Source organism: Phocoena phocoena, chromosome X (assembly GCF_963924675.1).
Source record: "Phocoena phocoena chromosome X, mPhoPho1.1, whole genome shotgun sequence".
NCBI classification, from domain to species: Eukaryota; Metazoa; Chordata; class Mammalia; order Artiodactyla; family Phocoenidae; genus Phocoena; species Phocoena phocoena.
In genome coordinates this window covers 79,038,892-79,110,980 of record NC_089240.1, presented here as the reverse complement: position 1 = coordinate 79,110,980, position 72,089 = coordinate 79,038,892, and the positions used below count along the sequence as shown (strand labels likewise).

The 72,089-nt window shown below is 35.5% G+C and overlaps 1 pseudogene; it reads left to right on the top strand.

Moving 5' to 3' along the window:
- The first annotated feature begins 44,309 nt into the window (after positions 1-44,309).
- Positions 44,310-53,239, top strand: LOC136142177 (vigilin-like; annotated as a pseudogene).
- The last annotated feature ends 18,850 nt before the right edge of the window (positions 53,240-72,089 follow it).

Here is a 72,089-nt window from a genome sequence, read left to right as displayed (position 1 = left end):
AAAGGATCAATCCAAGGAGAAGATATAAAAATTGTAAATATATATGCATCCAACATAAGAGCACCTCAATACATAAGGCAACTGCTAACAGCTATAAAAGAGGAAATCAACAGAAACACTATAATAGTGGGGGAATTTAACACCTCACTTACACCAATGGACAGATCAACTGAAATGAAAATAAATAAGGAAACAGAAACTTTAAATGACACAATAGATCAGATAGGTTTAACTGATATTTATAGGACATTCCATCCCAAAACAACAGATTACACTTTCTTCTCAAGTGCACATGGAACATTCTCCAGGATAGATCACACCTTGGGTCACAAATCAGCCTCAGTAAATTTAAGAAAATTGAAATCATATCAAGCATCTTTTCTGAGCACAATGTTATGAGATTAGAAATCAATTACAGTGGAAAAAATGTAAAAAAACACAAACACATGGAGGCCAAACAATATGTTACTAAATAACCAAGAGATCACTGAAGAAATCAAAGAGGAAATAAAATAATACCTAGAGACAAATGACAATGAAACCCCGACGATCCAAAACCTATGGGATGCAGCAAAAGCAGTTCTAAGAGAGACGTTTATAGCTATACAAGCCTACCTTAAGAAACAAGAAACAACTTGAATAAACAACCTAACCTTACACCTAAAGGAACCAGAGAAAGAAAACAAACAAAACCCATAGTTAGCAGAAGGAAAGAAATCATAAAGATCAGAGCAGAAATAAATGAAATAGAAACAAAGCAAAAAATAGCAAAGATCAATAAAACTAAAAGCTGGTTCTTTGAGAAGATAAACAAAATTGATAAACCATTAGCCAGACTCATCAAGAACAAGAGGAAGAGGACTCAAAACAATAAACTTAGAAAGGAAAAAGGAAAAGTTAAAACAGACTCCACAGAAGTACAAAGCATCCTAAGAGACTACTACAAGTAACTCTATGCCAATAAAATGGACAACCTGGAAGAAATGCACAAATTCTTAAAAAGTTATAACTTTCCAAGACTGAACCAGGAAGAAATAAAAAAAATGAAACAACCAATCACAAGTAATGAAATTGAAACTGTGATTAAAAATCTTCCAACAAACAGAAGTACAGGACCAGATGGCTTCACAGGTGAATTCTATCAAACATTTAGAGAAGAAGTAACATCCATCCTTCTCAAACTCTTCCAAAAAATTGCAGAGGAAGGACATGCCCAAACTCATTCTATGAGGCCACAATCACCCTGATACCAAAACCAGACAAATATATTACAAAAAAAGGAAGTTACAGACCAATATCACTGATGAAAATAGATGCAAAAATCCTCAACAAAATACTAGCAAGCAGAATCCAACAGCACATTAAAAGGACCATACAACATGATCAAGTGGGATTTATTGCAGGGATGCAAGGATTCTTCAATATACGCAAACCAATCAATGTGATACACCATATTAACAAACTGAAGAATAAAAAACATATGATCGTCTCAATAGATGTAGAAAAAGCATTTGAAAAAATTCAGCACCAATTTATGATAAAAACTCTCCAGAAAGTTGGCATAGGGGGAACTTACCTCAACATAGTAAAGGCCATATACTACAAACCCACAGCAAACATCATTCTCAATGGTGAAAAACTGAAATTTCCTCAAAGATCAGGAACAAGACAAGGATGTCCACTCTCACCACTATTATTCAACATAGTTTTGGAAGTCCTATCCTCGGTAATCAGAGAAGAAAAAGAAATAAAAGGAATACAAATTGGAAAAGAAGAAGTAACACTGTCACTGTTTACAGGTGACATGATACTATACATAGAGAATCCTACTGATGCCACCAGAAAACTACTAGAGCTAATCAATGAATTTGGTAAAGTAGCAGGATACAAAATTAATGCACAGAAATCTCTTGCATTCCTATACAGTAATGATGAAAAATCAGAAAGAGAAATTAAGGAAACACTCCCATTTACCACTGCAGCAAAAAGAATAAATATCTAGGAATAAACCTACCTAGGGACACAAGACCTGTATGCAGAAAACTATAAGACACTGATAAAAGAAATTAAAGATGATACCAACAGATGGAGAGATATACCATGTTCTTGGATTGGAAGAATCAATATTGTGAAAATGACTCTTCTACCCAAAGCAATCTACAGATTCAATGCAATCCCTTTCAAATTACCAATGGCATTTTTTACTGAACTAGAACAAATAATCTTCAAATTTGTATGGAGACACAAAAGACCCTGAATAGCCAAAGCAGTCTTGAGGGAAAAAAAATGGAGTTGGAGTAATCAGACTCCCTGGCTTCAGGCTATACTACGAAGCTACAGTAATCAAGACAATATGGTACTGGCAAAAAACAGAAACATAGATCAAAGGAACAAGATATAAAGCCCAGAGATAAACCCACGCACCTATGCTCAACTAATCTATCACAAAGGAGGCAAAGATATACAATGGAGAAAAGACAGTCTCTTCAATAAATGGTGCTGGGAAAACTGGACAGCTACATGTAAAAGAATGAAATTAGAACACTTCCTAACACCATACACAAAAATAAGCTCAAAATGGATTAGAGATCTAAATGTAAGACTGGACACTGTAAAACTCCTAGAGGAAAACATAGGAAGAACACTCTTTGACCTAAATCACAGCAAGATCATTTTTGATCCACCTCCTAGAGTAATGGAAATAAAAACAAATGGGAACTAATGAAACTTCAAAGCTTTTGCACAGCAAAGGAAACTATAAACAAGACAAAAAGACAACCCTCAGAATGGGAGTAAATATTTGTAAATTAATCAATGGACAAAGGATTAATCTCCAAAATATATAAACAGCTCATGCAGCTCAATATTAAAGAAAAAATCAAGCCAATCCAAAAATGGACAGAAGACCTAAATAGACATTTCTCCAAAGAAGACATACAGATGGCCAAGAAGCACATGAAAATCTGCTCAACATTACTAATTATTAGAGAAATGCAAATCGAAACTACAATGAGGTACCACCTCACACCAGTTAGAATGGGTATCATCAGAAAATCTACAAACAACAAATGCTGGAGAGGGTGTGGAGAAAAGGGAACGCTCTTGCACTGTTTGTGGGAATGTAAATTGATACAGCCACTATGGAGAACAGTATGGAGGTTCCTTAAAAAAATAAAAATAGAATTACCATATGATCCAGCAATCCCACTACTGGGCAGATACCAAGAGAAAAACATAATTCAAAAAGACACATGCACCCCAATGTTCATTGCAGCACTATTTACAATAGCCTAAATGCCCAATGACAGACTAATGGATAAAGAAGTTGTGGTACATATATGCAATGGAATATTACTCAGCCATAAAAGGGAACGAAATAGAGTCATTTGTTGAGATATGGATGGATCTAGAGACTGTCATACATAGTGAAGTAAGTCAGAAAGAGAAAAACAAATATTGTATATTAATGCATGTATGTGGAACCTAGAAAAATGTTACAGATGAACTAATTTGCAGGGCAGAAGTTGAGACACAGATGTGGGAAACAAATGTATGGACCCCAAGGGGGGAAAGCCATGGGGGGGGTATGGTGGTGTGATGAATTGAGCGATTGGGATTGACATGTATACACTGATGTGTATAAAATTGATGACTAATAAGAGCCTGCTGTAGGAAAAAATAAATTAAATAAAATTTTAAAAATTAAAAAAAAAGCAGACTCACAGATAAAAAGAACAAACTAGTGGTTACCACTTGTGTGGGTGGGCAGTATAGGGGTGGGGGAAAAAAGGGTTATCATGGGTTTATATGAAGTCACGTGTGTGAAACTTTTGGAAATTGTAAAGCACTATAAAATTTTTAAAATCTTTCATTCAATAAAAAATTATTTACAATTCAATTATTTTAATACCTATAGAGAAGTAAGTCAAAACTGTGATTTTGATATAGAAAATTAAAAAAAAAGATTTTCAAATACCTGTGCATAAAGGTTGCATAGCATCTTTTCAATTTTTTTTAGATGTAATCTCATTGGTTTATTCACTTTTAGAACTAAATTGAATAAACAATTCATGAACCCATTGATTGTTTTACCAAGTTATAATTACTTCATTTACTTGAAGCAACATAGTTGATTCATGAAATTGTTTTGACTATCATATTATTATGGAAAAAATATGAAAAGGGTGAATTCACTTATTCTAAATAAACAAAAACAAATTAATAATTTAGGGCAGCAGAGTGCTTTTAATTTGGTACTTTACACCAATAAGTACTAAAAGACTATGCAATTACTCTGAAATATTAATACACAACACTACAGTTCCAATTTTAGACAACACTTCAAAGTAAAGAAAGGTCCTATACAACATGTATGAAAGAAGCGTACTGGAGAAAGCCTCTGCTCCATCCCTTCACCCTCCATAATTAACAGTACATCAGAAAATATATGCTGTATTTAAAATAAAATATAAACTTAAGATATTATGGATGTAGAAATCAAATATTTTCTGCAATTTGTAACTGTATCTTGTAGCTATCCCAATGGTAGCTACTATGGAACAAGAATAATGTGGAATAGAACAAGAGGATCTGCCAAACTTGAATCTTAGTAGAAAAAAATCCAATGCAAAGAATCATTCCCTGTTTTTTAGCTAAGGAACACACTCTGGTCTTCATAAGAGGTGTTAGGTTTTAATATAATCAAAACTCAACATATTGTAGCTTGTGTAAACTTTCTTAATTACTTCCACAATAAATAGTCCAAGGCTTTGGAAATTTAGAATGTTCTGTGATGGATTTGTATTAAGTGGAGGAGATATGGTGGAAATATATTGATTGTGTTTATTTGCTTTTGCTTTTCTTCCATCAAAGTGCAAATTTGTGTCCTTTAGATGCCTGGATTAAATGGTTTGTCATACTAAAATTAATTAGCATTTAGGAGGTATGAGATTTAAATACAATTGTTTTTAATTTGTTCTCAGACCTAAAAAGGGACATTAGTGGAAAAACTGGTAAAATCCAAATAAAGTTTGAAGTTTAGTTAGTACTAGTGTACCCATATTGATTTCTTAGTTTTACCTGGGCCATATAGATGTGAGATACTAATAATACCATGTCTTAGTCTGTTCCAGCTTCTATAACAAAATGCCATAAACTAGTTGTCTGGTAAATAACAGAAATTTATTTGCACAGTTCTGGAGGCTGAGAAGTCCAGGATCAAGTCACTGGCCGATTCAGTATCTCGTGAAAGCTCACTCCTTGTCAGAGCAAGAAGACAGCCATCTTCTTGCTCTGTTCTCACATGATTTAAGGGGGTGAGGGAGCTCTTTGGAGTCTCTTTTATGAAAGCATTAATCCCATTTAAGTGGGCTCTGTAATCATGACCTAATCACCTGCCAAAGGCCCTGCCTCCAAATGCCATCACATTGGGGATTGTTTCAATATATGAATTTTGGGTTAATGAAATATTCAGTGTATATCTTTCTGTCCCTGTTTCCCCCAAATACATGTCCTTCTCACATGCCAAATGCAATCATTCCATCTCAGTAACCCTGAAAGTCTCAATTTGTTTTAGCATGAACTCAAAAATCTAAATCCAAAGTCTCCTCTAAATATCATCTAAATCAGATATGGGTGAGACTCAATGTTTGATTCACTCTGAGGCAAATTCCCTTCCCACTGGGAAACCAAAAAAGTTTTGCATTTTCAAAATACAATTGTGGAATAAATATAGGATAGATTTTACCTTTCCAAAAGGGAGAAATAGGAAAAGAGGAAAAAGAAGGATAGGTCCCATATAAGTCTTAGAGCTAACAGGGCAAACAACATTAACTTTTAAAGCTCAAGAATAATCCTCTTTGGCTTGATGTTCTGCCTTCCAGGTCCACTGGGGTAGCAACATCACCCGCTTGGCTCAATGAAATCACCCTGAAGTGTCTCTTCTAAGCTGGAGTCCTGGGTCCATGACTTTATCAGGCAGCCATGTCCTTTGAAATCTAGTTAGAGGCAGCCATAACCTCCAGGCCTGTTCATTCTGTGCACCAGCAGAGATGGCACCACATGGAAACCATCAAAGATTGCTACCTGTGCTCTTTGGTGGGGTGGCTCACACCCCACTGGGACCCACTGGAGTTGCACCTGGGGCAGCTAAGGGGCATAGTACCAGCATGTGGGGGAGTGGAGCTTTCAGTGTGATGCAACACTAGGCAGTGCAGTCAAATGTCCCACAGGTGGCCACAGGTGGCCCATCTTATGAAATCTCTGTCCCCTAGCCCTGACACTCTGGGCCTGTCAGGTGATTGGCAGCCCTGATGAACTCGGAATTGCCTTCAGGGTCATTCTTCCATTGTCTTGAAAAATAGCTCTTGGCTTCTATTGAGATGGCTGATTCATCCTAATCTCCTTATGGTTGCTTGGCCACATCTTACCATTTTTTACAATATGCTGAGAGTTTTACAAATCTTTAAGTTTTGCTTCTATTTTGCTTAACAGTACCACTTTTATGTCATTTTTCTCTTTTCACATTTTACTGTAAGCAGTCAGGAGGAGCCAAGCCACACCTTCATTACTTTCCATAAAAATAGCTTCAGCTGAATATTCAATTTCATCACTCACAAGTCCTACATTTCAGAAAACGCTAGAACATTAACAGAATTCAGCCAGGTTTCTTTGCCACTTTATAACAAAGATCACCTTTCCTGTAGTTTCCAATAACATGTTTCTCATTTCCACCTGGGACCTCATCAGAATAGCCTGTACCATCCATATTTCTACCAACATTCTGTTCGGGATTACTTAGCTATTCTCTAAGAAGTTAGGGGCTTTCTCTACAGCTCTTTTCTTTCGGAGCTCTCATCAGAATAACCTTTAACTATCTGTTCACAGAAATGTATGCTTTTCTAGCATGCACCTCAAAACTCTTACAGCTTCTACCACTACCCAGTTCCAAAGCTGCTTTCACATTTTAGGAATTTGTTACCACAGCATCCCACTTCTCAGTACCAATTCTGTCTCAGTACATTCAGGATGCTATAGCAGAATATAAGATAGATATTTAGATAAATTGTATACCAAGATGTTCCAGGTTTATCATCTACATTTCCTAATCCAGATCTGAAATTATCAATTTCTCCAAGGAATCCCAATTTTTTTTTTAGTGGGAAATGATATTTGCAGATCAGAATTTGGAGGATGTTGAGTAATTACCTCAATATTTTGAGAACTGTTAAATAAAGGGAAAAAATAAAATATTGCAACTTTCTGTGTGACTGGTAAAATTATTTAAGATACTTTCCATATTTATGAAGTAGGCGTACATTTAAAGAATAACTTTGAATATTAAATATGTATATTCTAGTGACTGAAATACAGTATTCACCCAGTAAGCATGAGAAGAAAAATAAAAGTTTGTCATGAGAAATAATATATCTACAGATACATTCTATCTATCTATCTACATCCCTAAAGAAACCACAAGAAAACTGGTAGAATATAAAAAATGAATTCAGTAAAGTTGCAGGTTATAAAACCAATACACTATATCTATATAGATAGATATAAGGAAATATTCAGCCATAAAAAAGAATGAAATTTTGCCATTTGTGACATCATGGAAGAACTCTGAGGGCATTATGCTAAGTTAAATGTGCCAGAAAGAGGAAGGCAAGTACCATATAATCTTACTTATGTGTGAATCTAACAGTGACAACAACAAACAAAGCTTGGAGAAACAGAACTAATTTGTGATTGCCAGAGGTGGTGGTTGTGTGTGGCAAAATGGGTAAAGGAAGTCAAAAGGTACAAACTTCCAGTTCTAATATAAATAAGTCATGAGGATGTATTGTACAGAATGGAGACAACAGTACTCCAATAATAATACTGCATTGTACGTTTTAAAGTTGCTAAGACAGTAGATCTTAAAAATTCTCATCACAAGAAATAAAATTCTGTAACTATGTGTGGTGATGGATATTAACTAGACTTACTGTGGTGATCATTTCACAGTATATAGAAATATCAAATAGTTATATTATACACCTGAAACTAATATAAAATTGTATGCCAATTATACTTCAATAAAAAGTAAGACAGAATATAGACTAATGGAATAGAATAGAGAGCCCAGAAATAAACCATTGTATGTATAGTCAATTGATTTTTGACAAGGGTGCCAATAACATTAAAAGGAGAAAGGACACTCTTTGAAGCAAATGGTGCTGGGAAAATTGGGTATCAACATGCAAAGAATAGAGTTGGACCCTTACTTTAGAGCATATGCGAAAATTAATTAAAATTGGATTCAAGACCTAAACATAAGTACTAAAATTATAAAACTCTTAGAAGAATATGTAGAGCATATCTCCCATGGCATTGTATTTGGCAGTGATTTCATGGATGTGACATTAAGCACAGGCAAAATATGAAAAAATAGATAAATTTGATTCATAAAATTAAAAATTTTGCACATCAATGTGAACTGCCAAAAGAGGGAAAATGCAACTCACAGAAAGGAAAAAATATTTGCAAGTCATATGTATAACAAGGAATTAATATCCAGAATATATAAAGAAGAGTTATGACTCAACCCCCAAAAAACAAACAATCCAATTAAGAATGAGCAAATAACCTGAATAGATATTTCTCCAAAGAAGAAAACAAATGACCAATTAACTCATGGAAAGGTGCTCAACATCACTATTAGGGAAATGCAAGTCAAAATCACAATATGTTACTACTTCACACACATTAGGTTGGCTATTATAATTTAAAAAAAAAAACAACAGAAAATTATAAGTGTTAGCAAGGATTCCTGGGGAATTCCAGGATGGAATGCAGAATGTGACGAAACAATCTAACTGCCTTATAAATGTATGAAATATCCTCAGTGAAGTCTGGAGCAAAAAAGCTGCTGACTTACGTAACTTTAGAAATGAGTTGGGTCTTTAAGTCTAAAGGGAAAAGAAAAATGCACATAAGCACTGAACTTTAGGTGATAAAACTGATTTCTACTGAGGTAGAATGTTAACAATTCTGATATTTCGTCCCTTGCTTATATGTAACCTCCCACTCTAACAAACAGTGAGAAACCTGGATCCCGACATCTGTCATTTATTTATTTAATTGTTCAATTCCAGTATATATGAATAACTTTCATTTGTTAGCCCAGAGATTGTCTCAGCTCTGCAGAGAGCTTCCTGCACACTCAACTCTCAAAGTCTTCTTCCCATGAAACCAAACCTGTAATAAACTTTTACCATTGAAATGATCAACCTTATTAATTTAAAATGTTTTTCTTTTCAAATGTGTCAGTTTCTTCCTTTTATTCTTTAAAAATGATTTTTATTATTTCTGAGCTAGTCTTAAGCAGTGACAAGATTATTCCATTAAACTCTGAGGTGCGGGCTATATACCTTTGCTGTTTCCACATTCTTGAGTATGACTTCTGCTTAGGTTCATCAAAAGTGATGTACATACAGATTATTGTGCATGTCTATATTCATACAGTTAGAGAAAAAACATTAAATGACACTTTTTAAAGCATGGTAGAAAGAAGACTTTTTGTTCAAGGAGGGGAGGACAATGACGTTAAGTATAAGGATCACTGTGATGGTATTTTGCAGTGGAGGAGAGAGATTGGGCTCAACTCTGAATACAGCATGGGCAAGTGAGTATCAATAGCCAGAGAGCAGGGTGGGGTCAGTGGGTGAAAAATTACTAGAAGTACATCAGGGGTAAGAGGGGTATCTGGCTAAACTGACTTAAAGGATTGTTGCTGAAGGCAGGCTGGGGTGATCACACATAACCAGGAAGATAGTGAAGGGTGAGGAACTCAACTGATATCAAGGGTGATCAGGTATGGAGTATAGGATATTATGGCTAAACTCAGACAGAATTCTTCATAAAATTGGACAATGCAGAGAAGAACACATAAGCCCAAAAATCAGGCCTAATTGAAAAAGAGTTCAAGGGACCCTGAGAAGAATTTGAACAATGACACAATCTTTGTCACTATCCAGCTGTAGAGATGGTAGTACAACATCTTAGGAGGTATAATGGTGGTTATATATAATGGTTTAACTCAATGAAGATGCCAACTAAAACTGTTCTGTGTAGCAGCCTTCAGATCAAATCACATGTATTTCTTGTTTGAGGATATCCTCCTGTTTGTATTTTAAAATATATCAATATCATGTGCTTCTCACATTGGATCACATCAGCTGAGGGTTTAGGAAATTATCTGGTTAATCAACTACAAAGTAGAGGGCAATTTTGAAATCAGAAATTCTATCTGTTCCCTCAAACATAACCTGGTTATGTTAAGGTATCTCAAGAATACCTTTTCTTTTCTTATTTGGAAAAAGTTTAATCACTAGTTCTGTTATACACGAAAGAGACAGGTATCAGACAAATTGAACACAAATTAATGAAATTAGTTGAAAAATTACCTAATTATATATTTTTCACTGAGTTTCTGCAATAGGAAGTCATCATCCAACTTTTATTTTTTAAAGTTAAGATTAGATATTGAATTAATCTAAAAATTTACAGAATCAAATGTTAAGCTATAATTTTTGAGCATTTACCTTTTGCCAGTAATTTGCTGAATGGTACTTTTACAATATCTCATTTCTTTCCAGAGCAATATGAGAAGTATTTAGCAATATTTAGACTTTATAGATGAGAAAACTGGAGCTTTACCTATTGTTCTTAGACTTAAAGAATGGGTATAAGTTTTGCAAGCAGATATGCATGGAAAGAGCATTCCAGGCAGAACAAATAGTAGTGCAATAACAAGGAGTCACAAGTAGGCATTTCTTTTTAGGGAAACTACATGTAATTTAGCCTGAGTAGAATATAAGTGATGAAAGAGAAGAAAATGAGGTTGGTTATGCAGGCAGAGACCAGAGGGCTATGCATACTATGCTAGGGTGATTTTATATTTATTTAATTGGAAGTCTTGAAAAAATTTGAACCAAGAGGGTTACAACCTCAAGTTTATCTCTTAGATAAAAATAGCCTCATATTTCAATTGGCTGCTGGCAGAATCTAAAGACACAGCAACATAAATGGGCACAAGCACACATTTTGTTGGTACAGCTACATAACTTTTTTTTTTTTTAACAATGACACATACAGTATTGGGGTATAATTGCTTTACAATGGTGTGTTAGTTTCTGCTTTATAACAAAGTGAATCAGTTATACATATACATATGTTCCCATATGTCTTCCCTCTTGCGTCTCCCTCCCTCCCACTCTCCCTATCCCACCCCTCCAGGCTGTCACAAAGCACCGAGCTAATCTCCCTGTGCTTTGCGGCTGCTTCCCACTAGCTATCTACCTTACATTTGGTAGTGTATATACGTCCATGCCTTTCTCGCTTTGTCAGAGCTCACCCTTCCCCCTCCCAATATCCTCAAGTCCGTTCTCTAGTAGGTCTGTGTCTTTATTTCTGTCTCACCCCTAGGTTCTTCATGACAATTTTTTTCTTGAATTCCATATATATGTATTAGCATATGGTATTTGTCTTTCTCTTTCTGACTTATTTCACTCTGTATGACAGACTCTAGGTCTATCCACCTCATTACAAATAGCAGAATTTCGTTTCTTTTTATGGCTGAGTAATATTCCATTGTATATATGTGCCATATCCACTTAATCCATTCATCCGATGATGGGCACTTAGGTTGTTTCCATCACTGGGCTATTGTAAACAGAGCTGAAATGAATATTTTGGTACATGTCTCTTTATGAATTATGGTTTTCTCAGGGTATATGCCCAGTAGTGAGATTGCTGGGTCATATGGTAGTTCTATTTGTAGTTATTTTAAGGAACCTCCATACTGTTCCTCATTGTGGCTGTACCAATTCACATTCCCACCAGCAGTGCAAGAGTGTTCCCTTTTATCCACACACTGCCCAGCATTAATTGTTTTTAGATTTGGTGATGATGGCCATTCTGACTGGTGTGAGATGATATCTCATTGTAGTTTTGATTCACATTTCTCTAATGATTAATGATGTTGAGCATTCTTTCATGTGTTTGTTGGCAGTCTGCATATCTTCTTTGGTGAAATGTCTCATTACGTCTTCTGCCCATTTTTGGATTGGGTTGTTTGTTTCTTTGTTATTGAGCTGCACTAGCTGCTTGTAAATTTTGGAAATTAATCCTTTGTCAGTTGCTTCATTTGCAAATATTTTCTCCCATTCTGAGGGTTGTCTTTTGGTCTTGTTTATGGTTTCCTTTGCTGTGCAAAAGCTTTGAAGTTTCATTAGGTCCCATTTGTTTATTTTTGTTTTTATTTCCATTTCTCTAGGAGGTGGGTCAGAAAGCATCTTGCTGTGATTTATGTCATAGAGTGTTCTGCCTATGATTTCCTTTAAGAGTTTGATAGTTTCTGGCCTTACATTTAGGTCTTTAATCCATTTTGAGCTTATTTTCGTGTATGCTCTTAGGGAGTGATCTAATCTCGTACTTTTACATGTACCTGTCCAGTTTTCCCAGCACCACTTATTGAAGAGGCTGTCCTTTCTCCACTGTACATTCCTGCCTCCTTTATCAAACATAAGGTGACCAAATGTACGTGGGTTTGTCTCTGGGCTTTCTACCCTGTTCCACTGATCTATATTCCGTTTTTTGCCAGAACCACACTGTCTTGATTACTGTAGCTTTGTAGTATAGTCTGAGGTCAGGGAGCCTGATTCCTACAGCTCCATTTTTCATTCTCAAGATTGCTTTGGCTATTCGGAGTCTTTTGTGTTTCCATACAAATTGTGAAAAATTTTGTTCTATTTCTGTGAAAAATGCCAGTGGTAGTTTTATAGGGATTGCATTGAACATGTAGATTGCTTTGGGTGGTAGAGTCATTTTCACAAAGTTGATTCTTCCCATCCAAAACGTGGTATATCTCTCCATCTATTTGTATCATCTTTAATTTCTTTCATCAGTGTCTTATAATTTTCTGCATACAGGTCTTTTGTCTCCTTAGGTAGGTTTATTCTTAGATATTTTATTCTTTTTGTTGCAATGGTAAATGGGAGTGTTTTCTTGATTTCACTTTCAGATTTTTCACCAGTAGTGTATAGGAATGCCTGAGATTTCTGTGCATTAATTTTGTATCCTGCAATTTTACCAAATTCATTGATTAGCTCTAGTACGTTTCTGGTAGCATCTTTAGGTTTCTCTATGTATAGTATCATGTCATCTGCAAACAGTGACAGCTTTACTTCTTCTTTTCCAATTTGGATTCATTTTATTTCCTTTTCTTCTCTGATTGCTGTGGCTAAAACGTCCAAAACTATGTTGAATAAGAGTGGTGAGTGTGGGCAATCTTGTCTTCTTCCTGATCTTAGTGGAAATGCTTTCTGTTTTTCACCATTGAGGATGATGTTTGCTGTGGGTTTGTCATATATGGCATTTATTATGTTGAGGAAATTTCCCTCTATGCCTACTTTCTGTAGGGTGTTTATTATAAATGGGTGTTGATTTTTGTCCAAAGCTTTCTCTGCATCTATTGAGATGATCACATGGTTTTTGTCCTTCAGTTTGTTAATATGGTGTATAACGTTGATTGATTTGTGTATATTGAAGAATCCTTGCATTCCTGGAATAAACCCCACTTGATCGTGGTGTATGATCCTTTTAATGTGCTGTTGGATTATGGTTGCTAGTGTTTTGTTGAGAAATTTTGCATCTATGTTCATCAGTGATATTGGCCTGTAGTTTTCTTCCTTTGTGACATCCTTGTCTGGTTTTGGTATCAAGGTGACTGTGGCCTCGTAGAATGTATTTGGGAGTGTTCCTCCATCTGCTATATTTTGGATGAGTTTGAGAAGGATAGGTGCTAACTCTTCTCTAAATATTTGATAGAATTCGCCTGTGAAGCCATCTGGGCCTGGGCTTTTGTTTGTGGGAAGATTTTTAATCACAGTTTCAATTTCAGTGCTTGTGATTGGTCTGTTCATATTTTCTATTTCTTACTGATTCAGTCTTGGCAGGTTGTGCATTTCTATGAATTTGTCCATGTCTTGCAGGTTGTCCATTTTATTGGCATAGAGTTGCTTGTAGTAATCTCTCATGATTTTTTGTATTTCTACAGTGTCAGTTGTTACTTCTCCTTTTTCATTTCTAATTCTATTGATTTGAGTCTTCTCCCTTTTTTTCTTGATGAGTCTGGCTAGTGGTTTATCTATTTTGTTTATCTTCTCAAAGAACCAGCTTTTAGTTTTATTGATCTTTGCTATCGTTTCCTTCATGTCTTTTTCATTTATTTCTGATCTGATCTTTATGCTTTCCTTCCGTCTGCTAACTTTTGGGTACTTTTGTTCTTCTTTCTCTAATTGCTTTAGGTGCAAGATTAGGTTGTTTATTCGTGATGTTTCCTGTTTCTTAAGGTAGGATTGTATTGCTATAAACTTCCCTCTTAGAACTGCTTTTGCTGCATCCCATAGGTTTTGGGTCATCGTGTCTCCATTGTCATTTGTTTCTAGGTATTTTTTGATTTCCTCTTTGCTTTCTTCAGTGATCACTTCATTATTAAGTAGTGTATTGCTTAGCCTCCATGTGTTTGTATTTTTTACAGATCTTTTCCTGTCATTGATATCTAGTCTCATAGCATTGTGGCTGTAAAACGTACTTCATACAATTTCGGTTTTCTTAAATTTACCAAGGCTTGATTTGTGACCCAAGATATGATCTATCCTCGAGAATGTTCCATGAGCACTTGAGAAAAATGTGTATTCTGTTGTTTTTGGATGGAATGTCCTATAAATATCAATTAAGTCCATCTTGTTTAAAGTATTATTTAAAGCTTGTGTTTCCTCATTTATTTTCACTTTGGATGATCTGTCCATCGGTGAAAGTGGGGTGTTAAAGTCCCTTACTATGAATGTGTTACTGTCAAATTCCCCTTTTATGGCTGTTACTATTTGCTTATGTATTGAGTTGCTCCTATGTTGGTTGCATAAATATTTACAGTTGTTATATCTTCTTCTTGGATCGATCACTTGATCATTACATAGTGTCCTTCTTTTTCTCTTCTAATAGTCTTTATTTTAAAGTCTATTTTGTCTGATATGAGAATTGCTACTCCAGCTTTCTTTTGGTTTCCATTTGCATGGAATATGTTTTTTTCCATCCCCTTGCTTTCTGTCTGTATGTGTCTCTAGGTCTGAAGTGGGTCACTTGTAGACAGCATATATATGGGTCTTGTTTTTGTATCCGTTCATTCAATCTGTGTCTTTTCGTGGGAGCATTTAGTCCATTTACATTTAAGGTAATTATCGATATGTATGTTCCTATTTCCATTTTCTAAATTGTTTTGGGGTCGTTATCGTAGTTGTTTTCCTTCTCTTGTGTTTCTTGCCTAGAGAAATTCCTTTAGCTTTTGTTGTAAAGCTGGTTTGGTGGTGCTGAACTCTCTCAGCTTTTGCTTGTCTGTAAAGGTTTTAATTTCTCCATCAAATCTGAATGAGATCCTTGCTGGGTAGAGTAATCTTGATTGCAGGTTTTTCTCCTTCATCACTTTAAGTATGTCCTGCCACCCCCTTCTGGCTTGCAGAGTTTCTGCTGAAATATCAGCTGTTAACCTTATGTGGATTCCCTTGTGTGTTATTTGTTGTTTTTCCCTTGCTGCTTTTAATATGTTTTCTTTGTATTTAATTTTTCACATTTTGATCAATATGTGTCTTGGCATATTTCTCCTTGCATTTATCCTGTATGGGACTCTCTGTGCTTCCTGGACTTGATTAACTATTTTATTTCCCATATTAGGGAACTTTTCAACTATAAGCTCTTCAAATATTTTCTCAGTCCCTTTCTTTTCTCTTCTTCTTCTGGAACCCCTATAATTTGAATGTTGGTGAGTTTAATGTTGTCCCAGAGGTCTCTGAGACTGTCCTCAATTCTTTTCATTCTTTTTTATTTATTCTGCTCTGCAGTAGTTATTTCCAGTATTTTATCTTCCAGGTCACTTATCCGTTTTTCTGCCTCAGTTATTCTGGTATTGATCCAATCTAGAGTATTTTTCATTTCATTTATTGTGTTGTTCATCGTAGTTTGTTTCATCTTTAGTTCTTCTAGGTCTTTGTTAAATGTTTCTTGCATTTTGTCTATTCTATTTCCAAGATTTTTTATCATCTTTACTATCATTATTCTGAATTCTTTTTCATGTTGATTGCCTATTTCCTCTTCATTTGTTAGGTCTGGTGGGTTTTATCTTGGTCCTTCATCTGCCATGTGTTTTTCTGTCTTCTCATTTTGCTTATCTTACTGTGTTTGGGGTCTCCTTTTTGCAGGCTGCAGGTTCGTAGTTCCCATTGTTTTTGGTGTCTGTCCCCAGTTGCTATGGTTGGTTCAGTGGGTTGTGTAGGCTTCCTGGTGGAGGGGACTAGTGCCTGTGTTCTGGTGGATGAGGCTGTATCTTGTCTCTCTGGTGGGCAGGTCCACATCTGGTGGTGTGTTTGGGGGTTTCTGTGGACTTATTATGGTTTTAGGCAGCCTCTGTGCTAATGGGTGGTGTTGTGTTACTGCTTTGCTAGTTGTTTGGCATAGGGTATCCAGCACTATAGCTTGCTGTTCGTTGAGTGAAGCTCGGTGCTGGCATTGAGATGGAGATCTCTGAGAGATTTTCACCATTTGATATTATGTGGAGCTGTGAGGTCTCTTGTTGACCAGTGTCCTGAAGTTGGCTCTCCCACCTCAGAGGCACAGCACTGACTCCTGGTTGGAGCTCCAAGAGCCTTTCATCCACATGGCTCATAATAAAAGGGAGAAAAAGTAGAGAGAATGAAGTAGTAGAAGTAGGAAGAAAGAAAGTATGGAAGGAAGGCAGGAAGGAAGGAAGGAAGGAAGGAGGGAAGGAAGGAAAAAAGAAAGAAGATAAAGTAAAATAAAGTTATTAAATTAAAAAAATAATTATTAAGAAAACAAACTAAAAAAATACAATCAAATCCGGACAGATAGAACCTTAGGACAAATGGTGGAAGCAAAGCTATACAAACAAAATCTCATATAGAAGCACACACATACACACTCACGAAAAGAGGAAAAGGGGATAAAGTCATAAATCTTGCTCTCAAAGTCCACCTCCTCAATTTGGGATGATTCTTTGTCTAAAGAAGGGAAGGAAGGAAAGAAAGATAGAAGATAAAGTAAAATAAAACAAAGTTATTAAAATCAAAAATAATTATTAAGAAAAAATTAAAAAAAACAAACAAACAAAAAAAAACGGAAGAATAGAACCGTAGGACAAATGGTGGAAGCAAAGTTATACAGATAAAGTCTGACACAGAAGCATACACATACACACTCACAAAAAGAAGAAAAGTGGAAAAAATCCTAAATCTTGCTCTCAAAGTCCACGTCCTCAATTTGGGATGATTCGTTGTCTATTCATGTATTCCACAGATGCAGGGTTCTTCAAGTTGATTGTGGAACTTTAATCCGCTGCTTCTGAGGCTGCTGGGAGATATTTCTCTTTCTCTTCTTTGTTCTCACAGCTCCCAGATTTGGCTCCGCCTATGCATGTAGGTCACAGAAGGATGTCTGTTTTTCACTCAGACAGGACGGGGTTAAAGGAGCCGCTGATTCGGGGACTCTGGCTCACTTAGGCCGGGGGTGATGGAGGGGCACGGAGTGCGGGGTGAGCCTGTGGCGGCAGAGGCCAGCGTGATGTTGCACCAGCCTGAGGCTTGCCGTGCGTTCTCCCAGGGAAGTTGTCCCTGGATCCCAGGAACCTGCCAGTGGTGGGCTGCACAGACTCCCCGGAAAGGAGGTGTGGATAGTGACCTGTGCTCGCACACAGGCTTTTTGGTGGTGGCAGCAGCAGCCTTAGTGTCTCGTGCCCATGTCTGGGGTCCACGCTTTTAGCCAAGGCTCGCGACCATCTCTGGAGCTCCTTTAAGCAGCGCTTTTAATCTCTTCTCCTCACAAACCAGGAAACAAAGAGGGAAGAAAAAGTCTCTTGCCTCTTCAGCAGCTCCAGACCTTTGCCTGGACTCCCTCCCAGGTAGTCGTGGTGCACTAACCCCTTCAGGCTGTGTTCACTCCACCAACCCCAGACCTCTCCCTGCACTCCTACCAAAGCCCGAGCCTCAGCTCCCAGCCCCGCCTGCCCCGGCGGGTGAGAGACAAGCCTCTCAGGCTGGTGAGTGCCGGTCGGCACCGATCCTCTGTGCGTGAATCTCCCCGCCTTGCCCTCCGCACCCCTGTTGCTGTGCTCTCTTCCGCAGCTCCGAAGCTCCCTGCCTCCGCCACCCACAGTCTCCACCCGTGAAGGGGCTTCCTAGTGTCTGGAAACCTTTCCTCCTTCACAGCTCCCTCCCACTGGTGCAGATTCCATCCCTATTCTTTTGTCTCTGTTTTTTCTTTTTTTCTTTTGTCCTACCCAGGTATGTGGGGAGTTTCTTGCCTTTTGGGAGGTCTGAGGTCTTCTGCCAGCGTTCAGTAGGTGTTCTGTAAGAGTTGTTCCATGTGTAGATGTATTTCTGATGTATCTGTGGGGAGGAAGGTTATCTCTGTGTCTTACTCTTCCGCCATCTTCCCCTTGTCCCTCTACTTAACTCTTTAGGTAAAAGGAAATTGGAAGTTGGGGCCACTAATGTATTTTTGATTGCCTGCATATATCATATAAATTGTGAATACCATATTAGTGGAATAGTTTTTCTTTTGAACATGGACTTATTATATATTTTATTTCATTGTAGGTTGCTCTCTATGAAAATAGCTAAAGGCCAGGAGTTGTGGCTTTGCCTAAGCCTTTACTTTAGATAGGACCAAAACAAAATAAGCTGGTAGGGATTTCAAACACCTGACATTTGAGTAGTTTAATCTGAATTATCTGTTAATCAGTAAATATCTGGTCTGATCATTCTGTAGTTCAGTTATTGTGGTTGACTTAATTACTAACTGTATTGGATGACTTGAAATCTTTGCTCCCAGAAATACAAATGATATTAGTACTATCACCACTTTTATATAAAATGTCACTAATGTACATCCAATTCTAGTGTGATAATCCCTTCACTAATGCCAAAATTAATTTAAATTACAAGAGACTTGAATTTTTCTCAAAAGCCAAAAACTATCTCAAACTGAGCACAAAATTTAATCCATATCAATTTTTGCTCGAGACACATGAAACTTTAGAAAATGCAGTCTAGTTTCTGTCTAGTCAAATATTAGATAGCAAACATATTCAGGAGATATAGTATTAAAAGACAAACTGGAGCATATTAAAAATTTTAAGTTTATTTGAGCAAAATTTGATTTGGACCAGGCAATGAAAAACCGGAAGTGGTTAGGAGAACTCACCAAACAGGAGCTCAGGGAGAGACTTTTATAGAAAAAAGTCAGAAGTGAAGTAAGAAAATTATTGATTGGCTATAGCATAAAGCCTACTTGGCTGTTTGTGATTGGTTGTCCTCAAGTTTTAATGTTTTAGCTTTTCTTGCTGTCACATTTTGTAAGAGATAACACAAACTTATGACTAGCACACCCAGATAGAATAAAGTTGTATGTCTGCCTTATATTTGATATTAATAATTCTGAAGATATGCCTGTTTTAATTAGACAACAGACAAGCTAGCTTTTATGTAGCAAAGATTATCCTAGATCATGTGAACTTGAAAACATTTGGGTTAGTTTCTATATTTCTGAGAGTATACTTAATTTATCTAAGTGCTTATTTTTCTTTAAACCAATTAAATAAAGCTCTTCACAAATTAATTTTGGCATACCATCTGAAGGTAAAAAATGTCACACATCTATAGCATACATAAACATGCATACAAATGCAAACATAGATCTTACAGCTTTCATTTTTAAATTTTAGCCATGAGACATGTACATCAATGCAAATCTCACTAGTTTGTAAAAGAACAGTTAGGTCCAAATCACGTTTTTGGTAGATGGAATAAGTTAAGTTTACTTCCTCAGATGCCAAACTTTTTACTAATATTTGTGGAAAAGAGTGTTGAGTTTTTATTTCACTAATTTCCAAATAGCTTCTTATTTTCTAAGAATTCCCTATGTGAAGTTTTCATTTTAAGATTTGGCTCTGAGTTCTGAAAGAAGACCAGGTCAGATATATACCTCTCAAAAGCACAGAGTAAGAATGTAAGTTTCTCCAAAAAAAAGCTTTTGTTTCCTAAATCCAGATATTTTACAATATCTGTGAGTTTTTGAGATGAATAGAGGAAGTTTAGGGATTGATTAAAAATGATAGATGGATGTTGAATTGTCTCTAGAGCTGCATTTCTTTTCTTGCAAATACTTGATTTGTAAGACAAGTACAGTTGTTTTTAATTCCTCATAGAATTGGGTTGCAACCTGAATGATATCATGAGGCTGACCTACCCATTTACTTATATTACCTTCAGGTTACTTCTTTATGAGAGGGAGAAAATGTTCATCTAAACTGAAAAACAAAAAATTCCTAAGTTCTAGATTTGGATCTGTGTGTCTCTGGAATGTTTTAGCAAATCCTTCCACAAGAGCTTCAGAATGTTTTTCTTTCCCTCTCGATACATAGTTTCACTTTAGTTTAAGAGAGAAGACCTTAAAAAAATTCCTCTGACTCTTTTTTGTTTGTTTTCCAGACACTTAATATCAGCTTCCAATTGGGGCAATATCTGACTTAAAAAAAAATCCTTTTAAGTGTCTTGTCAAGTTTCATCTGGGACAAACAGTAAATGTTCCTGGCAATATTTAACAACCACAAGAAGTGTACCAAAAGGATACTACCCTCCCAGAATCCAGGGCTACTCTCAAAAATAACCAAAAGAATGAAAGAGAGCTGGCAATAATTGGTGGTGAGGCAGGAGATAGATGGACCCCAGGCTGAGCAATTGGAGTTTGTCCCCTGTGGATAGATACTCCAAGATGAAGATAATAGCAGGAGCTAGGAGGAGCTGAGCCCTGCCCAGATAAAAGATAAAGAGACCACATGGAATGTAAATTGATACAGCCACTATGGAGAACAGCATGGATGTTCCTTAAAAATCTAAAAATAGAATTACCATATGACCTAGCAATCCCACTACTGGGCATACACCCAGAGAAAACCATAATTCAAAAGACACATGCACCCCAATATTCACTGCAGTACTATTTAGCCAGGTCATGGAAGTAACCTAAATGTCCATTAACAGATCATTGAATAAAGAAGAAGTGGTACATATATACAATGGAGTATTACTCAGCCATAAAAAGGAGCAAAACTGGGTCATTTGTAGAGACGTGGATGGACCTAGAGACTGTTATATAAAGTAAAGTAAGTCAGAAAGAGAAAAACAAATATTGTATATTAACTCATATATGTGGAATCTAGAAAAATGGTACAGATGAACCGGCTTGCAAGGCAAAAATAGAGACACAGATATAGAGAACAAACGTATGGACACTAAGGGGGGAAAGCGGGGGTGGTGGTGGTGGGATGAATTGGGAGATTGGGATTGACATATAGACACTAATATGTATAAAATAGATAATAAGAACCTGCTGTATAGCACAGGGAACTCCACTTCGCTGTACAGTAGAAACTAACACAACATTGTAAAACAACTATACCTCAACAACAAAACAACAAAGATACCACGTATTTCTTATTCTCGAGGTCAAGGAGACCTTCCTGACTATACATGCACAGAAAGTCTCCTCAGGGGCCAAAAAGGGAGGGTGTGCCACCCCATAGTAAGTGATGTCAACCTACCCATATGTCTCTGCACTAGAATCCATCTTGGTTAAGAGATGCGTACACACACAGGGGAGGACCCTGAGATTAACCAAATATAGACTCAGAGCCAGGCAAAGCAAGATAATTGGCAGAGGAAACCCAGAAGAACTGCCCCATACCATTGATTCAAACTACCACGAGAGTACGACTCTCTCTCTGAGCCTGCCCTGTGTGCCTATTCACACGTACTCTTTTTTTCTCCTAATAAACACTTTACTTGTTTCACTACTTTCCACCTCTTTGTGGAAATTCATTTCTACAAAGACGATGGGCAAGGACCTTGTCACAGGCTACTAGCTCTCGTGGTCTAGTGGTTAAGGTTCAGTGCTCTCACTGCTGTGACCTGACTTCAATCTCTGGCTGGGGAATCAAAATCCTGCTTCAAGCCACTGCAGGTCAATGCCACCTGAGATCAGCAGGATCCTAGCTGCAAATGGAGTGCAACCCATATTTCTCTCTAGCCATATTTTGGGGGCTCCCAACCTGACAGTTGCCAAGACAAATTCTTAGAACACAAAATGAGATAGACAAGAAGGCAATAGCTGTCTCTGGGAGAGAAAGGATCAATAGCCAATGAGTACCCAAAAGCAAACTCAGGAGTCACAATCAAAGTTCTAATTCTTACAATTTTTTTTTCCCTGCCAATCTTAATTTGGAAAGGAAGGGACAAAATGAAACTTTACCTTCCTCTCTAGACTGTGCACCGCAGATAGAGATCAAGGATAGCTGACTCTGATAAGAATTCTCACTCTTGGCTGGCTTCTGCCAGTTTTCTCAGTATACCATCTGCAGGCTCTGGAGAAAGTGGGGCATCCCAGCAGGTCTCATCCTGATCATTAGAAACTGTAGAGGAGAAAAAATAATTTTTCATCTACCCTTTACATGGGTGAGTGGTTGGCTGAAACCCCTTTTTCTCTAGGGCACCTTGTAAGTGGATAAGCTTAGCTAGGTGACAAGTTTTCCACTGCAGCTACTGTAATTCAAGATTTCCTTTTGTAAGTTTAAGCTATTTGTTCAGCCTTAAAACAAAGTTTTATTCATTTGAAGCTTCACACTGAACCTGGTCCAGTTTGAGACAGACCCAGTCCAACCCTGGACCCAGCACAGTTTCTAAGTGGAATCCAGTCCAACTCTGGCTGGTATCTGGAGCCAGTCCAGAAGAAGAAATGCTCAAATAAAGCCCATAACACAAAAGCTGCAGAACTAGCTTCCTAGAGGGACTTACCAGTGACCTCCAGAGGCAGCAAGAAAGCAGTGAGATCAAGGGGCTCAGTGGGTTACCTTTGCCTGGTTGCTTGTTGCTCCTTGGGATCACAGGGGGTCTCCTTCAGTTCTCTTTTCTGACACCAAGACTGTTGAAAGATAAACTGAGGCATATTAAAAGCTTTAAGAGCTTAGTTGAGCAAAAATCTATTTGAGTTGGGCAGCACCAAACCGGAACTGATTAGGAGTGTCCCTGGACAGGAACTCAGGGAAATACTTTTACAGAGAAAATATGGAAGCAAGGTAAGGAAATTATTGTTTGGCTATAGTTTAAAGCCTAATTGGTTGTCCCTAAGTTTCAATTTTTAACCTTTAATTGTTTACAGGCTTAGATTTTGGTTTGCTTACATAGGCTGACACAGCATCAGGACCACAGTCTAATGGCCTCCTTGTTTAATTAATCACATATATATATATAATTTTAAGTATATATGCTAAATATTGTTTTATATTAAAGTTATAAGGGTTTTCATTTCTACCAGTAATTTTTTGCAATAGATTTCTGAAAACTTAGAAATGAAAAAGAAAGTTGAGATGACTCAAAATAGCCTTTAGATGGAGCTGTTTCTCCTTAGAAATCACTACACAGACACATATTTTATTTGGCAGATCAGAAAAATAGGAATAGCTTAAATAATGCCATAGCACAAAAATGGATTTTTAAAAAACATTTAGCATGCCTAAAAGAGAATATAATAAAAACTCACTTTAAACCTGCTCAAGTTCTCACTAAACTCTAAAGAAACTTAAATTGAAACCAACTCACAGTGCTGTTTGGTACACACTCAAGTCAGTTTCAGTGCTGATAAAGTTCTGAAGGTTTTATAAACAATAGAAAGTGTTAGTATAAAGTTATCTGCTTAAATTTCTTAGTTTAAAAGAATACTCAAGGGAAAATACCATAATTTTAATGAGACAAAAACACACCCCTGAGTAATCATATTTCAAAGGCAGAAGCGTACATTTGGGGCATAGCGTGATCTCTGGTAAACTGATTATTAGATAAAGCAGACAAAACTTGTACCTAAATAAGGAAGAAAAACATTAGAAAAAATATAGGCAAATTATGAACAGTTATCTAAATATTCAAGGCTGATTTTATATTAATCATCTTGAGACTTCTTAAAAAGATTGACATTCTGGAACAGGTTACATTAGGAACAATAATGTGAATATTTCCTTAGTTTATTCCCCACCGTACAGTGGACAAAGAAGGACCTTAACTGCAGTTTTGTGCTCGGAAGTTTTTTTCGGAGAATAAGTGTTTTCAACCAAAGCATGATAAAAATTCCTAAAAATATTCAATCTTTTCCTTCCCTCCAAAATATAAAATGGACATGTATGCATGTGTATATACACACATGCACACACAGGAAGGTAAGGAGAAAGCTACTGAATATTTTTGAGAAATATGATTTGATTGTTGTTTTGGAAGCATACGTTGGTGGCACTGTATAGATTTATTGGACTGAGGAAATCCTATAAACAACAAGATTACTTAAGATACTCTTCTATAGTCTTAAGTGAGTGGTTGTGAATGCCTGATTTAGTGAATAGAGAGTGTAAATGAGAAAAAAAGGAGATCAGAGGCATTATTGAGGTAAGAATTGTTATAAATATACTGAGCTAGTAGGTGATCATCTGCAAGTAGAATTCGTACTGACAAAAATAATTTATTATTGTTTGAGGTAAGTAATGCATCAAAGAAAGAACACATTGCAGAAAATAAATTTTGAGGAAAATATTTTATGTTAATAATGTAAAGGGCTGAAAACAAACAAGAATAAATAGTGTTATATTGTGCTGCTTATTATAGGCTTCTATCACAATTGAATAAAGCTAGAACCAAATAAACTGGTTCTGAGGCACTCACAGTTCAAGCCAAAACCAGAAGCATTTGAATTTAACTAAGAAAATATTTCTTATTCAAAGAAGCCTCAGCATTTTAACTAAACGGAAATTAACAAGCTTCAGGTAACCATTCTACCATTTCCATGCTTATCATATCTCTTTAGTTATGTATCTCTTCATATATGCACACATGTATGAGGGTAAAATCACCTGATTCTAATGGATTTTGAACTTTATATGACAATAATTTCTCATTTTAAATGTCTCATATTTACTTTTTTTTTCTAAATCTGCTTTTAATATAAGGATCCATCATTTCTGACTCATTCAGCCCAGAATGAAGTTATTTATTATTAACATCTTGATTAAAAGATATTTATATGGTGATAATCATATATTATTAAACACTACTTCATAATAAGATCTGCTTTATTTTAAAAAATACAAAGTGATTTTTCTGTTGAATTTATATTTTAAAATATATACATTTTATAAACTGAAAATTTTCTCATACAAATTTTAGTCTACAGTCATATGATATTATATTATCGTGGTAATGGGTAAAATAAAAATCAGTGATCTGTATATTATATCTACATCTTGCTAGCTGTGACAATTTACGGTAATGTTGTGAGAGTATTAAAATGTGATGACAGTCATGTGAAAAACTGTGCTCAAATAATCCTGCTTCTCTGAGAGATCTCTGAATATATATGTTAAAATGTGGCATAGGGCCAATGAGAAATAAGGTACATTGTCATTCTTACCTGGGGCAGTCCACAGTATCACCCATCACCCAACCCAAAGCAGTTTAGGCTTAAGATTGCAGTAGGAATTCTATTCTGTTTAAGTGTAAATCAAAAGCTTGGACTCTTGTTATCTTCTGGTGAGCCATATTATACAGGAGCACAAAATAATGGTGAGCACACTTAAGCAGGCAGAGAGAGAGAGAGGGAAAGAGTGAGAGAGAGAGAGAGAGAGAGAGAGAGAGAGAGAGAGAGAGAGAGAGAGAGACTGATTGATTATAGATCCTCTTGACAGAAAACCCTGCCTGGGTTTGTTTCAGTACAATGCCTCTGCCCATTTGTAAGTACATTCTAATAATGATGCAATCAAATGTGTATCCTTTCTTCTTGTGGAGAAGCAGACACTTTTGTTTTCCTCTCAATAAACATCTGCAAAAATATAATCAGAGCATCTGGGTTTTTGACTGAATATTAGCAACTGTCATCCAAATGTTTTGGTATCTTAAAAAGAAAGGCACAAAGGCTAAAGCAGCCTGAGCAGCTTTAGAATAAGGAATGTTTGAGGGATGGAAGATGAGAAGGGACCAGTTATAATAGAGCCTGTTATTTGGGAAAATAAATGCTAACCAATTACTGACTACTAAAAATAATTCAATTTAAAGTATAAATAAATTTCAAAGAAATACAGTTTATACATGTCAAGAAAGCCCAACCAGATTTCATTAGTCAGTAATTTAAACTAAAACAAAATTAATGCTTTGTGAGGAAAGTTCAAAAATTTCGAAGTTAGCATACTGATATTGATTTCTAAAAGCTATTTGGGTTTGTTATTTTTATTTTAGTAAAACTGCTTCTTTTCTTTCATTTTGGTTAAAAGGAATGACAATTATAAGTGATGGGAGCATGTACCCACTTCAGTTTTCCTAGGTGGTAGATTATTCAGCACTTTTAATATTCATGATGGCAATAAAACACGATTCTTCCTTCCTATGAGAATTAAATAGATTTGTCACTGTTACAGAAAGTACTTTCTTTTCATTTCAATGAAGAAAGCACCTGCCATTTGATGCTGAGATCTAAGATGAAAAATTGAAAGATGCACATATATATAAATTATCCAAATTTCTTTCACACACTCTCTAGCCCTAACTTTTCATGAACTTAACCTGCAAAAATATAGGTTTTACCACTACTTAAAGGCCTTTTCCTTTTATTTTTCTGCTACATGAAACAAAAGTACTGTTTTTTAAAAAGTAACTGGTAACTTTTTAACTTTTTATGTGACTTAATCCATGTATTTAAAATTGACAATTATTCAATCAGATGCAAGTTATAGCACAAACACACACATACACATAATACTCAATATTTTGGATCAAGTGAGGCAATGATTAATAATATGAGATTGCCTAAGTAAATTGTGATACATTTATGAAAAGAAATACTTAGCTACTAAGAAAGCTGCTAGGAAAGTATAATTCTTCTCATAAAAAGCATTAAGTAATTAAAAATATATAGCCCATTATAAGAAAAAGTATATAAGTACATGCATGAAAAATAATCTGAAATGATATGTATTCAAATTTTAATGGTGAATTTCTTTGAGTCATGATATTTGTGTATTTTGGGTATTTTCTTCCTTATAAATATGTGTATTTTCTAATTTTTCCATACTGAATATGCATTAATTCTGTAATTTTGAAAAACATGTTTGAATGAATACAATTTTTAAAAAAATGAACATACTGATTCATTCTGAGAGTAGCATAATGGTGCTATTTACCAATTAAACTTGCAATGTCTAATTGCATCAGATCATTGGGTTAGTTAGAAGATGAATGTGGTAAGCTGCAAATAAACTCTATGTAGGCAACGTTAGACTTGCTAATAGGGAGCTGCTAATGTAATATTATTTCAGGAACTAAAATCTGCATACACACACACACTTAAACAAAAAAAATCTTTCCACCCACCTTTTGTGGTCTGCCACCTAAACAGAAAGAGTTTAATTGGAAATGCCTCTAAAATGCAAATAGCTTTTTCTCATACAAACTGAAGGGCACCAACTGCCTGAAGTGCAATGGTAGCCCCTGAAAAAGGGGCAAAGGAGGCCAAAATAGCAGACAAGCAAAATGCTACTACAACTACTACTATTACTAGTACTACTACTTCTACAACTACTACTATTACTACAATTTCTAGTTACTACAACTAATGCTCATAATAACAATGGCTATAAGCTGCCATGTGTTTTCCATGTACAAAGCACTTCAAAAAATTATATAATTCAATTTTAATAATTCTATAAATTGTAAACGTTATTATTCTCATTTCACAATGGGGAACTCAGAAAGGGTCAATGAATTGCTCTAGGCAACAGCTAATTCACAGTATAGCTTACACTTGAACCCAGGTTCAGCTTAAAACTGAAATCATAGCTCTTTCCATTTTGCAACATTGCCTCTTATAGAACTGTTCATTATTCCCAATGCCAAAACTGCATATGATTTTCATAAAACTTTCCCTTTGCAATAGATTTTTACACCCCCATGGAGTCTGATAGAGAACTTCTTTGGATATATTAATATATCATCAGTGTCTACCTTGTCCTGTAATCATTTTATTGCTTCTGAATTATTATGTTATTTGTAAATAAATACTTATTCATTTATAGTAAACAATTTTGAGTGATCACACTTCATGTTATCTATACTCTGCACTCCATGTCATACTAGATGGAAAATCAGGAAGGACCAAGCTTAAAGTATACTTGCACTATAAATAAAGTAAAGTTTTATTAGTATTAGATGCTACTGGGGTATAAAAATAATCAATTATACATTCTGATTTTAAGAAATGTATAGTGTAAGAATAGTCTTAATTTAATAAACACAATATATACTCCTTATATGTGTCAGAGACTTTTAAAAATAAAATATTATTATAATTAAATTATAAATAATTTTATAAATTATATATTTTAAAATAATTTAATTATAAAAATTAATTAACATAATTATGTTATATTTGGTAACATATTAATTCCCCAGAATAACCCTATACAGAATGTACTATTTGTATCTATATTTTACACATAAAGAAACTGGTACATAGAGAGGAAAGTAATTTGCCCACAGTCACATAGTCAGTAAGTGGTTGGCTGGAAGTCAAACCCATGAAGTTTGGATTAATAATTGTGTGCTTAATTGGTGGGATTATATTTCTATCCAGAGTGCTGATTAAACTGTAATGCCTACTATGCTATATAGGGCTAATAGAAAACACGTGAGAAGTTTAGAATTTCCACAAATTTAGGAAAAGTCAGATTATTCTGTAGTCATGTAAACAAGTAAGTAACAGAGCTGGTTTTACATATGTTCAAAAGTTAACATAAACTCTACCTCAGTGGTGTCAGGACAATATAATTACAAACAAAACCTTCTCCCAACAGTTTTATTATTGGATAAGCATTGAACCAGAATGTGATGTGCAACACAGACAATCCCTAAGGGATTGCAAAGACAGAAATGAACCTCATTGCTTGTTTATACAGCCAAGCGCGTACAACCTATTACATACATGTTTTCAAAATACTGTAGACAGTAACTAGTTCTCAAGTAAGAGGACTTGAAGACATCTTGTGTCACACATAGTTTTGCTTAACTTTATCATGGTAAATGGGGAGATCCCCTGTGCTGGATTTATCCAGAGGAGAAACAAACTTACCATTGCAAATTGGAGGAAGGCACCCACTAAAGACAGGCTCTTAGTCTTCCCCAGGAACTGAGAGATAGGTGCACTATTCCCTTGATGCTTGCATTTCAAAAAGATGATTCCCAGGTCCTTGAGGAAATATTCCTGAGATGAAAGACAGGCATGAGGCTTATTTAATCATTATGAAGATTTACATACATTTGAAAAGGATGGAGAAATAACTTCTGAAAAAAAAGGAAGGGGGCTGAAGTCTTTCTCTACTTTCAACAGGGAGAATTAAGCCTCTTATTTTTAATTTGTATCTGTGCTTAGAGTGGACACATTTCTCTAAGGCAACTAATCAGTATGTTTTTTTCTTCTGAAAGTCAGTCAATCAGGGACAGCTTCATTCTGATAAATACGTCTTGGAATGTCAAACAATCAATAACAGTTTCACCCGAGTAAGCACATTTCTACAGATGATGACAAGTTAATCACATCTCTGATTTTCCATCAATTTTTGTACTCCATGCTTTCCAAAAGCTCTATATAATATCAAATATCTGCTCTGCTTGGAGAGATATGATGAGCATATCTCTCCCTTGCCACAGTAAGCAATAAATTCAGCTTTGTTTCATTTTCAGATAGTGAGTGATGATCTCTTCATTCTTTAACATATGATATAGGAAGTAGGAATGATAAGATTTTAACTTATACTTTAATTTTGTTCGAAGTGACTGACCTGAATCAGCAGATCCAAGAAGACTGATACATGTAGTAGTACCACAGAGTTTCAAGAACTAATGGAAATCATGCAAAAATTACCAATGGTCATATCCTCATCATTCTTGGAAACCAACTGTGAAAAGGAGGAAATTTTTTAAAAAGAGTATTTTAGTCTCTAGTATGTGCCAGGTATTTTGTTATATGTTTCACATGTAATCTTCAGGGCAACCTTCTGAAGTTTTTGATTAAATTGTATCTATCTATCTATATGAACTCTTGTCTAAGGTCTCTTAACAAGTTAGTAACTGAGCCAAGATTATATAACGTTTGTCTGAATCTGATTCCAATACATTACATTCCTTTACTGGTAATACCAAAATGACTTAGTGGTATTATTTGACCCTAAACTTGAAATTTATCAATCTTACAAAATAGCAGTCAAAAAGGAAAAGTCAATTTATCTTAGGATTCACTAAGAGACATGTTAAGAAAAGAAATTATCACATCTTTGAAAGAGTTTTTGGTTGTTAGGTCTTATCCAAGTTTCTAAATCCTAGATATACTAAGCACTCCCTTGTGAAGAAATAAGCAAACTTCCCTTCTCATAACTACAATTGCTATACATGGGACTTCATTTAATTGAATTTTTTAGTAATATTTTTCTTGAAACTATTTTAAAAGAACAAAATTTAGAAATCAAATATTTTCCTTTAGAATTTGAAATGGTTTAAAATATTATGTGAGCTGACAAAAGATTGGTTAATTCTTTGCTTTCCATTTATTTATCACTATTATTTCTTTGTGTTTGACAAATTGTTTAGTAATAACTGCATACTACATAATCCGTTGATTCCTGATATGCTCAGTTTCTTTTTGTAAACCTGTTATAGTTTCGAAGGAGAAGAAGACAATACCTTCAATATTTCTAATAGATACTCATATAAAGTTAAGAGAAAGTGGGAAAAAAAGGCTTCCAATAAGAACTTCTCATGAAAACTATGTAGTTCTAAGTATGGAATCAGACATTTTATTTTCCCTCTTACGATATTCCCAGTTATTACACATTGGAGCTAATTTGGCAGCTTTGACAACTGGAATTATTACTTTTCTGGGTGTCAATTGTGATGAGATATCTTCTAGATGAGAGGGAATACTCATTCATCCATTTAAAAATACAGTTGAATACCTTATGATCCTGATTGAGGGAAAAAGAGAGCAAAACATATAAGAGTGAGCAATAAAAAAAATCCATAACACATTTACCTGGAAAGACAGAAACAATGACAAGAAAATACCACATGCTACTATGATGAATAAGTAAATTAGGAAATCTAGAGAAAACAGAATATTTCCTAGCTGAATATAAATTTCCAAAATTTAGCCAAGGAGATGTGAAACATTTCTTTCTCTGTTTTATATTTTAATTTTTCCCCAGCTTTATTGAGATATATTTAACATATAACATTGTGTAAATTTAAGGTGTACAGTGTGATGATTTGATATACATATATATTAAAAAATGATTACTACAATAATGTTAGTTAATACATAAATTACCTGACATAGTTAACATTTGTGCGTGTCTGTGGGTATGTGCAGTGAGAACATTTAAGATTTACTGTCTTAGCAACTTTCAAGTATACATTATAGTATTGTGAATCATTTGTTTATACACATTACCATAAAATAAGTTTAAAAGTAATTTTAATATCTGCCACTGAAAAATACATGAAAATCAAATGATTTCCATGTATAGTGTTACCTAATCTTTAAAGATAAAATAACCCCAATGTTGTTAACAGTGTTCTGGAAAAAGGACAAAAAATATGACAGAAAGCTCTCCCATTCAGTGTAAGAAGCCTGAATAACATTAAAATAACAAAAACATTAAGATAGTTTAAAAGCTTGTAAGTATATTTTATTTTTGAATGTAGAATGTATACAACAGTGGCAAATAGACCCAACAATCCCATGTTTTGGAAACCAGCAAATGGAAATAAAATAATAAAATAAAAATATAAAATAATAATATAAAATAATAATATAAAAATAATAAAATAAAATAATAGCATGTATGGATGTATGTATAAATATATTTATTGCAGTATTGTTCATGGTGGCAAAAAAAAACAAAAGAAAACAAGTGCTCAAGAACAAATGAATAACTGAATATATTATTTTATATTTATATTGTGCAATATTATACTTTAAAAATAATGAATTAGAATTCCACCTGTTGGGTTGGGTGGAGTTACTATAGATTAATAGAGAGGAATGGAAGGGAGGTGCCCAGCAAAAGATAAAATAAAACAATAAAATAAAATGTAGATTTATTTAAAAGAAAAGAAGGCATATATAATTATACTTTGTATTTTGTAAATTATATATCTCTATATATCTATATATGTATAAGATTCAATCTTGTAAATATTTATTATGACATTAATATGACATTATATCAGTTTTTTGGTGCAGTCTAACATATTACCACAAATTTAGCATAGAGAGCCCAGAAATAAACCCACGCACTTATGATCAATCAATCTATGACAAAAGAAGCAAAAATATAAAATAAAATGAGGAAAACCAGTCTCTTCAATAAGTGGTACAGGGAAAGCTGGACAGCCACAAGTTAAAAAATGAAATGAGAACATTTTCTCACGCAATATACAAAAATAAACTCAAAATGGATTAAAGGCCTTAATGTAATACCAGAAACAATAAAATTTGTAGAAGAAAATATATGCAGAATACATAAATTATAACAATATTTTTGATATGTCTCTTAAGGCAAAGTAAACAAAAGCAAAAGTAAACAGAATGGACTTAATTAAACTTAAAAGCTTTTGCACAACAAAGGAAACTATTGACAAAATGAAAAACCAACCTACTGAATGGGAGAAAATATTTGCAAATCGTATGATGAATAGGGGTTACTATCCAAAATATATAAACAGCTTGTACAACTCAGTATCAAAATAACAAACAGCCCAGTTAAAAATGAGCAGAAGCCCTGAATAGACATTTTTCCAAAGAAGACATACAGATGGTCAACAGGCACATGAAAGTTGCTCAACAACACTAATCATGAGGGAAATACAAATCAGAATCACAGTGAGATATCACCTCATACTTGTCAGAATGGCTATCATCAAAAAGACCACAAATAGCAAATGTTGGCAATGATGTGGAGAAAAAGGAACACTTGTACACTCTTGGTAGGAGTGTAAATTGGTGCAGGCATTATGGAAAATAGTAAGGCGATTCTTCAAAAAACTGAAAATAGAACTAGCATATGATCCAGAAATTCCACTCCTGGGAATATATGCAAAGAAAATGAAAACACTAATTCAAAAAGATACATGTACCCTAATATCCATAGCAGCATTATTTACAATAGTCAAGATAATGGAGGCGACCTAACTGTCCATCAACAGATAAATGGATGAAGAAGATATGATGGATATACATGTAATACTATATATATATATATATATATATATATATATACACACACATATATATACATACACATATACATATATATGTGGACTACTATATACATATATATGGAATACTACTCAGCCATAAAAAGAATAAAATTTTGCCATTTGCAACAACATGATGCACCTTAAGGGTATTATGCTTAGCAAAGTAATTTAGATAGATAAAGACATACACTGCATATTGTCCTTTATATCTAAATATAAAGGAATATAAACTCTAAAATGTAAAACAAATGAATGAATACAGAAAAACAGACTCACACAGAGAGAGAACAAACTAGTGGTTACCAGTGGGACGAAGGAAGGAAGGAGAGGCAAGATAGGACTAGGGGATTAAGAGGTACAAACTACTATGTTTAAAATAAATAAGTTATATATTATACAGAACAGGGAATATAAGCAATATTTTATAATAACTTTAAATGGAGTACAATGTATAAAATGTTAAGCACTTTGTTATACACATGGAACTAATATAATATTATGTAAATCAACTATACTTCAATAAAAATTAATTAATTACCAAATAATGAAATTAAGAAAAGGAATACTGGCTGATAGTTCATAAATATAGCTTGGGAAATGAAATCCAGTGCCATGAATTTCAAAAGGCCAATAAGATGAATGTAAGGTAATCTACACTGAGATACATTGTAATCAAATTGCCAAAAGCCAAAGACAAAAGGACACTGTTGATATTTGAAACTTTCACTATAAACACTCTCAGTCTTGGAGTCTTTAATATTATTCATTTAAATTGTGAGATTATTTTAAAATTCAGATATTCTTTCAGCTATGAAAAATTTTTCTTTTTTATCACACTTATCTGTATGGTGACTATATTATACGTTCATATAATTTATATTTTTTCATCTCTTTCACCATCAATCCTTTTATAAAAATAATTCTCATATTTTTAATTTTAAAAATGTTCATTTATTAGGTGAGTGGAGTATATCTTTCAGTATGCTAACATAACTTGGTTGGGTATTACACTTTTATGTCACAGAATTGTTCAAAATTCTCCATAAATTCCCAGATAGTTTTGGGATTACACTTTCAAAGAAATTGCCAACCCATCTGACAATTCATCCTCTACAGGTTGTATTTTTTCCTTTTCTGGGTATGGGTGTGTCTCTTTATCTTTGCCACCGAATATTTTGCCTGACTTTCTGTAGATGTTGCCCTGCTTTCATTATTACTCATAATGGTAATTATCAATTTTTTATATGGTAAAATTTTAAGTTGTTTCATGTGTTCAGCTTTGACAAAAATGATTTTCTGAGTATTTTCCTAATCTATTTGTAATAATCCAATTTTTAGCAACATCACTGTGAATTTTGACTATATTATCAGTCCTGTTAATATTTTCTGATATCCTTCAACATCAAAACTTTTATGCCATAAACCTGCATTTTTTTAATGTTCAATTTTCAACCTGCAGTTGAGTGGAGTGTACCTTTAATGTCCTAGTTTAGGCCCATCCAACATTGAGTGGATGTGACCAAGTTGGTTGTTTTTTAAAACTGTGATGTCACAAAGTCCCTCATAATGCTGTCTGTGCTGTCCTGGTAACCTTCATGTACAGAGTGTTTCAGAGCCATCATAGAACAGTCTGATAATTCAGGCTTCTCAAGTAATATATATTTTACCTTCTCTAGAGTTTTTGGATCTTACTTTATCTTTGACTTTCAAAAGTTCAATCAGATTATACATAGATATTGACATCTTTCCTTTATGATTACTCTGATATGTGGTTGTAATTTTTGTTTGACTTACATTTTCTGGAATTTTTTTTTCTTATTTTAAAAATGTGAAATTGTACTGGTCTTCCTCAGATATCTCCCTCCCATGTATGTGTTTGTTATTCTGTTGTCACTCCTTCCAAATTATTAATTTTGTATCTCTTTAATCACCATATATTTTATAGCACAATGTCTGAGTACTTTTTTTTTCTTTTTAGGTTTTGTCCTTGAATTTATATCTATCACTTGTGTATACCTTTGATATTCTAGCCTAGGTCAAACCTAGCACTGTGAACATGTGGCTATCTTGACTGGCTTTTTTATTGTGAGATAAGAAACTCCCTCAAAATTCTAAGTCATCATGGCAACCCTTGTGTACATAATATTTCAGAGCCAAATTAGACTAGTCTGATAATTTACCTTTTCCAGGTAATTTATTTTTTATCTTTTTGGATTTTGTTTCTAACTTTACCTTTGATCTTTTCAAGTTCTACTAGATTATGTCTAGATATTGGCTTCCTTTATTATTATATAGCGTGATAATTGTTTGATTTACATTTCTGGGATTTTAAAAAATGTAGTTGTAATGGTCTATTTTTCAGCAACCTTCCTTATATCTGTTTGTCATTCTATTATTGCTCCTTCTAAATCATTCATTTTTTTATCTCTTTAATCATATATTTTATACCATAATGTTTATGTGCCTTGCTTTCTCTTTTCTCTTTTTGTTTTTATATTTTTACTTATACCATATATGTACCATATTTACATATATTTAATATCCTAGCGTAGGCCAATCCTAGTACTGTGAGCATGTGGATATCTTGGTTAGTATTTTCATTGTGGTGTCAGTCCCTCAAAGTTCTAGATAGCTTTGGCAGCCTTCTTGTGCACAGTGTTATAGAGCCAACATAGATCAGTCTGATTATTCACCCTTTCCAGGTAATAGTTTTACCTTTCCTGGATTTTTTTTTTTGATTTCTAACTTTATTCTTGTCCTTTGAAAGTTCTACAAAACTATTTGTAAATATTGGTTTATTTCTTTTAATATTATTCTGATATATCATGTGATGTTTGGTTTATATTTTTAGTTCTGGATGTTTTATTTTTCTATCTTTAAAATTCTAATTGTAATGATCTATTTTTCAGCACCCTCCGTTATTAGCCATTGTCACTCTATTATCACTCTTTGCAAATTATTCTCTTCTTATCCCTTTAATCACCATATATTTTAAACCATAATGTCTGTATACTTTATCCTCTCTTTGGTTATGTCGTTGAATTTATATCTATCACTTGTATATATATTTAATATATTAGCTTCACAATAGTACTCATAATATCTAGTACTCTAGGCGTATGGCCAAACTGGTTGATTTTTTCAATGTAAGGTCATAGAGTCCCTCAAAATTCAAAGCCACCCGGGTAAATTTCTGATGCAAAATGAGAGTGCTATCTCACATAAGTCTGGCAATTCAGCCTTGGCAGGTCACACTTTTTTCTTCATTCCTGATTTTTGAAAGTGTGTCAGATGCATCTATATATTGCCATGTTCTAACTAGCCTTCTTCTGGTACATATTTATAATCTATTCTCACAACTTATTTATGAATTTAGGATCACCATACCTTTAAACCTATAATTACTAATTATACTAATATTATGTATTTTAAAATTTTAATATCATGTATATATCAATGTATATAAATATAAATTATATGTCTACATATATAGTTATTTAACTTTCATCTATTACTTGAGTGCAGTGTAACTTTAATATGCTAGTATGGACATTATCACCACTATGGACATGTTTCCACCTTGGTTGAACTTTATGTTAGATCACAAAGTCCATCAAAATTCTGTCTAAGTTGCCTTGGCACCCCTTGCATGTATAGTGGTTTAATGCCTGCTCAGACCAGTCTGCTAATTCACCCTCTGCAGTTATATTTGTTCCTTTTTGGATTTTTGCAGGAAACTTCTACTGGATTGTGTTTTAATATTTGTCTGATGATGATGGATGACAATATTTTTTTTAGCCACTTCTGTTTATGCCAACTTCTTTTTATCTCTCCTCATAATTCATCTTTTATATGGTCTATTTTCCCACAAGCATTTTATAACCTATTTTCTCTTTTTTTTAGAGTTACAATTTTTATTTACAAGTTGAGTAGAGTATATCTTAAGTTAACTTGGTTGGGTTTAATATTTTCTGTCACACAGTTGCCTAACATTTAGCACAGATTGCCTGAATAGCGTTCAGATGCATAGTGCTTTAGCAATAACTTACAGCAGTCTAATAATTCACCATTTACAGGTAAAAGATATACAAATACACACACTCTCACACACACATGCACACATGAGGGTGTTTGTAGTAATGTACAGCAATATATTGATGGTGAAATTTAAAATTCAACAGACAGACCAATGTCTTTTCATTATAAAATCACTTAAAACAACAATCCATATTTATTCAGCACTTTCCGATGCAATCATTAAGCCATTTTTGTAACTGTCAGATTGCCATGTTTTAAAATATTTGTAAGGCTTTCTGAGGGTATTGTGTGTGTGGTATGAGTGTGTGTATCTTTTATTCTTAGTGCCAAAACCCATCAATAAAAACTAAAAAGCTCTTACTTTTCACATTTCAACATGTTTATGGTCAGAACAGAATATTAAAAAAAAAAAGGCTGCTGAATTTGAGAGTAAATAAACCTTTCATTAAACAATTCAAATTCTATTTAGAAATACTAATGATAATATACATTAGTCTCTGATTGGACACATATTGTACTATAATTTCTTTTGTACTGTAATTTTTTATTAAGGTATTTATCAATTCTTAGTAACAGTTGATCCAGTTATTTTGAGAACATATCAAAGAAAATCCTTTTGAACTTTTCTGACAATACTATTGCATGAAAGAGTCTGAGTATCTAAATTTCTAATTTGGAGGAGAGATCTTTTCTTTGGTCTTAAAATCTCATATAAATAAACTACATTCCAATGTCCAGTCAGTTATGGTTTTTAATAGGGAATGCTGTATTTTAAGTACAGATCATTGCAGGTTTTGAGAAATGGAAGTCTAAAATTTTTGCCCTCAACTTTTTCATTCATAACCAGACAAATTAGCAGTTGAAAGAAATTGTCATCTCAAATTACTTAGGCAAACTACCATATGACCCAGCAACCCCACTCCTAGGCATATACCCTGAGAAAACCATAATTCAAAAAGAGTCATGTACCACAATGTTCATTGCAGCACTATTTACAATAGCCAGGATATGGAAGCAACCTAAGTGTCCATCGACAGATGAATGGATAAAGAAGATGTGGCACATATATACAATGGAATATTACTTCACCATAAAAAGAAACGAAATTGAGTTATTTGTTGTGAGGTGGATGGACCTAGATACTGTCATACAGAGTGAAGTAAGTCAGAAAGAGAAAAATACCGTATGCTAACACATAGATATAGAATCTAAAAAAAGAAGAAAAAAAGGTTCTGAAGAACCTAGGGGCAGGACAGGAATAAAGACGCAGATGTAGAGAATGGACTTGAGGATACAGGGAGGGGGAAGGGTAAGCTGGGACGAAGTGAGAGAATGACATGGACATATATACACTACCAAATGTAAAATAGATAGCTAGTGGGAAGCAGCTGCATAGCACAAGGAGATCAGCTCCATGCTTTGTGACCACCTAGAGGGGTGGGATAGGGAGGGTAGGAGGGAGACGCAAGAGAGAGGAGATATGGGGATATATGTATATCTATAGCTGATTCACTTTGTTATAAAGCAGAAACTACCACACCATTGTGAAGCAATTATACTCCAATAAAGATGTTAAAAATATTATTTAGGCAACTTGTAAGGTAAGTTTCTACTTTTAGAAATTTATCAACCAAAGAGACAGTGAAGATTACTGGATTTGTAGAGAACATAAGATAAGAGACTATATTAAACATTTTTTAAAGATATCTTTTTGTTTTTGTTGTTCTTCTCAAAACTTATTTTTGCATGAAAGCATGTTTAGAAAAATCTTGATTACTCTTGGGAGAATGACTCAAACATGGGTAATGTTTACAAAATTGAATAGAAATACCTCTCTCCACTTAATGGCTTTCTAAAAAACTATATCATGTTTATAGTCAGTGCTTTAACTATGAGAAAATATTTATTATTTGGAGGTATATTTTCTGTTAAGGAAAATACAGAACTTGGAGTAGCCTCCTCCCCTCCACTCACATATATTTTCATTCATGGTAATTTCTTAAAATAATTATTTTCTAACTCTTTTCAATGTGATTTTAGATAACTTACAGTATAATGTGTCCAATAAGTTGGGAAATTGTGTTCACTATATACTTTTCTTGTATGAAAAAATCTGAAGAAAACACTACTTGTTTAATTTTGTTAACCTATTTATTTTCTAAATTTATCTAGTCAATGATTTGTTTTCTGGTAGTACTAGGAACATCTTGTGGAAGTATTCTTCCAGGTATATTTTAAATATCATTGCCTTAAAAAGGAGAGTTTTAAAATATTATCTTGTTACTTTTTTAACTAATGAAGATTCTCTTGTGATGTCCTCTTTTTCATGGTTGATATTAGTAATTTGTATTTTTTTTAAGAATGATCAGTATGACTAGAGGTTAATAAGTTTTGTTGATTTTTTTACAAACTCTTGATTTTGTTGATTTTCAGTATTGTTTTTCTGTTTTCTCTTTAAAGTATTTGTACCCTTTATTGTTTGCTTTTTTCCCTATAGTTTATGTATTTTTTCTTTTTTAGTTTCTTAAGGTGGAAGCCATATCACTGATTTGGATTTTCTTTTCTATTTTAGGCATTTATGGGTATAAATTTACTTTTACATTTTTAACTGCATCCAGTATATTTTGATATCCTATCATTTCATTCATTTCAAAACATTTATATTTATATTAAAACCTAAACTGTACATTTTTTGATATGGGATTTTAGAGACTCTGTATGAAAGGAGGGCAGCCTGAGACACATATCAGGAAAGTCACACTAACAGAGAGATTATTCTTCTAACTGAAAATTTTTAATGAGTAACATTTTACAATCCTGGGTAAGTCCATTAGTTATAGCTCACTTTTTATGAACATATATAATGAAATGTAAGAGACTTATTAAAAAAAGGTATGAACCGCAGTCATTTATTATCAATATTTACATCTGCTTCATAAGTTCTGAGTGCAAAATCTCCTAATAAAGTATTGATATAGACAGAAACTTCAATTGATTAAAGCACAATTTGATATATTAAAAGTGTAGTACCATTGAATCCTATCCCTGAGCCTAAATCCATTAGTTAAACGTATCCTTATACATATATTCTAAAGACTTTACTATGCACATGCAAAATACACATACCTAATATTCACAATATATAGCATCATTAAAGATTTAGATGTGATTTTAAATATAGAGACAGTATGATGCCATAAAATTATTAAACATATTTAACTTATTTTTGTTATTGATGTCTATATATATGAGTACATGTTAATTTCTTTTATCTAATCACATATTCAATATTCCACTGAATGGATTAATATATCACAAATATGTAAGCATCTTTTTAATTTATGGTTATGGTTTTGGTCTTAAATTGTTTATTAATGGGACAGTTCTGTTATGAGGATCCTGAAAAATGTTCCCTGATAGGTATAGGCATGTGTTTCTCTTAGAAATTTGACTCTGGAGTAAAGGGTGTGTACAATTTATCAATGATATATATTGACAAATGCTCCAAAAGCTGCTTCTAACAATTGACATTTGCATTAGTAGCATGCCCATCCCCCACATCCTAGTCCAGCGCTAATTAAAGTGTGGTTCATTGACCAGTACAGTTCCAAGAATTGTTTGGTACAGGTCAGCAGCAAAATAAATACACTAATTGAGAGTAAGAATTGTCCTAGTCCAAACTTACTGTGGTTAAACTTTTTAATATTTGCTAATATTATGAAAATGGTAATATTATGGATAGTTTATTTGTGTTTTCATAAATATTAGAGAAACTGAATTGATTTTTCTCTTGGTCATTCACATTTTCTCTTTTGTTTACATAAGGCACTTATTTTCCTGCTGTATTGTTGTATTGATTTCTTTTTTTATCTATATCATTCTTTATTTATTGTCCAAGATGCCGGGATAAAGCATAACATGAGGTCATAATTTCAGTTTTTCTTTTTGTAAAATTTTTATTGGAGTATAGTTGATTTACAATGTTCTGTTAGTTTCTCCTGTACAGCAAAGTGAATTGGTTATATATATATATATATATATATATATATATATATATATATCCACTTGTTTAGATTCTTTTCCCATATAGGTCATTACAGAGTATTGAGAAGAGTTCCCTGTTGTCTACAGTAGGTCCTTATTAGATATCTATTATATATACAGTAGTGTGTATTTGCCTCTATTGAGATTTTTTATATTTTCAACCACTCATCTAATTTCACCAGCACTCGTAAATATGATTCACTTCTGTCTGAGAAATCCAATCCCTCTATTTTTTTTTTAACATCTTTATTGGAGTATAGTTGCTTTAAAATGGTGTGTTAGTTTGGGCTAAAAAAGTGGATCAGCTATATGTATACATATATCCTCATATACCCTTCCCTCATATATCCTCATATATCCTCATATACCCTTCCTCTTGCATCTCCCTCCCACCCTCCCTATCCCAGCCCTCTAGGTTGTCACAAAGCACCGAACTGATCTCCCTGTGCTATGTGGCTGCTTCCCACCAGCTATCTATTTTACATTGGGTAGTATATATAAGTCCATGCCATTCTCTCACTTCATCCCACCTTACCCTTCCCCCTCCCTGTGTCCTCAACTGCATTCTCTACGTCTGCATTTTCATTCCTGTCCTGCCCCTAGGTTCTTCATAACCTTTTTTTTTTTTTTTAGATTCTATATATATATGTATTAGCATATGTTATTTATCTCTTTCTGACTTACTTCACTCTGTATGACAGACTCTAGGTCCATCCACCTTACTACAAATAGCTCAAATATATTTCTTTTTATGGCTGAGTAATATTCCATTGTATATATGGGCTACATATTCTTTATCCATTCAAACCACCACTGGTTTGGTGGTGTTGAATTCTCTTAGCTTTTGCTTGTCTGTAAAGGTTTTAATTTCTCCATCAAATCTGATTGAGATGCTTGCTGGCTAGAGTAATCTTGGTTGTAGGTTTTTCCCTTTCATCACTTTAAATATGCCCTGCCACTCCCTTCTGCCTTGCAGAGTTTCTGCTGAAAGATCAGCTGCTAACCTTATGGGCATTCCCTTGTATGTTATTTGTTGTTTTTCCCTTGCTGCTTTTAATATTTTTTCTTTGTATTTAATTTTTGATAGTTCGAGTAATATGTATCTTGGCGTGTTTCTCCTTGGTTTTATCCTGTATGGGGATAAATTGATTGACTATTTCCTCACTTTTTATGAACATATATAATGAAATGTAAGAGACTTATTAAAAAAAGGTATGAACCCCAGTCATTTATTATCAATATTTACATAACAGAACAGTTCTGTTCTGTTGACTTGATTGACTATTTCCTTACCCATATTAGGGAAGTTTTCAACTGTAATCTCTTTAGATATTTTCCCAGTCCCTTTCTTTTTCTCTTCTTCTTCTGGGACCCCTATAATTCGAATGTTGGTTCATTTAATGTTGTCCTAGAAGTCTCTGAGACTGTCCTCAATTCTTTTCATTCTTTTTTCTTTATTCTGCTCTGCAGTAGTTATTTCCACTATTTTATCTTCCAGGTCACTTATCCATTCTTCTGCCTCAGTTATTCTGCTATTGATTCCTTCTAGAGAATTTTTAATTCCATTTATCATTTGTTTATTTAATGTTTAATTTCATCATTGTTTGTTTGCTCTTTATTTCTTCTAGGTCCTTGTTAAACATTTCTTGTATTTTCTCCATTCTATTTCCAAGATTTTGGATCATCTTTACTCTCATTACTCTGAATTCTTTTTCAGGTAGACTGCTTATTTCCTCTTCATTTGTTTTGTCTGTTGGGTTTTTACCTTGCTCCTTCATCTGCTGTTTATTTCTCTGTCTACTCGTTTTGCTTAACTTACTGTGCTTGGGGTCTTCTTTTTGCAGGCTGCAGGTTCGTAGTTCCTGTTGTTTATGGTGTCTGCCTCCAGTAGGTTAGATTGGTTCAGTGGGTTGTGTAGGCTTCCTGGTAGAGGGGGCTGGTGCCTGTGTTCTAGTGGATGAGGCTGGATCTTTTCTTTCTGGTGGGCAGGACCGCATTCATTGGTGTGTTTTCAGGTGTCTGTGACCTTATTGTGATTCTAGGCAGCCTCTCTGCTAATGGGTGGTGTTGTGTTCCTGTCTTGCTAGTTGTTTGGCATAGGGTGTCCAGCACTGTAGCTTGCTGGCTGTTGAGTGGAACTGGGTCTTAGCATTGAGATGGAGATCTCTGGAAGAGTTCTCATCAATTGATATTATGAAGGGCTGGGAGGTCTCTGGTGGACCAATGCCCTGAACTCAGCTCTCCCACCTTAGAGACTCGGGCCTGACACCTGGCCAGAGCACCAAGACCCTGTCAGCCACATGGCTCAGTAGAAAAGGGAGAAAGAACAGAAAGAAAGAAAATAAATAAAATAGTTATTAAAATAAAAAATTTTAAAAATATTATTCAATTAAAAAATAAATGTAATAAAAAGAGAGCCACCAAACCACTAAACAAATCCGCCAATGATAACATGTGCTAAAAACTATACTAAGATAAACATAAAAATCAGAAACTAGTCAGTTGCATACAGCAAACCCAAATTCTACAGTGGTTCCCAAAGTGCACAGACTCAGTTTTGGCATGATTTGTTGTCTATTCAGGTGTTCCACAGATGCAGGGTACATCAAGCTGATTGTGGGGATTTAATCCACTGCTCCTGAGGCTTCATGGAGAAATTTCCCTTTCTCTTCTTTGTTCACACAGCTCCTAGGGTTCAGCTTTGAGGGGATGGAGAGGTACGGAATGCTGGGCGAGCCTGTGGTGGCAGATGCTCCTATGATGTTGCAACAGCCTGAGGTGTGCTGTGTGTTCTCCCGGAGAAGTTGTCCCTGGATCGCAGCATGCTGGCAGTGGCAGGCTGCACAGGCTCTCAGGAGGGTAAGTGTGGATAGTGATCTGCGCTTGCACACAGGATTCTTCGTGGCTGCAGCAGCAGTGTTAGCATTTCACGCCTGTCTCTGGTGTTCGGGTTGATAACCATGACTCGTGCCTGTCTCTGAAGCTCGTTTTGGTGGTGCTCTGAATCTCCTCTCCTCACATGGGAGGAAGTGATCTCCATGTCTTACTCCTCTGTCATCTTGAAGGCACTCCTGTATTGATTTTTCAGTGCCTTTTTATGTTCAATAGAATATGCTTTTGCTGTATTTTATTTTTTCTGCTTGTCATTTGAATTATTAGCCATAAAACATAATTTTTAGTTCTTGGAGCGTGCCACACCCTACTAGGCAATGAAAATACAGCAATGAACAAACAAATTCTTGAAATCAAGAAACTTACATCCTAATGTGTGTGTGTGTGTGTGTGTGTGTGTGTGTGTGTATTAGGAAGCATAGCGATAGACCCTAACTGTGTCACTGAAGTAAATAAAATAGTAAGGAAAAGAGCAAAGTGATAGAGTGAAGAGTTTATTTAGTTAGGTCAGGCAGAGAAGTCATCTTTTAAGAGATATTTGAGTTAAGATGACATTTGAAGTGAATGATAAGAGGAGGAAAGTACAGGAGACTTGGAAATAGGAGATTTGCAAATGGATGAACTAGCAAATGGTAAGGCTTTGAAGAATAATTGCACAAGACATGGCCAAACAACAGATGGACCAATGTACCAGTAACATAATAGAAACATGACTGGTAGATGAGACAATTGAGGTTGAAAGGGATTGTGTCCTAAAGGATTTAAAAGGTCAAAAAGAATTAGATAAAATGTCTTTTCACAGATAAAAATAATCAAGAATTGGTAATTTCGTATAGTTTTACTTAATAGTTTTATTTTATTCTAATTGCAGTGGGAACCCACCCAACAGTATTAAGGACAAGAGTATGAGTTTATTCATGCTTTATCAACTTTTTGACTGTTATTTATCATTTTTTAAACATTTTTATTGAGATATAATTGATATATAACATTATGTATCATTTGGGTGATAAACATGTTGATTTGATACATTTGTATATTGCAATATAATTACCACAGTGATGTTAGTTAACACCTCTAACATGTCATGTAATTATCATTTTTTTGTGCTGAGAACAAGTAAGATATAGTCTCTTAGGAACTATGGAGTTTATAATACAGTATTGCCTATATCACTATGCTGTGCATTAGACTCCAGGGTTTATTTATCTAGTAGTTCCAAGTTTGTACCCTTAAACAACAGATCCCCAATTCCTCCACCCCCAGCCTCTGGTAACAAGTATTGTACTCTGTTTTTACAAGTTCAGCTTAAGTTTCCACATATAAGTGAGACCATATAGTATTTGTCTTTCTCTGTCTGACTTGTCTCACATAGCATCTTTAGAGTCAAAGTGAGTACCTGGTAAGCAGCATACAATGTGCTCTTGCTTTAAAAAATAAATCCAGCCAGCCATTCTGTGGCTTTTGATTGTTAAATTATACCCATTTACACTAAGAGAAATTATTGATATGTAAGGACTTACCAATGCCATCAATTGCTTTCTGGATGTTTTGTATCCATTGTTTCTTTTTCCTTCTGTTTCTGCCCACCTCTGTAAAATGGTGATTTTCATATTAGTATGCTCTGTTTCCCTTTTCTTTATCATTTGTTCATTTACTCTAAGATTTTGCTTTGTAGTTACCATGAGGCTTACATAAAATATTTCATAGAGAAAACAGTCAATTTCAAGGTGATAGCAACTTAATCTTGATCACTTACACAAACTTCGTTCTTTTACTCCCTGTCTTTTATTTTTGATGTCACAATTTATCTCCTTTTATATTGTATATTTGTTAACAAATTATAGTAGCTATAATTATTTTTAATAGTCTTCTCCTTTAACTTTTATATTATAGTTAAGTGGTTAACACACAATCCTATTAAAAGTTGCAGTTTTCTAAGTGTGACTGTATATTTAACTTTACCAATGTTTTATATACTTTCAAGTGTTTTCATGTCACTGAGTAGTGTCATTTCGTTTAAGCTTATAGAAATCCTTTTAACATTTCTTCAAAGGCAGGTCTTGTAGTAATAAATGCTGTCAGATTTTTGGCAAGAAAAGTCTTCATTTTTCCTTCAGATCTGAAGGATAATTTTACTAGATAGAATATTCTTGGTTTTCAAATTTTCCATTCAACACTTTAAATATGTTATTACACTCTTCCCTGGCCTGTAGGGTTTCTGCTGAGAAATCTGCTGATTGCCTAATGGAGGTTTCTTTTTAAACAGTTACAATTTCCCCCCACTTGGCTCCTTTTAGGATTCTCTATCTTTGATTTTTCACAGTTTTGTCTAATGTGTCTTGGAGAACGTACTATTGCACTGAGATAATAGAATTATCTATTGACTTTGTCAACTTGGACTTTCAAGTCTCACTCTGGGTTTGGGAAGTTCTCAGCTATTATTTCTTTAAATAAAGTTTCTGCCCCTTTCTCCCTCTCTTCTCCTTTTGGGATCCTGATTATTCTAATTATTGTCTCTTGATGGAATCACATAAATCACTTAGGCTTTTAATGTTGTTCTTTCCCCATTCATTTTGGTTGTTGCTCAACTTTGACTGGGTTGTTTCAAAATTCCTGTCCTTTAGCTCACTTCCATTCTTTCAATTCTTTCTTCCATTTGCTTTACTCTGATACAGATACTCTCTATTACATTTCTCATTTAATTCATTGAATTCTTCAGCTCCACAATTTCTGTTTGGTTCTTATTACATTTTCTATGTCTTCAGTAAATATTTTGTTTATGTATTTTTTTTCCTGATTTCATTGAATTGTATTTCTTAGTTTTCTTGTAGCTCACTGGGTTTCTTCAAAACAGCTATTTTGAATTCTTTATAAGCTAAATTGCAAAAATGTGCCATTGAGATCAGTTTTTGGAGATTTATTGTTATCTTTCGGTGATGATATGTGTCCTTTATTTTCTTGTTCCTGAGAAACCTCTCTTATTTCCCAGAAGGTGGTGTTATAGCTCAAGTTTGTGGTTTCTCCCTTGCCCACAATCCTGGTCTGTTTTTCTGATAGCACTTTTTACCAGACTTGCTTTCACCATTGCACTTGGGAGCATGTGGCCAGAGTGGGAAGAGGTGTGAGTTTAGCATTTGTAGTATTAGGGATGCCTGCAAACCTGTTGAGGAGATCTTCAGGACAGGTACTCCCAGAGTCTCCTGGGTGGACCTCCTGTTAAAGTCCTGAGCACAGTCAGCAGGAACTATGCCAATTTAATGCACTTTGATATTCATTGACTTTTTCCCAATCTTCTTCCTCCTCCCAACCATGGAGCTTCTGCCTTAGTACTCTGAGTTCTGCTGGAAAGAAATGTGTTTCTCAGGCAGCATCCTGCACTAGTGGGATAGCTGAGCAATGTGTGCTCTCCTTTCTTCTCACAGAAGAGGTTAAAGTTGCCAGATATTTCAGCCCTGTGCAGTGTTGCCTTGGGGGAGGGTGACACTGGGAAAATTCCTGATACCATCTCCACTGTGACCAAACAGGATTTTTTTTTGTTTTTTGCTCCAGTGACATGTTGGAATTTCCACCCCAGGAAGCCTGGACTTTTGCAAAATCTCTCTCGTCTGTGGGTATCTGACCAGGTCAGCACTCTCCATGGTTTGTTTGTTTGTTTGTTTGTTTTTGACTGTGGTGAGAGGGGTTGAGGCAGGTTTTCTGGCTCTTCTAGTTCTGCAGCCCATACCGATATCTGTCTACCTCCTACCAGATGCACAGGTGGGTGAGACTCCTTCCATATCCCTTGGTATACTGTGCTGGATCCCACAACTTCCACAAAGGTGTTTTTGTCCATGGATGGATATTTAATTCATTGTTTAAAAAGGGAGACAAAAAGGAAGAATGTTTTATACCACAATGATGCTGACATCACCTCTTATTTGAATGTTTTGTAGAAAATAGGTCATAAGAAGCCAAGAGTAGGAGTGGTATAGCAATTCAATTCTTTTTACAGTATTGACATGCTGGCTTAAACTAAGAATGTAGAATGGAAATGATGAGAATAGGTCAGACTTAGATTAACAGGGATGTTCTTACTTTACATGTGTTATGTGAGAGAAAGTGAGAAGTCAAAGATGATGCCAAGTACTTGGCCTGAGAAATAGGAGAAAACCCTGGGGACATTTTCTGAGTTTCAGAATATTCCAAGAAGAGAAAATCTGGGGACAAAATCAAGAGTTCACTTGATATTTTACATTTGAAAGGACTATTAGACATTCAAGTGATGATATGAAGAAGGTTTATGCATATACACATTGCATTTCAGAGTTGGAGTAGTAGATTTGAGGATCATCAGTCTGTCAATGATATTCAATGTTATGAGTGTAAATTACATCACATATGGAAAAATATAGACAAAGAAAGGAGTCCAAAAGAGCATCGGGTGATGGAAATGTTCTTAGCCTGGGTTGTTGTGATGGCTGTACAGCACTGTAAATTAACTAAAAATCATTAAATTGTATGCATAGACTATGTGAATTTTATAGTATATAAATTATTCTTCAAAAAGCTATTAAGAAAATAAGGAAACCCTGTAAATATGGTATTATTGAAGACTAGAGAATTAGATTTTTCCAAAAATAATTTGCAGTCAATAGTGCCAAAGATCAAAAAATGATGGCACTGGGTAAGGCAAAATGAGGTTTGAGATGACTCTGATAAGAATAATCAAAAGATATAATTCTCTTCTTTAACAAAATGGTGGCTGTTTCCTCACAGTCCCTATAATTTGAACCTTATCTTGGTACTCTCATAACAGTAGAATAGATGAACCTTGGACATTTTTATGAGTTCTATAAATATTAGGATTTCAATTTTTATTGATTTGAGTTTATAGATTAATTTGGAAAGGAATTATGTCTTTAAAATATTTATTTTTCCCACACAGTAATATGCAAAAAGGCAGATACAGGATGAATTTTCTGGCTACTGACCATGTAGCTGCAACACCTCTAAATAATTAAATATCAACTATGAATTACAAAGAAAATTTAACAGCACCTAAGTAGATACATTCAAAAAGATAATGATGTTACTGCTTCAAATTCAGAAGAGGATCTTGACACTCCAACCTCCAAAGATAAATTCACTGAACTTCTAGAGAAAACAAGTTGGTTGGAAAATGCTCAGGAGCCTGCTGCATCCTCAAACAATAATAGTCAACTTATCATGACATCAGTCATCACTCAAGGTTTTATGTGCCTCTGGAGGAGAAACACTATGTGAATCTGTTTGAGGAAGGTACACAAGCAAAATTCTATCTAGACTTCATGCAAAGAACTGGTGCCAACCTAGAAATAACTTTTGTCAAAAACCAATGCCTCTACATTACAGTCTCTGGTAAGCCAGAATCTGTCACGAAAGCTCAGAAGGAGTTTTTTCCATGTTTTAAGAAACAAGTTTTAACTACAGTTTCCATTCCCAAAGAACATCTTTGCTTTGCTAGTCTTGCTAGGCAAGACTGGTGAAAAACTGCAAGACCTAGAACAAAAAGCTGCAACCAACATTCAGACCTTATGCCCAGTTAACCACAGCACCTGGATCAATACTATTGGCACCAAAGAGATCATGAAAAAGGCTCCACATGAAGTCTTACTTATGTCTACTGAACAAGACAAGTGTGCTGAAGAAAGGTTAGATGTGGGAAAAGCATTTCATCCTTTCATTGCTGGACCATCCAATAAAACTTTTGACAGAATCTACAGGAAATGGAGGACCACATCCACATCTCACCATCTAGTGCCAATCAGATACAAATAAGCTTTCCTGGAAAAAAGCAACAACTAGATCAGGATCAGGCTTGTGTAAAGAAGATTTTTGACAATACTACAGAGAAAACCACATCCATAGATGTGGAGAGGAAGTTGCAGCACAACTGTGCATAGGTCCCCAAAATAATTCCATCCAGGAGATCCTGGAAAGAACTGGAGTTTCAATAGAGATCTCACCCTCACAGAGCATGTCAGATTCTGTGACATATCAATGTAAGCCTGAAAGTTTAAGGAAGACATTTACTGAAGCCTACTCAAATACCAAAGTTTACACTCTTTCCTCTATCTCTGTACCTTCCTGGCTTCACAGATGGTAAGAAAGGTTATAATATATCTACAATTACTTAGAACATGCCAAAAGTTCACATAAATTTTACTGGAGAAGATAAAATTACAATAGAAGGGCTGACAGAAGATGTTAATTATGCTAAAGAACAAATTGAGGTCATAGTAAAAGATCTAATTAACAGGATGGATTATGCAGAGACTAATGTTGACTATAAGTTTCACAAACTCCTGACAAGGAAGAAAGGTGTTATCATAAATGGGATTAAAGAAAGGAATAAAGTTTCTGTGCTAATCTCACCTGAAAATGCAAAGAATAACTAGATCAGCATTGAGAGGGAATCTCAGGGTGCCCAACAGGCCAAGAAAGAACTTCTTGAACTTGCTTCTCATTTAGAAAATGAGCACAAGGACTTAATCATTGAGCAAAGATTTCACCACACAATCATTGGGCAGAAAGGTGAATGGATACATGACATCCGTAAGAAGTTTCCAGAGGTTCTAATTACTTTTCCTGACCCAGCACAAAAAAAAGTGACATTGTCCAAATTAGAGGACCAAGAAATGAATTAGAAAAATGCACATAATATTTGGAGAATGTGGTGACAGACATTGTAGAAAGTACCTATTCCATAACTATTCTCATCTTCAAAAGGCTTCACAAAAATATCATTGGAAAAGGAGATGCAAACATCAAAGAAATCTGTGCAGCAAGCAACACCAAAATTAATCTTTCATTAGCAAATAGCGACTCAGAAAATATTGTAATCAGTGGAAAGCCAGCAAACTGTGAAGTGGCTCGTGATTTGATTCTTTCAATTCAGAAAGATATAGCCAATATTTCAGAACTAGAAATTTCTATTCCTTCCAATCTACACAAATCCTTTATTGACTCTAAAGACGGTTTGATTGGTGCAGTCACGGGAGAATGTGGAAGTATCCATATCCACTTTCCAAAAAACAACTCAGGACTTCAAAGAGTCATTATTAGGGGACCTGACCAAAATGTGGAGGTGGCCAAGAAAAATCTGCTGCAACTAGTAGAAGAGCAAACCAAGAGTTATTCTGTGGTCCTCCATGTCAAGCCAGAGTATCATAAATTCCTCATGAGTAAAAATGGAGGCAATGTTCCCAAAGTCTGTGAAGAGACTAGAGCATGTATCATTTTCCCTATCCCTGAGGACAAGGATCAAGACTTGTTAACTATTATAGGGACAGAGAAGTCTGTCAAAGATGCACAAAAGAAACTAGAGGGTTTAATTACAAATTTAGATAATGTGGTAGAGGACAACATACTGATAAATCCCATGTATCACCAGCACTTTTTTATGCAAAGGGGCCAGGTATTACAGGAGATGACTGCGGAGTATGGTGATGTGATTATTAACTTTTCATGTTCAGGAAAACAGAGTAACAAAGTCACAATCAAAGGAGCAAAGCCTTGTGTAGAAGCAGTCAATAAACATATTCAAGAGATTAATAGGGATTTGGACAATGAAGTAGCAACAGAATGTGTTATTCCCCAGAAGCTCCCTCAGTTTTTCATGGGACCAATGTGTTCTCGGATCAGACAAGTCACTAGAGATTATAGCGTTCAAATCAAATTCCCAGAGAGAGAGGAGATTTCACTTACCAATAAACAGCCAGATGTTCTAGAAAATAAGGAAAGGGAAAAGAGCACTACAGGAGCTGCTTCTATTTCCCCAACAAAATGTGACACCATATTTATCTCAGGCCAAAAGGAAAAGTGTGAAGCAGCCATGGAAGCCCTTAAGGCTTTAATTCCTGTCACTGCTGAAGTAGATGCGCCCTTTGATCTACATCATTGGTCAGAAAGGAAGTAGGATACACAAGATAATGGATGAGTTTGAAGTTAATATACAGGTATCAGCACTTGAATTAGAGTCTGATATCATTTCCATCACTGGCCTTACTGAAAATGTAGAGCAAGCCAAGGCTAGATTACAAGAACAAGTCAAGGCTTTACAAACTGAAATAGATGATCGATCATTAAGAAATTTCAGACTCAAGTTCACAGTAGACCCCAAATAGTACCCCAAGATCATTGGTCGTAAGGGCTTAGTTATTGCTCAAATTGGTTTAGAGCATAAAGTTACTATACATTTTCCAAGTAAAGGGAGCAATGAGATACAAGACGAAATCACAAACATTGGATATAAAAATAACACCATAGCCACTCGGGATACAATAATGGAAATGGTGCAAAAGTTTGAAAAAACAGTTACTAAGCAAATTTCACTAAACTATCGTGTTCATGGCCACATTATTGGATCCCGTGGAAAAACCATTCATAAAATCATGTATCAATTTCAGGTTGACATCTCTTTCCCTCCTAGAGGAGTCCAAGATGCAAACATCGTCACTGTGACTGGACTCCCTAATAAAGTCACAAAAGCAATTAATCACATCCTCAGTCTTGAGGAATATTTTCTAGCTGTTGTTCCAAAGCATGAGTTACAGAAAGAGCATATGAAGAAGGTCACTCTGTGTGATTTAGTCTATATTCCATCTAAGAGTTTTGCAGAAAAAGATGTTCCCTGTACTGCAAACACCATTCAAAAGATCCCTGACATGAACAGCTCTGAATATTTTCCAAGCTTGGATCCTCAAGTGGACCCTAAGACTCACCCTTGGAGATGCAAATAATGACCAAAACCCAGAAATTTTTTCCAGCAAGCTTACTGAAAGATGTCAAAAATTATCTCTAAAGAGACCCAGCTTCTGGATCATTTGTACATTTCTTATACTTTGACTCCAATACATCTCTCCTAAAATCCTCCAAAATACGTTATAGTGAAAGTGAAGTGCTCAATTCTGTGTGAGTCCAGTAATTACCAATGTAGTATCTAATTTCCACTCAGGACCTGCCTTTGAAATTTCATTTATGGGACAAACTTTCCATTGTTTTAAAGTTTTAAGAGTATTTCATTAAAATATTAAACAAATACCACATGCTTCCTGAATTTCATGATCTGCTTAGCATGTCATTGTTCATTTAACTTTCATTATGAGAACTCAATAATGTGGCAAGGAGATTACATCTGTGTCATCGTCCCAAGGCATAAAGTTTGACTTCACAAAAGCTAAAACTGATTGTTTTAGTTTTTAGCACTGATTAGTGGTAAAAAATAGCACTGATTATGCTATTTTTACCCTTTTTTCATGTATTCTTATTTGCCTTACTCCTGATCTTCTCTTTTGTAGAGTGCAAACAGATTCTTTGCCAACAACCAAAATGTTCATTTAATGTGGCTTATAGAATAGAAAGAAAAATAAACTTTGGATATCATGATTAGGTGCTCGCTGTGGTGTTGAAGTGATTGCATATCAAAATTAACATAGCAGTGATGTTAGAAGGGATATGAAAGGCCAAGGCATGTAAAAAATATTATCAGGTTACTTAGAATTGCTTTGGTTTTTCAGATGATGTTTCTAATTGCAATTTGGTAAATTAAGATTTCCATGATTTTTTTGTTCATTCCCCGGACATACTTTACAAAAGGCTTCCTTGGGGAAAAATGTCAAACCCAAGCAGAGACTGTATTTTCATCTATTTTCCAGTGATCTATTAAGTCTGGTAAAACCTTAGGGTGATGGTAACAGTGTTATTTTAGTGAATTCTGTGGGTCACCAATAAGATCCTCCCTGTAGGATAGAAGCACTTACTACTCATTCAGATGCTGCTGTAAACAGCTGATGTCTAGTGTTTACATCTACTCACCACCAGCATTTTCCTCATCTGAGGTGAGCCACCTTGCCCAAGGCATGTCTCCTTCCCAGGGGTAGCATCAATCCAATGAGTAGTCAACCCAGCCCTTTTTTCCTCATTTTAGGACAACTCTGCTTGGCCATCTTAAGTGTAGCGCCCTCTGTGAGCTCAGATGTCTCCATTGTTGGGACTGCATCAACATTAAACTTTCTGCCCAATTCTGCTTTGTTCATTCCCCAACAGGTGTTCATTCTAAGATGATTTTCCAGTAAACTTTCTACATCCAAATGCTCTCTGGGTCTGATGAAGCTATAGTTAGATGAATTAATCTGAAAAACACCCTTATATGGGATATGAGGGTTTGTCAAGGGAGGGGAAATGGAGACAGACCTTAATATTAATGATGATGACCAAATTTTAAGGAGTGGCTCACTTTCTTTTAAATAGTCTCAAGCTTCTGTATACATGCATATAGCCTTTCCAAAACACCGCAAATGTCTAGTGTTACCGAATATTTAATATCTCTTAATTTTGTTTTGTTTTGTTTTTGCTTTGGCATTTAGAACTAAAGGCTTTGCATGACAATGTGAAAATTCTGATACCATCACTTGCTTCATCATGCCAAGCTGCTCTTCTTACAAAGGTGGGCCTGGATAGCAGGTTGGGGAGGAAGGATGCTTGGGTCAAGGTCACGGACATACACACCTAGGTTAGGATATATGTATACGCAATTTAACTAAGCTTTACCAAATTTTCTTTGAACAAGAAGTACATGAGTTCCTGGTGGTCCACATCTTCATCAACAACTGGTGTTACTAGCCTGACCTGATAGACATTATTTTAGCATAATATTGATTTTATGCCACTGAGTCAATGTCTTTTATGATTATAGATAGACATGTACCCTAGCTTTTTGTCCTAACACATTAAGCTTAACCATTATTCTTCAGGTGAATCTGAGTTATGGTTATCCATCCTTGGAAAACATTACTAGCAGCATACCAGATATTTATGTTTTACCCTCATGAGCTCCATCCCCAATATCAGCAATTGCTCACTAGAACCGCTGGATGTTATTTTAGATTTTGCCACTATTGGGCACTGAAATGAGTCAGATTGATGCATTAATTAAATTTTCCCCAAGGCTAAATAAATAATTTCCTCTTCTATATTTTATTTTTAAATATGTTTAGCCATGTTATTCAACAAAACGATCAGAGTATCTGCAATGAGATTAGATGGAATATTAAGAGAGGGAAGAGATATGGGGATATATGTATATGTATAGATGATTCACTTTGTTATAAAGCAGAAACTAACACACCATTTTAAAGCAATTATACTCCAATAAAGATGTTGAAAAAAAAGGCCAGTGAGTTTTAAGGGGGAAAAATTTTAAATAAGTTATGTAAAGACAATAGCAATAACAATAAAAACAAAACCAGCATTATAGAAATAAACACAAATTTAAAAATAAACTACTCATAAAATTTCCAAAAAGAAATAAAACTCCAAAGATTAAATATACTTGAAAGTTAAATTTGGACGTTTTGCCTCTTTTTCTATGTTCTGAAATATTTTAAGTAGAATTGGATTATTTACACTTTAGACGTTCATAGAATGAACTCTCTGAAACCATCTAGGCCTCATAGATTCTTAAGGGAAAGTTCTGTATTTTCTATCATGGTCATTTGGTCTATTGAGATATTTTTTCCTACTTGGGTCAAATTTGATGTTTTATGTTTCTGGAAATTATCTCATTTATTTGTAGTTTTATATTTTCCCAGGGCTTCTGTAAAAAAAGTACTACAAACTTCGTGGTCTGAAATAACAAATTTATTCTCTCACAGTTCTAGATGCTAGAAGTCTGGAATCAATGTGTTGGCAGGCCTATATTCTCTCAAAATGCTCTAGGGGATACTTTGTTCCTTGCCTTTTCTAGATTTTGGTAATGGTTGGCAATCCTTAATGTTCTTTGGCTTTTAGACCCATCATTCCAAGCTCTGACTCCATCTTCACATCTTTTTTCTATTGTATGTGTCTGTCTTCCCCCCTTTTTTTATTATAAGGACACTAGTCATTGGATTTAAGCACACCAAGGTAATTGAGGATAATCTTATCTTGAGAACCTCTGTTATATCTGCAAAGATCCTTTTGCCAAATAAGGTTATATTCACAAACTCCAAGGGTGAGAATGAAAGGATGCCTTATAGGGGGTGGTGGTCACCATTCAACCCACTACAGCTTGGATGTCTGGAAAGTCATATGGAAAACAGTAAAATTATCTTTTCCTCATTCCAAACAATTGTAGAAACTTTAAGTTGATCATAAAATCAAACGTGAAAGTTCCAGAAGAAAGCATGGATGAAATCATATAATTTCACAAGATTAGTAGTTAATAAAGTCAAATTCTATAACAGATGCTCAGTAATACTTGAGTAATAGAAAGTAGAGAGAGAAAAATCTTGGTTGTAGCCTCGCCATAAGTAAGTGTGAGGAAAGCTTTGACATTATAAAATCACCATATCTTGGGAAATATATTTATCTTAGCAAATTGTGTACACCCCAGATTTTGTCATTTGAGACATTTTTTACTTCAGGTGCAGTTCATATAGTTGCAGTGATTGTAGCCCAAGTCTAATTTGAACAAGTTTCCTTGTACAAACTTTCTTGTTCCTTTTCAGCCCAACATATCTGCCACTCCAGTACTATAGGAATATAGTCTCAGCTTAGTGACATAGCCTTCACTATCTCCTCTGAGCAGATATTTTCAGTTTTATGTTTGAGTCCATTGCCACATGCTAAGGAAAATCATAGGTCTGTGAAATCACTAGGAAGCATTCCCCCTATTTCAAATTTGCTTCATCTGGAGAATCACAATTAACAGTTTCCTGAACTGGAGATAATGATGTTTCTATATCTTGAGCCCCAAAGGACTTTATGAAAACGAATAATTCTTCCTTTTCTTTATTTTTTGAACATTTTTGACGTTTCACCAAGAGCCAGACAAGATCAGCAAGCGCACGTTGTAGCATATCTTTGAAGCTCATATTCTAATTACTTGATTATTTTCGATCCAAGAGATAGTGGACAAGCAAAATGAATTCAAAACTTGTCCCCTTTGTTCCCTTCTTGGTCCTTGAAATATTTCACAGGATAAGATTATCAACTCAGGCTTACTTGAATAAGCACGCTTATGTAATATGAAGCTTTATGAATAATTTCAAGGATCCCAGCAATCAACAGGCCCATAAAAAGAGGAGAATAGTCTGGAACATTGAGATAAATTCCTGAGATATTTGCTTCTCACAACAGATGTGTTTTGGGTCTGAGTTCAAAGGAAAGTGCTATAAGTAAGGTTATCAGTGACCTCACACAGCCCAGAGCATTTTAGGTTATGAACCATCTGCATTTTATACTCAGATAGTTAGAGAGATTATATATTATTTTACAAGGATTAATTCCTCAAAAATTCATACATTCTGGGATTATTTACCATTAATTGTTTTTCAAACCAAGGACATCCTGCTAATAACATTTCATTGATAAGGACACGCCTCTCTACTGGTATCAATCCATTGACCAACATGTTTAAAAGTGAGTTCTAATGACTAGATTCCTTTGCTTCTTGGACCTTTCTTTGATATAGGAGAGAAATGGATCATAGTAGATTTTTTAGATCCTCTTCTAACCTAGAAGTGAGTACTAACAGTTTAATGCTAGAATATCACTAGTATGCCATAGTACAGAGGAACTGACTATTTTTCATTTAGAGATAGAATATTGTTTTATACACTGATGGGCAGAAAAATAAATAATAAATAGCTTTTATTCATTTTCTTCTATAAGATTGTGTCTTCAAATGACCACTCATAAGAGCAACAACAACAGCAGTAACAACAACAAACTCCAGAAGGAATAGAATCTAATTTCCATAGTTGGAACTATATTACTTAAAACATCTAGTTTTTACAAAATGATAAGACAAGAAAAGAAATAGGAAAGTATGGCCCATACACAGAAAATAAAGTCATTAATATAAGGTGACTCTGAGGAAACACAGATGTTGAGCTTACTAGCTAAGATGTGGAGAAAAAGGAACACTTGTGCACCATTTGTGAGAGTGCCATTTGGTACAGCTACTATGGAAAACAGTATGGAGATTCCTCAAAAAACTAAAATTATAACTACCATATCATCCAGTGATTCCACTTATGGGTATTTATCCCAAGAAAACAAAAACACAAACATGAAATGATATATGTACACCTAAGTTTATTGAAGCATTATTTACAATAGCCAAGATATGGAAACAACCTAAGTGCCTATCAGTGTATAAATGGATAAAGAAAATTTGAGATCTGTATATTATTCAGCCATAACAAATAATGATATACATGATTCCTGGGATATAACTTTTATCTTGCTAGTAAGAAAGGAGTAGGAGAAGGGAACCTCAAACCTCTTGGCTGCACTCAACAGGAATTTAACTGCTTCAACTCACATTTGGAGGGAATAAGAAATGCCTGTGGCCTGCTTCTCCTGGTGAGATACCAACTACCTTTGTTGAGAGCTGAGGGTAAAGGAAGCCCTATCTTCTTAACCTCAGCAACCTGGAGTTCAGCTTCCATCAAACTGATAGAAGAGAAGGGAGTGTTTTGTGGCTCAAGTGCCATAGATTCCTCCTGATCTTGCTGAGATTAAGTGATTTTCTTGAATAAATGTTTTCTTTTATTTTCTGTATGTGTTTACAATAATTTCAAGATGCTTTGTGTTTCTACTTTTGTTTTAGTTTTGTTTTTATTTTTGCTAATTTTCAGCAGTTATGCTTATTTAATTGGTGAGTGGGTTTACTGAGCTCCTTATGCTCTCATTATGGATGTAAACTCTCTATGTCTTTTTAGGCTTTTTTACTAATTCATTTTTATTGTATTTTCCAAAATTATTGGTTTGTGACATATTGGGGAAAAGAAAGAAACTTATCCTTAACTATAGATAATTTGAAAAGCACTGTCCTAAAGACCCTGTTTTGTGACTCGTCCATAGACAGCTCTTTTCACTTGGCAAGGATCTTTCAAGACAAAGAGACTGCTCATATACGCACACACAGCAACACACACACACTACTCCATATACTAGATTATACTCTGGGTACCCAACACCTCAGAGTTCATTTGTTCACTTCATAGGGTCTATGTTCCCAAATATGGATTGTGTAGTTGGTGTTAATTCTTCTTGACTATAGAGGCGATATGGATAGAAATGTGGATGCAGCTTGAAATTGGAGGTTGGGATATGTACACAAATATGTTTGAGACTATGGGCTAAGACCATCTGTCCCCCAAAAGACCTACTTAATCACAGAATTCTAAAGATTTTGAAATTATAAGGTCAAGCATAGCCTTTCAGTGGTTTATTTGTAGAAAATAAATAAGGAAATGTCAGTAGGTGGAAATATGTGGGTAACTTGTGGACAAAGGATAGCCACCTTGGGTGATTTGTTGCTGTACTCAGGTGCTTCAACAGGTGGGAGCTGGGAGTAGATTCGATAGGCAAGCAAGTAAAGAATCCCCAGGCATGAGATGTAAAATCACCCTCCCCCCAAAAAAGAAGGGAAAGTGGATATTTATCCTGGGAGTTTCTGAGCCATTGGAAAAATAGGCTTACAGCTTTGATTTGCTGCTGTTGCATCTCCCCAAAGCAAATCATGATCTTTGTTGATTCTGACCTTGTACTTGCCACAGTTATTTAACATAAACTTCTGATTGACAAACATTTTGTCTAAGACATTTTTGGTAAGTCTTTTGAATATTTAGCTTAATAAAAGACAGGTGGATTTTCATACCTGATTCTGTATTCTGTAATCTATTCTGATATGCTATTACAATGCACTGATATGAAGAAAACTTGGCCTCATACAGAAATATAGTGGAAACGGAGAAGAATATTTAATTGTCTAATTGTGGATAATCTTAGATGCAATATCACAACTCAACAAGTGATCATTTCTTAGTTAGTTGCGAGAGGGGTTGGAAGATGGCGGAAGAGTAAGACACGGAGATCGCCTTCCTCCCCACGGATACACCAGAAATACATCTACACGTGGAACAACTCCTACAGAACACCTACTGAAGGCTGGCAGAAGACCTCAGACCTCCCAAAAGGCAAGAAACTCCCCACGTACCTGGGTAGGGCAAAAGAAAAAAAGAAAAAACAGAGACAAAAGAATAAGGACGGCACCTGCACCAGTGGGAGGGAGCTGTGAAGGAGGAAAAGTTTCCACACACTAGGAAGCCCCTCCGCGGGCGGAGACTGCGGGAGACGGAGGGGGGAGCTTCGGGACCGCGGAGTGGTGCACAGCGACGGGTGCGGAGGGCAAAGCGGGGAGATTACTGCACAGAGGATGGGTGCCGAGGGCAAAGCGGGGAGATTACTGCACAGAGGATGGGTGCCGACCGGCACTCACCAACCCGAGAGGCTTGTCTGCTCACCCGCCGGGGCGGGCGGGGCTGCGAGCTGAGGCTCGGGTTTCGGTTTTGGACGGAGCGCAGGGAGAGGACTGGGGTTGGCGGCTTGAACATAGCCTAAAGGGGTTAGTGCACCACGACTAGCCGGGAGGGAGTTCGGGAAAAGCCTGCACCTGCCGAAGAGGCAAGAGACTTTTTCTTCCCTCTTTGTTTCCTGGTGCGCGAGGAGAGGGGTTTAAGAGCGCTGCTTAAAGGAACTCCAGAGACGGGCGTGAGCCGCGGCTAAAAGCGCGAACCCCAGAGAAGGGCGCGGGCCACGGCTAAAACCGCGGGCCCCAGAGACGGGCGGGAGACGCTAAGGCTGCTGCTGCCGCCAACAAGAGGCCTGTGTGCGAGTACAGGTCACTCTCCACACCCCTCTTCCGCGGAGCCTGTGCAGGCCGCCACTGCCAAGTTCCCGGGATCCAGGGACAACTTCCCCGGGAGTACTCACGGCGGGTCTCAGGCTGGTGCAAGTCACGCCGGCCTCTGCCGCAACGTCGCGGTGCCTCTGCCGCCGCAGGCCCGCCCCACACGCAGTGCCCCTCCTTCCCCCATCCCCCAACCCCCGGCCTGAGCGAGCCAGAGCCCCCGAATCAGCGGCTCCTTTAACCCCGTCCTGTCTGAGCAAAAAACAGACGCCCTCCAGCGACCTACACGCAGAGGCAGGGCCAAATCCAAAGCTGAGCTCCCGTGAGCTGTGAGAACAAAGAAGAGAAAGGGAAACCTCTCCCAGCAGCCACAGAAGCAGCGGATTAAAGCTCCACAATCAACTTGATATACCCTGCATCTGTGGAATACCTGAATAGACAAGGAATGATCCCAAACTGAAGAGGTGGACTTTAGGAGCGAGATCTATGATTTTTTTTCCCTTTTCCTCTTTTTGTGAATGTGTACGTGTATGCTTCTGTGTGAGATCTTGTCTGTATACTCTTGCTTCCACCATTTGTCCTAGGGCTCTATCCGTCCATGGTTTTTTAAAAAAAATTTTTCTTAATAATTAATTTTAATTGTAATAACTTTATTATACTTTACCTTCATTCTTTCTTTCCTTCCCTCCTTCCCTCCTTTAGACAACGAATCACCCCAAATTGAGGAGGTGGTCTCTGAGAGCAAGATTTATGATTTTTCCCCCTTTATCTCTTTTTGTGAATGTGTATGTGTATGCTTCTGTGTAAGATTTTCTCTGTATAGCTTTGCTTCTAACATTTGTCCTAAGGTTCTATCCGGCCCTTTTTTTTTTTTTTCTAAATATTTTTTAATTCAATAACTATATTATACCTTATTTTATTTTTACTATATCTTCTTTCTTTCTTTTTTCCTTCTTTCCCTCCTTCCTTCCTTCCTTTCTCCCTCCCTCCCTCCCACCTTTCTTTCCTTCTTTGCTTCTTTTTTCCTTCCTTCCTTTCCTCCTTTCCTTCTTTCTTTCCTCATACTTCTATTAATTCTCTCTACATTTTCTCCTTCTTTCCCTCCTTCCTTCCTCCCTCCCACCCTCCTTTCTTTCCTTCTTTGCTTCTTTCTTCCTTCCTTCCTTTCCTCCTTTCTTTCCTCATAATTCTACTAATTCTCTCTACTTTTTCTCCCTTTTATTCTGAGCCGTGTGGATGAAAGGCTCTTGGTGCTCCAGCCCAGGAGTCAGGGCTCTGCCTCTGAGGTAGGAGAGCCAACTTCAGGACACTGGTCAACAAGAGACCTCACAGCTCCACATAATATTAAACAGTGGAAATCTCCCAGAGACCTCCATCTTAACACCAGCACCCAGCTTCACTCAACGACCAGCAAGCCACAGTGCTGGACAACCTATGCCAAGCAACTAGCAAAACAGGAACACAACCCCACCCATTAGCAGAGAGGCTGCCTAAAATCATAATAAGGCCACAGACACCCCAAAACACACCACCAGACGTGAACCTGCCCACTAGAGAGACAAGATCCAGCCTAATCCACCACAACACAGGCACTAGTCCCCTCCACCACGAAGCCTACACAACCCACTGAAACAACCTTAGCCACTGGAGACAGACATCAAAAACAACGGGAACAACGAACGTGCAGCCTGCAAAAAGGAGATCCCAAACACAGTAAGATAAGCAAAATGAGAAGACAGAAAAACACACAGCAGATGAAGGAGCAAGATAAAAACCCACCAGACCTAACAAATGAAGAGGAAATAGGCAATCTACCTGAAAAAGAATTCAGAATAATGATAGTAAGGATGATCCGAAATCTTGGAAGTAGAATGGACAAAATGCAAGAAACAGTTAACAAGGACCTAGAAGACATAAAGATGAAACAAGCAACAATGAACAACGCAATAAATGAAATTAAAAGTACTCTAGATAGGATCAATAGCAGAATAACTGAGGCAGAAGAACGGATAATTGACCTGGAAGATAAAGTAGTGGAAATAACTACTGCAGAGCAGAATAAAGAAAAAGCAATGAAAAGAACTGAGGACAGTCTCAGAGACTTCTGGGACAACATTAAATGCACCAATATTCGAATTATAGGGGTTCCAGAAGAAGAAGACAAAAAGAAAGGGACTGAGAAAATATTTGAAGAGATTATAGTTGAAAACTTCCTTAATATGGGAAAGGAAATAGTTAATCAAGTCCAGGAAGCACAGAGAGTCCCATACAGGATAAATACAAGGAGAAATACACCAAGACACATATTAATCAAACTGTCAAAAATTAAATACAAAGGAAGCATATTAAAAGCAGCAAGGGAAAAACAACAAATAACACACAAGGGAATCCCCATAAGCTTAACAGCTGATCTCTCAGCAGAAACCCTACAAGCCAGAAGGGAGTGGCAGGACATACTGAAAGTGATGAAGGAGAAAAACCTGCAACCAAGACTACTCTAACCAGCAAGGATCTCATTCAGATTTGATGGAGAAATTAAAACCTTTACAGACAAGCAAAAGCTGAGAAAGTTCAGCACCACAAAACCAGCTTTACAACAAATGCTAAAGGAACTTCTCTAGACAAGAAACACAAGAGAAGGAAACGACCTGTAATAACGAATCCAAAACAATATAGAAAATGGGAATAGGAACATACATATTGATAATTACCTTAAATGTAAATGGACTAAATGCTCCCACCAAAAGACACAGATTGGCTGAATGAATACAAAAACAAGACCCTTATATATGCTGTCTACAAGAGACCCACTTCAGACCTAGAGACACATACAGACTGAAAGTAAGGGGATGGAAAAAGATATTCCATGCAAATGGAAACCAAAAGAAAGCTGGAGTAGCAATTCTCATATCAGACAAAATAGACTGTAAAATAAGGACTATTAAAAGAGACAAAGAAGGACACTACATAATGATCAAGGGATCGATCCAAGAAGAAGATATAACAATTGTAAATATTTATGCAACCAACATAGGAGCACCTCAATACATAAGGCAAATACTAACAGCCATAAAAGGGGAGATTGACAGTAACACATTCATAGTAGGGGACTTTAACAACCCACTTTCACCCATGGACAGATCATCCAAAATGAAAATAAATAAGGAAACACAAGCTTTAAATGATACATTAAACAAGGTGGACTTAATTGATATTTATAGGACAATCCATCCAAAAACAACAGAATACACATTTTTCTCACGTGCTCATGGAACATTCTCCAGGATAGATCATATCTTGGGTCAGAAATCAAACCTTGGTAAATTTAAGAAAATTGAAATTGTATCAAGTATCTTTTCTGACCACAACGCCATGAGACTAGATATCAATTACAGGAAAAGATCTGTAAAAAATACAAACACATGGAGGCTAAACAATACACTACTTAATAATGAAGTGATCACTGAAGAAATCAAAGAGGAAATAAAAAAATACCTAGAAACAAATGACAATGGAGACACAACGACCCAAAACCTATGGGATGCAGCAAAAGCAGTTCTAAGGGGAAGTTTATAGCAATACAAGCCCACCTTTAGAAGCAGGAAACATCTCGAATAAACAACCTAACCTTGCACCTCAAGCAATTAGAGAAAGAAGAACAAAAATACCCAAAAGCTAGCAGAAGGAAAGAAATCATAAAAATCAGATCAGAAATAAATGAAAAAGAAATGAAGGAAACGATAGCAAAGATCAATAAAACTAAAAGCTGGTTCTTTGAGAAGATAAACGAAATAGATAAACCGCTAGCCAGACTCATCAAGAAAAAAATGGAGAAGACTCAAATCAATAGAATTAGAAATGAAAAAGGAGAAGTAACAACTGACACTGCAGAAATAAAAAAAATCATGAGAGATTACTACAAGCAACTCTATGCCAATAAAATGGACAATCTGGAAGAAATGGACAAATTCTTAGAAATGCACAACCTGCCAAGACTGAATCAGGAAGAAATAGAAAATATGAACAGACCAATCACAAGCACTGAAATTGAAACTGTGATTTAAAATCTTCCAACAAACAAAAGCCCAGGACCAGATGGCTTCACAGGTGAATTCTATCAAACCTTTAGAGAATAGCTAACACCTATCCTTCTCGAACTCTTCCAAAATATAGCAGAGGGAGGAACACTCCCAAATTCCTTCTACGAGGCCACCATCACCTTGATACCAAAACCAGACAAGGATGTCACAAAGAAAGAAAACTACAGGCCAATATCACTGATGAACATAGATGCAAAATTCCTCAACAAAATACTAGCAAACAGAATCCAACAGCACATTAAAAGGATCATACACCATGATCAAGTGGGGTTTATTCCAGGAAAGCAAGGATTCTTCAATATATGCAAATCTATCAATGTGATAAACCATAATAACAAATTGAAGGAGAAAAAACATATGATCATCTCAATAGATGCAGAGAAAGCTTTCGACAAAATTCAACACCCATTTATGATAAAAACCCTGCAGAAAGTAGGCATAGAGGGAACTTTCCTCAACATAATAAAGGCCATGTATGACAAGCCCACAGCAAACATCATCCTCAATAGTGAAAAATTGAAAGCATTTCCACTAAGATCAGGAACAAGACAAGGTTGCCCACTCTCACCACTCTTATTCAACATAGTTTTAGAAGTTTTAGCCACAGCAATCAGAGAAGAAAAGGAAATAAAAGGAATCCAAATCGGAAAAGGAGAAGTAAAGCTGTCACTGTTTGCAGATGACATGATACTCTACATAGAGAATCCTAAAGATGCTACCAGAAAACTACTAGAGCTAATCAATGAATTTGGTAAAGTAGCAGGATACAAAATTAATGCACAGAAATCTCTGGCATTCCTATATACTAATGATGAAAAATCTGAAAGTGAAATCAAGAAAACACTCCCATTTACCATTGCAACAAAAAGAATAAAATATCTAGGAATAAACCTACCTAAGGAGACGAAAGACCTGTATGCAGAAAATTATAAGACTGATGAAAGAAATTAAAGATGATACAAATAGATGGAGAGATATACCATGTTCTTGGATGGGAAGAATCAATATTGTGAAAATGACTCTACTACCCAAAGCAATCTACAGATTCAATGCAATCCCTATCAAACTACCACTGGCATTTTTCACAGAACTAGAACAAAAAATTTCGCAATTTGTATGGAAACACAAAAGACCCCGAATAGCGAAAGCAATCTTGAGAACGAAAAAAGGAGCTGGAGGAATCAGGCTCCCGGACTTCAGACTATACTACAAAGCAACAGTAATCAAGACAGTATGGTACTGGCACAAAAACAGAAAGATAGATCAGTGGAACAGGATAGAAAGCCCAGAGATAAACCCACGTACATATGGACACCTTATCTTTGATAAAGGAGGCAGGAATGTACAGTGGAGAAAGGACAGCCTCTTCAATAAATGGTGCTGGGAAAACTGGACAGATATATGTAAAAGTATGAGATTAGATCACTCCCTAACACCATACACAAAAATAAGCTCAAAATGGATTAAAGACCTAAATGTAAGGCCAGAAACTATCAAACTCTTAGAGGAAAACATAGGAAGAACACTCTATGACATAAATCACAGCAAGATCCTTTCTGACCCACCTCCTAGAGTAATGGAAATAAAAACAAAAATAAACAAATGGGACCTAATGAAACTTCAAAGCTTTTGCACAGCAAAGGAAACCATAATCAAGACCAAAAGACAACCCTCAGAATGGGAGAAAACATTTGCAAATGAAGCACCTGACAAAGGATTAATCTCCAAAATTTACAAGCAGCTCATGCAGCTCAATAACAAAAAAACAAAAAACCCCATCCAAAAATGGGCAGAAGACCTAATTAGACATTTCTCCAAAGAAGATATACAGAATGCCAACAAACACATGAAAGAATGCTCAACATCATTAATCATTACAGAAATGCAAATCAAAACTACAATGAGATATCATCTCACACCAGTCAGAATGGCCATCATCAAAAAATCTAGAAACAATAAATGCTGGAGAGGGTGTGGAGAAAAGGGGACACTCTTGCACTGCTGGTAGGAATGTGAATTGGTTCAGCCACTGTGGAGAACAGTATGGAGGTTCCTTAGAAAACTACAAATAGAATTACCATATGACCCAGCAATCCCACTACTGGGCATATACCCTGAGAAAACCAAAATTCAAAAAGAGTCATGTACCATAATGTTCATTGCAGCTCTATTTACAATAGCCCGGAGATGGAAACAACCTAAGCGCCCATCATCGGATGAATGGATAAAGAAGATGTGGCACATATATTCAATGGAATATTACACAGCCTTAAAAAGAAATGAAATTGAGCTATTTGTAATGAGATGGATAGACCTAGAGTCTGTCATACAGAGTGAAGTAAGTCAGAAAGAAAAAGACAAATACCGTATGCTAACACATATATATGGAATTTAAGGGAAAAAAATGTTATGAAGAACCTAGGTGTAAGACAGGAATAAAGACGCAGACCTACTGGAGAACGGACTTGAGGATATGGGGAGGGGGAAGGTTGAGTTTTGACAGGGCGAGAGAGAGTCATGGACATATACACACTATCAAACCTATTAAGGTAGGTAGCTAGGGGGAAGCATTCCGCAAGGCACAGGGATATTAGCTCGGTGCTTTGTGACAGGCTGGAGGGGTGGGATGGGGAGAGTGGGAGGGAGGGAGATGCAAGAGGGAAGACATATGGGAACATATGTATATGTATAGCTGATTCACTTTGTTATAAAGCAGAAACTAACACACTATTGTAAATCAATTATACCCCAATAAAGATGTTTAAAAAAAAAAAGTTAGTTGCAATGTGAGACTATCAATAAACTCTTCTTACTTTGTTAAATTAAAGTATATTGGACCCTCTTGCACTTTGAATAAAATTTTTACCATGCAAGAATTCATAACATCATTCATTAGTAATTTGGATAATATTCCTCTAAGTCATGAAGGATTTCCATTTATTGACACATTTAAGTGTATATTTTTAACTGTATTTATTGATATCACCATTGATCTCATCATTAAAACAACTTTAGTGATAGAGAGATGTCAAGCTCCTACTGGCAGGTATACATTTTCCAAAACTCCAATTTTTACTTAAAAGCTGAAATCTTTCATTATTAGTAACAAATGATGCATGTTGTTTTCTTTGATTGGCAGGCTCCCTTCATTAATTTTTAAGAAATTTTATACTACATACCAAAGTACCAATAAATGTAGCTTGTCACTCATTTTTTCAAGTAAAATTTGTAGCCATGAAAGAAATGGCTTATTCAGGTTGCAACTAAAACAATCACACAAGTGCTGTTCCTTGAAATAAGCATTGTACTTCAGTGTGCAGCAGAATTATTTTATGCATACTTCATGTTTCATCATATAAACTATATCATATATAAACATATCATATATCTTGGACCGCATACTGCAGAAATCTGTAACCCAAACCATCAATAATCACAGACAAGAAACACTAAGAGAAAAGCCTATTCTCCCTAACCAAAAGGTAGGGGAAAGTGTGGTCTAACAGAACATAAAAGCTTTTAAATGATACCCATCATACTCCAGCTGAACACCAATTGAAAATCTGTTCCCTAAATAGCTCCTTATGTTTTCCAGGATTCAGAGAGGTTAGCATATTTTCCTCATCACCTGACTCCAGCACAGCAGAAAAAGGTAGTGGCTTTCTAATTTCCTAATACAATCGTTTTCACCAGAAAGCATAAAGGACATTCTCAGGCAAAGGAAAATTGAGAAAATGTACTACTGGTAAACTTAATCTTAAAGAAAAACTAAAAGGAATTCCCTGGCGGTCCAGTGGTTAGGACTCTGCACTTCCATTGCAGGGGGCACGGATTTGATGCCTGGCTGGGGAACTAAGATCTCACATACCGCAAGGCCAAAAAAAAAGAAAAAAAAAAAAAAAAAACAATAACTAGTAGGTAAAGTTATCTAAACAAAAAGTATTGACAAAATGAAACTTAAGAAGTCTTGGAACTTTAGAAAGGAAAGAAGAATGCTGGGATGTTTAAAAGCAGGAGCAATATAATAAAGTATCCTTCTCATGAGTTCATTAAATCATATTTGATGGTTGAGGTAAAAATAATAACACCATGTGATGTAGTGCTTAATGTACACACAGGAAATAAGACAATTATATTTAAAATGTGATAAGAACAAAGGTAATTAATTAAAGCAAAGTATTTAGATTTGGTTCAAAGTGATAAAATGTTGATACCAGTAAACTGTGATGTTATATATTGATGCTGTAATAACTAGAACAACCACTAATAAAAATATAAATAACATGATGTACTCAAAAATACTACATATTATCAAAAATACTACATATAAATCAAGATGGAATCACAAAAACAGTACAAGCAATCCACAGGAAGGCAAGAAATGAGAAACAGAGGAAAGAGAAGGGGAAGACTGAAATAGAAAAGAAATAATTAGATGGCATATTTAAGCCATAATATAACAATAATGACCTTAAATGTAATAGTCTCAATACACCAATTAAAGACAAATATTGACAGAATAAATATTTTAAAAATGATCCCTCAAAAAGCTGTCTACAAAAAACTCACTTCAAATACAATGGTATAGGTAGGTTGAAAGTAAAAAGATGAAAACAGATGTGTTATACAAACATTAACTGAAACTTATCAGAAATGGCTCTGTTAATAATAGATACAGTAGACCTCAGAAAAAAAGAGAAAAATACACAATTATACTTGTTGAATTCAAAAGTAACTTGTAGAATTCCTAGACAGAAAATGGACAAGAATGTAAAACAACAGAACAAAATCAAGCAATATGAGGTAAGTAGCATACATAGAATACCGCACCCAATCAGAGTAGAATATTTTTTTCAGTTGCCCATGGAACATTCACTAAGATCTAACTTATCTTGGGCCAGAAAACATAGCTCAATATTTTTTTTGAAAATGATGTCATACAGCACATATTTTCTGACCACATTGGAATCAATATAGAAATAAATAACAGAAGGATAACAAGAAAGTCTACAAACAATTGGAAATTAAACAGTGCACTTCGAAACAATATATGGGTCAAAGAGAATGTTTCAGAGGAGAAAAAAAGAATATAGAACAAAATGAAATGGAAATGCAACATATCAAAATATGGAGGATGACAACATGTATTGAGAAGGAAATTTATAGTCCAAAATACTTGCTTTAGGAAGAGGAATGTTCTGAAATCAATCATCTAAATTCCTTCATCAAGAAACTATAAACATAAGAGCAAGATAAATGAAAGCAAGATGATAAATTAAAAAATAATGCTAAGAATAAACATAAATGAAAATAAAAACAGGAAAATGATAGAGAAAGTTAATGAAACAAAGGCTGGCTCTTCAAAACATGAACACAGTTTAGCCAAGTTCTTTGCCACTTTAAAACAGGGATTATGTTTTCTCATGTTTCCAATAACATGTTTCTTATCTCCATCTGAGACCTCATCAGAATGGCCTTTGCCATTCATATTCTTACCAACATTGTATTCACAACAACTTAGGTATTGTTTTGTTTTGGGGATGGCAAATATGCTCAGACACTGAGATTGTCTTTGCCAATAGTTTATTTAACATAGGTTCACTGTGGAAATTTCACAAGCCAATAACATACAGGGTAATGTATTTTAATGAACCAATAAACAAATAAACATACTCCAAACAATGACAAATTGACTACACTATTGTTCCAGGCAACGGGAGATGATGGAAATAAGGTCCAAATTAAGTTCAAGGTATACCTTTTTCACAAGCTTTAGATTCTCAGGAAAGACAGCTTTGCCAACGACAGCTGACATTTACCTGCCAGAGCAAAAATAAAAGCCCCTTATTCTGAGGGTTATCGCTCCAAGGACCATTGCCTGGCTTTCTCCACTGCCTGCATGGAGTGCCTATCCAAGACAGGAATAGATGTTCCTTCTCTTCCTGAGACTGCTGCATGGTTTATCACCACTACCAATCAAGTGTAGCCTGGCCATGGCTGGAACAAGTTCCTCAAGAGCTTCAGAGAGCTAGATCAGCAAAGGGTATCTTTTGCCCAGACCAATACTCTCAGATATTACTAACAAATTCTCAGTATTTATTCTAATGTCTCCTTACAATAACGATTGCTTCTCCACATGTTCTTATCAATAAGCCCCTAGCTGGGCCCCTCAGCAACTGAGCTACTAAGTTTTTATCGAGAAGACATGAGATGCAGACATCCTGACACAACTTACTTCATTCTTATATCAGTACAACTTTACTTCTAAAAATGACCATTTTTTGTCTTTGTCATAAACAAGTAAATTAAAACAACTTCACTTAAGTCATAACAAATGGATCTGAAATCATATCACAGCAATAAACAACATGTATTCTCAAAGAAGCTTGAGGCTTTCTCTATAGCTCTCCTCTTTACTTTCTCAACTCTCATCAAAATTGCCCTTACAGGCCATTCACAGCGAAGTAGGCCTTTTCTAGCATTCACCTCAAAATTCTTCCAGCCTCTACCCATTACCCAGTTCCAAAGCCACTTTCCCATTTTAGGTGTTTGTTACAATAGTACCATACTTCTTGGTACCAATTTCTGTCTTAATACATTTGGGTTGCTATAACAAAAATACCATAAATTAGGTAGCTTATAAACAACAGAAATTTATTTCTCAAAGTTCTGAAGGCTGAGAAATCCAATATCAGGGTGCTGACAGATTTGGGATTTGATGAGGGTCTGCTACCTCATAGATGGCCATCTTCTCACTGTAACCTCCCATGGTGGAAGGATAGGGAGTTCTGTGGGATTTCTTTTATAAGA